The sequence below is a fragment of the Medicago truncatula genome, chromosome 5 (genome assembly GCF_003473485.1).
Source record: "Medicago truncatula cultivar Jemalong A17 chromosome 5, MtrunA17r5.0-ANR, whole genome shotgun sequence".
In the NCBI taxonomy this organism is placed as follows: domain Eukaryota; kingdom Viridiplantae; phylum Streptophyta; class Magnoliopsida; order Fabales; family Fabaceae; genus Medicago; species Medicago truncatula.
Window position 1 is genome coordinate 39,246,115 of NC_053046.1, and position 72,089 is coordinate 39,318,203.

At 32.0% G+C, this 72,089-nt stretch overlaps 7 protein-coding genes and 1 non-coding gene across 11 annotated transcripts in view; 3 read left to right on the forward strand and 5 right to left on the reverse strand.

Annotated features, from left to right (window-relative positions):
• The window catches only part of LOC11425729 (protein ROLLING AND ERECT LEAF 2), a 6,066-nt gene extending 2,819 nt beyond the window's left edge, over nt 1-3,247 (forward strand). For all 4 annotated transcript variants that reach the window (XM_024785253.2, XM_003617034.4, XM_024785252.2 and 1 more), the window contains exons 4-6: nt 287-501; nt 990-1,213; nt 2,193-3,247. In XM_024785253.2, the coding sequence (XP_024641021.2) occupies nt 287-501; nt 990-1,213; nt 2,193-2,943 (1,190 nt within the window). In that variant the 3' untranslated portion in view covers nt 2,944-3,247. The remainder of the gene's footprint in view (nt 1-286; nt 502-989; nt 1,214-2,192) is intronic.
• A 7,482-nt stretch (nt 3,248-10,729) lies between these two features.
• On the reverse strand, nt 10,730-12,292 carry LOC11432313 (NDR1/HIN1-like protein 13). The gene is made up of 2 exons (XM_003617036.4): nt 12,114-12,292; nt 10,730-11,714 (listed from the first exon to the last, which is right to left on the reverse strand). Exon 2 carries the CDS (start codon nt 11,708-11,710, stop codon nt 10,943-10,945), a length of 768 nt encoding a protein of 255 aa, XP_003617084.1. The 5' UTR covers nt 11,711-11,714; nt 12,114-12,292; the 3' UTR covers nt 10,730-10,942.
• A 5,733-nt stretch (nt 12,293-18,025) lies between these two features.
• Nucleotides 18,026-23,290, reverse strand: LOC11429670 (probable inactive receptor kinase At5g10020). The gene is made up of 4 exons (XM_003617037.4): nt 23,052-23,290; nt 21,142-22,064; nt 19,282-20,775; nt 18,026-18,800 (listed from the first exon to the last, which is right to left on the reverse strand). Exons 2-4 carry the CDS (start codon nt 22,040-22,042, stop codon nt 18,208-18,210), a joined length of 2,988 nt encoding a protein of 995 aa, XP_003617085.2. The 5' UTR covers nt 22,043-22,064; nt 23,052-23,290; the 3' UTR covers nt 18,026-18,207.
• An 8,315-nt stretch (nt 23,291-31,605) lies between these two features.
• On the reverse strand, nt 31,606-34,916 carry LOC11429671 (protein ETHYLENE INSENSITIVE 3). The gene is made up of 2 exons (XM_003617038.4): nt 34,742-34,916; nt 31,606-33,942 (listed from the first exon to the last, which is right to left on the reverse strand). The coding sequence occupies exon 2, from the start codon at nt 33,790-33,792 to the stop codon at nt 31,945-31,947; it is 1,848 nt and encodes a 615-aa protein (XP_003617086.1). The 5' UTR covers nt 33,793-33,942; nt 34,742-34,916; the 3' UTR covers nt 31,606-31,944.
• Nucleotides 34,917-45,645: 10,729 nt separating this feature from the next.
• Nucleotides 45,646-47,235, forward strand: LOC11424537 (AP-1 complex subunit sigma-2; the record flags this gene model as incomplete). The annotated part of the gene is made up of 5 exons (XM_024785016.2): nt 45,646-45,788; nt 46,020-46,128; nt 46,229-46,264; nt 46,840-46,926; nt 47,035-47,235. Coding segments are annotated over 5 exons (447 nt in total), but the record flags the coding sequence as incomplete, so codon positions are not given.
• Nucleotides 47,236-53,339: 6,104 nt separating this feature from the next.
• TRNAL-CAA (transfer RNA leucine (anticodon CAA)) lies at nt 53,340-53,423 on the reverse strand. The gene has a single exon. It is a non-coding gene; the product is annotated as a tRNA-Leu (tRNA).
• A 1,615-nt stretch (nt 53,424-55,038) lies between these two features.
• On the reverse strand, nt 55,039-58,864 carry LOC11434407 (leucine-rich repeat protein 1). Its single transcript, XM_003617043.4, has 6 exons — nt 58,500-58,864; nt 57,252-57,323; nt 56,977-57,120; nt 56,050-56,121; nt 55,893-55,964; nt 55,039-55,497 (listed from the first exon to the last, which is right to left on the reverse strand). Exons 1-6 carry the CDS (start codon nt 58,715-58,717, stop codon nt 55,425-55,427), a joined length of 651 nt encoding a protein of 216 aa, XP_003617091.1. The 5' UTR covers nt 58,718-58,864; the 3' UTR covers nt 55,039-55,424.
• A 5,815-nt stretch (nt 58,865-64,679) lies between these two features.
• LOC11433384 (protein argonaute 4) overlaps nt 64,680-72,089 on the forward strand; it is a 7,461-nt gene continuing 51 nt past the window's right edge. The window contains exons 1-23 of the mRNA XM_024783906.2: nt 64,680-64,828; nt 65,920-66,147; nt 66,247-66,452; nt 66,533-66,757; nt 66,846-66,982; nt 67,062-67,159; nt 67,282-67,379; nt 67,493-67,658; nt 68,026-68,142; nt 68,222-68,329; nt 68,949-69,011; nt 69,102-69,215; nt 69,300-69,465; nt 69,555-69,667; nt 69,767-69,904; nt 70,024-70,154; nt 70,444-70,509; nt 70,684-70,747; nt 70,824-70,935; nt 71,032-71,105; nt 71,324-71,418; nt 71,529-71,560; nt 71,644-72,089. The exon at nt 71,644-72,089 is cut by the window's right edge and continues 51 nt beyond it. Of these exons, the coding sequence (XP_024639674.1) occupies nt 65,923-66,147; nt 66,247-66,452; nt 66,533-66,757; nt 66,846-66,982; nt 67,062-67,159; nt 67,282-67,379; nt 67,493-67,658; nt 68,026-68,142; nt 68,222-68,329; nt 68,949-69,011; nt 69,102-69,215; nt 69,300-69,465; nt 69,555-69,667; nt 69,767-69,904; nt 70,024-70,154; nt 70,444-70,509; nt 70,684-70,747; nt 70,824-70,935; nt 71,032-71,105; nt 71,324-71,418; nt 71,529-71,560; nt 71,644-71,822 (2,727 nt within the window). The 5' untranslated portion in view covers nt 64,680-64,828; nt 65,920-65,922 and the 3' untranslated portion in view covers nt 71,823-72,089. The remainder of the gene's footprint in view (nt 64,829-65,919; nt 66,148-66,246; nt 66,453-66,532; nt 66,758-66,845; nt 66,983-67,061; nt 67,160-67,281; nt 67,380-67,492; nt 67,659-68,025; nt 68,143-68,221; nt 68,330-68,948; nt 69,012-69,101; nt 69,216-69,299; nt 69,466-69,554; nt 69,668-69,766; nt 69,905-70,023; nt 70,155-70,443; nt 70,510-70,683; nt 70,748-70,823; nt 70,936-71,031; nt 71,106-71,323; nt 71,419-71,528; nt 71,561-71,643) is intronic.

The window sequence follows — 72,089 nt, forward strand, 5'->3', positions numbered from 1 at the left end:
AACTAAATGGCCTGTATCTAGATATATTTCATTAAAAAAAAGATTAATCTTGGAAAAGGCTTTGACTGTTGTTATAGGAATCATGCAAATCCTATAGAATCTGGCTACTTAAATGTTGGGATGTATAAGATGTAATTGATTTTTCTTTTATCCTTTTTCAGTTATTTTAGAACTAGTGTTAAGTTCCTCTCTATTATTATTATTATTATTTTGGTAATTTAGATACTCATTCCTGTTTTTGGAATTCAGTAACTAATTTTTTTTCTTCTTTTTTACAACTTCCTAGAGCCTGCTCAAAACTCAGTTAAGTACTTAACTTGGCATAGGACAGCATCATCTCGATCCTCCTCCTCTAAAAACCCTTTAGATGCAAACTCAAGAGAAAATGTAGAGGATCTCACCAATAATCTCTTTGATAATTCGTGTATGAACGCTGGAAGCCATGCATCAACCTTGGACAGGCTACATGCTTGGGAAAGGAAGCTCTATGATGAAGTGAAGGTACCATCTATTTCTTATCAACAGACATATTGACCTTTACGTATTTTGTGTTACATATTTTTTTTATTTTGATAGTAGTATGTTGAAGAAAAATTATTTTGGATTTTGGACCCTTAAGTTGAACATTCTGCTCAAAATAAGGGCATGTTTAGATTGGCTTACTTGAACTTATCTACTATTATAAGTACTTGTGTGACTGTTTGGGAGAGCTTATGGAAACAACTTATGACATGTCCATAAGCTCTCCAGGATAGCTTATGAAAACAGCATATAGTATATATGAAAATAATTTGACTTTATTTTATCTTTTGTTAGAGATATAGCTTATACATAACATAAGCACTTATATGATAAGCGTTTATTCTAAAAGTGCTTAAGTTTTTCATCCAAACAAGCCTTAGTATTTTAAATACATAGCTACATGTCATAGAACATGGAAATTTCTTTGTCTGTTTGCTAATATCAATGTCCATTTATGTGAATCATAGGCTAGTGAGATTGTCAGAAAGGAATATGACGCGAAGTGTAAAATCTTGAGGAACCTGGAATCAAAAGCAGAAAAGACCTCCACTGTTGATAAAACTCGTGCTGCAGTCAAGGATCTGCACTCAAGAATCAGAGTTGCGATTCACAGGATAGACTCTATATCAAAGAGGATTGAGGAGTTGCGAGACAAAGAGCTTCAGCCACAACTTGAGGAATTGATCGAAGGGTATGACTAATAAGTTTTGCTTATTTTACCGAGTATATTTTTCATGCTGACATATTTTGTCTTAATAATAATACATTTTAAATAACTCAGAGTGGGATAAAAGGTGCATCTTGAAAGCTAATCTGGAAAATCTATAAGAAGAAAGTTTATACATGAAACATAAAATTGGAGTCTGCTAAAACAGTTGAATTATCAAATTGTGTTGTTTTGGTTTGTGAAGCCATTCTACATGGTACATCATGCTCCAGTGACTGAAGTATGCTCTTGTTTCAAATTCTTCACCTCTTTTTTATAGAACAAAATGCAAGGATCGCCTTCCAAACTATGGGTTATGAATTATGTGTAGAAAGCTCCCTGGTGCATTAAAATTCACCATAATGACTCCTTGAACTCGTAAAATCATGCATATTAGTTCTCTACTACAGGAGTTTTTCTTCGCATTTAAACTTACATATTTTTCTTCCTGAAGTGTTTATGCCTAAAAAACTGTGGCTAATGACCATAGTATTTAAACACAAGTTGTAATCTGTAAACTCTTAACTTGAATAATAGAAATGTACTGACTGCAGCTGCTCTGCAGTTAAAGACGTAGGCACAATTGGCTGAACAACGTGATCAAATGTCGAGTGCCCTTTGTTTGCATTTTTTCTATCGGCTTTTCTTTCGAACCGCGATCGTTCGTTGTTCTGACAAATAGGGAGTTACCTTATATTTCAATGTAATTGACATTTTTCCAAGTTAATGTGTTGAATTTACTTAAGTAATTGATTATACACGAATGTTGACTTTCTATTTTTGTGTCTTGCTAATGCTTGCTAACAATCTTTGAATGCTAGATTAATGAATTTGGATCGATAAGCTACTTGTGTTTTCTTAGTCATTAAGATGTATGTTTCATATACTTATAAATTTACCTGCGTCGACTAATATGAACTTCTTACTTTTGTAATTCATCTTTTTCTGTTATGCTTTGATGCAGGTTAAATCGAATGTGGGAAGTGATGCATGAATGCCACAAACTTCAGTTTCAGATCATGTCGGCATCATATAACAACAGCCATGCTAGAATCACCATGCATTCCGAATTACGCAGGCAGATTACTGCCTATCTTGAAAATGAACTCCAGTTTCTATCATCAAGCTTCACCAAGTGGATTGAAGCTCAGAAGTCCTATCTGCAGGCTATTAATGGCTGGATTCACAAATGTGTTCCTCTTCAACAAAAGTCAGTCAAGAGAAAAAGGAGGCCACAATCTGAACTTCTTATACAATATGGTCCTCCAATATACGCCACATGTGATGTCTGGTTGAAAAAGCTCGGGACATTACCTGTCAAGGATGTTGTTGATTCTATTAAGAGTTTAGCAGCTGATACTGCGCGGTTCTTACCATATCAAGACAAGAACCAGGGAAAAGAACCTCATTCTCATATTGGCGGTGAATCAGCAGATGGTTTATTAAGAGATGACATATCGGAAGACTGGATTTCAGGTTTTGATCGGTTTCGAGCAAACTTGATTCGATTTCTTGGTCAATTAAATAGTTTGTCTGGTTCTTCTGTCAAAATGTACAGAGAACTTAGACAAGCCATTCAGGAAGCTAAGAACAATTATCACCGGCTCAATTCTCAGTCTCAGAATGGTCATTTGAATTATCAGTCTTATCATGGTCACCACCATAATTCTGAATCTCAAGATGAGCAATCACAGTCACAATCTCAAGTTGTTTAGTTTAAAAAATAAACATCCAAAAAATACGACAAGAATTGCATGAAAAGTTGCGGTGTTGCAAAATTATACCTTCCGTGTTGAGCATATAATAGTCCAATGGATGATGCATTTGTACAAGAGAGGATATGATGAAGCCATTCCTTTTTTGGTTTTCCATACTTACTAGTTTAGTCCTTTTTGAGAATAGAAGAGAGCTGATAAATATCTATGTAAGAGCTGATAGATTTCTATGTAAGAACTTGTATAATACCATATTTTTGTAAGCAAATCAAAATGTTTGTGGAAGGAATTTTTTTTTTCTTTCCTTGATTTTCTTTGCTCATGTCAATTTTTTTCATTTATTTTGTGTATATGATTAAATGTTCATATTTGATTTAAATTTAAGAAGGGAACACTCGAATGAGATTATTTTTGTTTTTTGATACCAGGACCACTCATTTTTATGAACTCAACATGTAAATCTCCCCATCAATGATGGCATAAGAGAGTGAAAATATTTCACGTTGACAACCGTTATTACATATTCAATGTCACATCAATATTGCCACGGTTCTAAAATCTACACAAAATAGTTGTATTCAAAACATGACACGATGACTAAAGTGTATCGATTGTTTTTTCTAACGGGAAAAGTTGTGTTTTTGTTCTTGGAGATTATCTTTTTTTTTTTGAGAGAGATTCTCAAAGATTAATTTAAGATCCGTTAAACTTGGCTCTACAGTAGAGACAGGGCAAATTGTGGTCATCAAGGTAAGAAATTACTACATGCAGATGCAGAGATAAGATAAGTGGTGATTCCTTGATTACATCAAAGTATCACTACTTATTTGGCTCTACATAAAGTAATTTCTTCTTCATATAATCAAATGTTAAAATGTGAAAAAGAATGAATCGTGTATTTTGTATATTTGTGTATTTAATGGGAGCTAGCTAATTGAAAATTCCCAAAAGTACCGTTTTCCCTTCAATCAACATAACACCGTTTTGCACTTCCTCCTCGCTTCAAATATTGTTGTCAGAAGAATTGTTTAGGTAACTCTTTCACTATACTAGTCTTCAGGTATGTTTGGCTTAATTTTCTGAAATCACATTCATCTAAAATATTTGTTTCTATAGAGCAAAATAATAAAATCAATTGATTTTTTATTTCAAAAGTAAGTTTTGTACCCATTTTCTTAAAAATAGTTTAGATATTCTAATTGAAAAAAACTAACACCCACTAAAAAATGTAACAGATAATCTTATAAAAAAAACAAATAATTTAAATTCTATTTATTATTATTATTATTATTATTATTATTATTATTATTATTATTATTATTCTATTTAAATTTGTATTTATTATTATTCTATTTGAGAAGCGTGACATTGCAACTAAATTAAGGCACCATTCATAGTATTGATTTAATTCCCTTCAATTCATTACTTACCTTGGCTATACATACACTTGGCTTTACTTTACGTAAAGTAATTTCTTATTTTGGCAACCACAACTTGCATTGGCTTAACATCAAGATCTACATAAAGTAATGATGATGCTAAACATTGGGTGTTTTGGTAGCATGATCTTCTTGTCCCTTATCATGAAGAAAGAACTGACCTTGTGTTGTAACAATACCGAAAACAACAAGATCAGACGCTGCTATGTGATACTGATAGGCATCAATATGATTCAATGTGTGCTGCTTCTATGTTGCAGCTACCTTCTCATCCAAACTCTTTACCCTCTACTTAACAGCACTGTTGGCACCAACCTCTCTTATGATGCCTTTTCACTCTATCTGTTGTTTATTCTATGCCTTGGCATTTATGTATTTCAATTTCGTATAGTAATCGATTGATTATAAATAAAGTTGTTCGTTTTGATCTTATTCAAATGTATGGTATTCTAAAGTAGTTGTTTTTATAATATGTATGTACGTATGTAAGTATGTATCTTCTTATTGTTCGTTGTAGATGGAGAAGAGTCTTCTCGATGAAGAAATCAATTCATATTACAAAACTAAAACTAAACTTCTATTATATTGCTCTAGAATTGCCCTAAACTTCAAACTCTTGAAATTTTCTTCTTTTTTTGGTTCAACAAAATCTTTCTCTAAAAAGTATCTCCAAAACTGCCGGATTTTAAACATAGTTCCATCAAACTTTTTGATAGAGTCTGAAACTAAAATACAAACCATAACAAATTGTTTAAATCTCTGTAAGTTGATGTTTTGGTGCTCTTTAAATTGGGATTTAATTATATTAAAAAGCATACAACCTAGTGATTATGATATTGTTTGATGGGCTCCGTAGGATTTTATGTTTTGTTAGAAACTTATAAATGACATATTGCTTCAATTGCTACTTGTGAGCAAAAGATGGCTTGAGCTTTCATCATTGATCAAACATGTCATTAAGAGTTATCTAGAGAGCGTATTTGGACATTAAGAGTCGTTAAGAGACATCTAGAGAACTTATTTGGACATGACACAAGTATATACAAAAAATATTCAATCTCTTCAATCCGGTACCTCAATTTTTTTTACCACTAAACGAATATATAAGTTCACCACGCTTGAGAAGTTGAAAGCCAAAATTGATCACAAAAACTATGCTGTGATGAAGAATGTCAACAGATCTTTTGGGAGCATTTTGATCAGGTGAGCCATCATATTTGAGCAGCCTACCAACCATATCATTTTGAGTATGCCTTAAGTTCTCTAGATATAAGATGTCGTTATTTACGGATAATATAATGTCATCGTTGATGTATATCCAAATACCCGCCAACTCCTTTTGCAATAGAAAAAATTAATATCTAAACTATCTTTTTGAAACATTAATCTATTATTTGTTGCTTTTAAAAAATTTAAATTGTGGTTATTAGTTTAATTTAATTTTTTTATTGTTGATATTTCTTATGTTTCAAGTATAATCCATAGTTGTTGCACTGATTTGTAATTTTTTTTCTTTATTCTATGTTAAACTTTGCATTAATTAGACATGTTAGGAATGTTACTTATAATATGGAAAATGATTGATATTACGAATACTAATCAAACGATCTAACAAATTAATTTGATTCGTTGAATTATATTTCCGACCACTCTGTGTTTTCCGCCCACTCAAGATTTTTTATTTTATCTATCTCTTTTTTAAGATGAATTCTTGTGTTTCTTGCAGATGTGCTATTCGTAATCATTAGTACTGTATTTGTTTTTCTTTTTTTTACAATTTTACGTAATTTAGATCAAGGGAAACCGATTCGGTATAAACCACAGTTATTTAGATAGGATTGAGTTCTTTAAAGTTGTTTAAATCAAATCAAACTTCATGTAATTTTAATCTTTAAATCGGTTATTATTTTTATCTCAAACCCAGTCCAAAAAGAGCATTTTACTAAATAAGCCATGAGTCTCAGTGAAGAAGAACGAGGGAAGGATGATGGACCTAGCATATCATCTTTAGTGGAGTTCTTCAAACCAACTTCATTTATCATCTACACACGTAATTGATTTATTTGAATAAATGCTCTTTGAACGTGACAAAGTAAACTTTGTCTTGGAGCATATTTAATTGCAACAAGAAAGAGAATCTAAGCCAAGCTATATCTACAATTTGGTCGTGAGTGGATGTTCAAGATTAGTGACATTACATGCATTTTTTTTTGTCTCTTTAATTATTATTGTGAGACAAATTATTTTATTTTTTTTGACAAAAGTGAGACACATTTTTATGACATTATTTTTAGGTGACGAATATAGGAGTAATTGGGAATGTATTCTTTTACATGAAATTCTAAAAAAAAAAAAAATATATGTGCAACAATCTCCACCGTAAATCTCAATCTCTCATTTTCTTTATATTTTTTGAGGGAAAAATCTCACCAATGTCCATAGGAATAACCAGTGGCGGATCTTAATAGAGACCCATGGGTGCCATGGCATCCCTTGGGTTTTCAATATATACCATATTAGGCATATTATTTTAGTAAGTTTACAGTTGGCGCAGTGGTAAGCTAGTCTTACAGTCCCCCCCCAGTGGTCGCGAGTTCGACACTCTTTTTACAGTTGGCGCAGTGGCAAGAGCCAACCCTTTTTTACATTTTTCTCTCGTATTTACATTTTTTATTAAAAAAAACTGCTAGCAAGGATTCGAACCCGCACCCACTTGGTAATTTCAAACAATTTAAACCACTACTGCAGATGATTATTTTTATCTATTTCTTGAAACGGATTTACATATATTTCATGGTAGTTTGGCATCCCCAACAAATTTACTCAAGATCCGCCACTGGGAATAATTCATGCGAATCTCACTGTCAACCTACCATTAACTATCAAGCAATCACCCTTTACATGCTTCAAATATAAAATATAATATATATGCCAACTATACATGTAACAGAATTCACACATCAAACTCATAATTTCTTCCTTCTTCACACACCATGAAAATAACTATTTTGGCTCTTCTATTCTTATTCTTCAATACCATTATTTCGTTATATATGGCCTTTCATTGGTCTCAAGCCCTGTTTGTCTGTGAACAAGAACAATGTGGTACCGTGGTCCATAAATTCACAATTCGCGGATGTGGCCTGCAAACAGAAAACCAATATCTTTAGACATTGTGTTTTTGTTCGCGGGCCACAACCTGTGAATTGTTCGTATGAACCATTATTTTATGAATATTTGGTTAGTTTATCTTCATATACTTCTTTTTTCTATTAATTATTCAATTTTTTCACTGCTAAATATTGTTCTCCTTGGTTCTTTAGTACATGAATCTGTAGCAAAAACAATCGGTAGTAGCAAAAAATTAGAGGGGGATAAATTTATCTCAAATGTATGTGGTAGTTTTACATGTTTATTCCTATAATTATAAAATACGACATGCATACTCGTGTTTTATAAATATTCTAATTCTTATTTGAAAGATATACAAAATATTAAACTTAATTGATTGATTTTTTTTTTGTGGTGTAAACTTTACTAATTAATTAGTGACAAACTATTTATCCCATGTATTAAGTGACTCATCTCTTGAAAAATAACGTGAAAAAAATAAGTATTACTAATATGTTAGTTTTTCATGTGTACATTTGTTAGTTGAGTTAAAACGTTTTTTTGTTGAAAGATAGTTGAGTTAAAACTTGTCAACATGCTCATATTAAACTTATCATTAAAAAATGTAAACTCTCCTTGTGTATTGTGATATTAATAATTAAGGGGAGTGTCTTACTAACGAGTGTCATAAAAATATAGGTTAGAAAATTCATTAATAAAAACTTTCTTTTAAAAATACAAGTTTTTATTTTTATCTTAACAATAATTATATCAGTGCTTATTTTATTTTTATTATTCTATGTTGACACAAAATTCAGTGCTTCAATTACTTTTCTATTTCGACATAATGTGCTTCGATTACTTGACAAATTGAAAACATTTCACTCTCTTATATAATAATATCAAATCTAGGCATCTAAATGAGAACACAAAAGACAAAAGAATATGACGTTTTTTTCTTTTCTTTTTGCAACACAAGCGTGACATTGCAAGTGAATTATAAGGCACAACATTCATTGTCCTGATTTTGTTCCCTTCAATTCATTACTTACCTTGACTCTATATAAACTTGGCTTTACATAAAATAAGATCTTACTTTGGTAACCACAGCTTGCCTTGGTTGAAGAAATTACTTTATATAAAGTAATTTCTTCTTCATACAATCGAAGGTTAAAATGTGAAGAAAAAAAAAAATGAACCATATATTTTATGTATTTAAGGGGAGCTAACTAATCAAAAATTCTCAAGAGTACCATTTCCCCTTCAACCAGCATAACACCGTTTTCCACTTTCAAATATTGTTGTCAGAAGAATTTAGGTAATCATCTCACTATACTAGTTTTGAGGTATGTTTTGCTTAATTTTCTCTGATTACATTCATCTAAATTTGTTTTTATTGAACAAAATAACAAAATCAATTGATTTTTTTATTTCAAATTAATTGATCTTTATATATATATAGTCATGATCCATTAACGTGTCAACGGATTCGTTGATACCAAATCTCAACCGTCTATTTTTAAAAATCAAAGGCTTATAATTGTTTACTAAATCAACTCACATCTGTTTTCACTGCGCGATTATACTTGATTTTGATCACATATTCACTAAAAGCTTAATTTGAACGAATCTTCAAGCCATTAGTTTGTCGAAACTTTGTAATTCTCAGCCACATCCACTCTTCAATATTCTTTCCATGCTAATTCTTCAATATTCTTGTTTGCGGTACAATTGTATGATCTTCGATTAATTGAATTTATGAAATCAATAACAATTGGATGAAATTTTTCACATGTCAATTTCTTATATACCTTTTTTTTTTTTAATCTTTTCCCTTTGAAGAAAATGTAGTGAATCAAACGTCAACAAAAAAGAAGAAGTGAATCATGGAAGATTTTGATTGGACCGTGAGAATTTGATTGTTGAAATTTATCAAATCATATAAAATCAATCAATTTTCCAGAAACGCCTAATATAATTTAGTTGAATCGCTTTCAATCCTCTATCATAAACAAATCAATTGGTTTAATTAGGATACCTGGATCCATTGATGGGGAAGCAATGAGAGAGAGCGATGATAAACACAGGCAATTGAAGGTTTCGGAAAAAAAGAAGTACTAAGGTACGAAAATATATATATATATATGAGATAGGATCTGTTGACACCAGGTGTCAACGGATTGGTTGACACCAAATTTCAACCGCATATCTTGTTTAATCAAGGGTCCTTAATTATTTGTCAAAATTAACTCATGTGAACCTTTCTCTCTCTGCTCCACCTAATCAGCACACTCTTTTTCTTTTCTGTCTTATATCAACAAAGCCTGAAAAAACTAACAGTAGAATTCCTTCAAAAAGAAGGACTACCAGTATAATCACCAATCTTCTAATCAATCTCAAATTGTCAATAATTACACATTTTCTTCTTTGTAATTGGAAATTATGATTGTCATTTGATTAGATAACAACTTCGTGGAGAGTGGACAATATAAATTATTGTTTTCCCTTTCGTTCATCGTTTTAACACAACCTTAGAATTAAAGCATTTATTGATGGTTGCATTGCATGTAGAGGGTGGATAAATTTGGAGGTGATCACCGTTAATGTCTTTTGTGGGAGGAGATTTCAAAGAAGGTTAGTGGGACAAAGATGAAGAACCCTAAATTAATTAGTTCAGGCTTTCTAATGATGGGCAAGAAACAACTTCAATTACTCCTGAAAAAGAAAAAAACTTCAATTAGAGAAGAAAAGCTTCAATTATAGAAGAAATAGCTTTGGCTAAACAAATTATCGAGGAAATAGACAATAACCTGGGAAACTAACGCAACCAGGGATTTGGGCATTTGACGAAAGAAAAAGAAAAAAATTATCCTGTGCAGTCAGAAAAGAACGGCTTATGTGAGATTTTTTGCGGATAAATATTAGCCTTTGGATTAACATAAATGGACGGAAAGGATTTGGTGTCAACCAATCCGTTGACACCTAGTGTCAACGGATCCTAATTCTATATATATATATATATATATATATAACCTTGAAAGAAAAAAAGTTAGGGAGGGAGCATGAGCTTAACAAATGGTATTCTAGTATTAATTTTCTAATTTATATATAATTAAATAATTGATCTTTTACAAGTAAGATTTTATGAATATATAATCAATTGATTTTAGATTTAATGGTCAAAGTATTAATTGATCTTTCTATATACTGTGGTGTCACAAACACAAAGTCCATCCTATGATTAAAAAACAACAAGATCAGACGCTGCTCTGTGATAGGATAGGCATCGATCAATATTATGTTGTATGTCCTATAGTGTAAAATCTCATATAATCTCAACATAAAGTAATATTATTCGAAAAACAATGTATTAATAATGTATATGTAAAAATCTCCCCCCGAAAAATGAAAAAACTATAATAATCTCAAAAGAATTTCATATTTTTTATTTACCAAAGATCCACTCTAAAAGTACAGCTCCTAGAAACAATCTTAGCATTGGCAGTTAATTTATCCACCATCAAATCACAATCAACTTTAACGGTAATCTTCCATGTCTTAACGGACCCCACTTTTATTTTCACCGGCGCTCTCAATTTAACCATTAACTGCACTTCCTGTTTAGTTTGCGCCTTCACCAACGCTCTTTGATCTTCGCTACTCATTTTAACTCCGTTACCTTTTAACATCGTCTTGAACACTGTTACATTATTTGACGGTTGATAAAACGATGGCAAAATGCCATTACATAGCCTCATGTCTTTATAGAAGATTTCGGCAGAGCTATCTTTCTCATAACTTATTCCAATCTTGTCATTAGGGTTATCAGCTTTCACAGTGACATCAAACTCCGGCGAGATCCCTGTCGTGGATGACGGTGAGGTTATGTTGATTCCTCTAATGGTGATGTTTTCGATGGTGTAGTTTGGTGCTTTTGGACGGAAAACAAGGTAGAAAATGCCGGCGGCAATACCAAGGAGCGCGATGAGGATGAAAATTATTCCAATGAACCAGCAAAGGCAGCAGCAATGACGGTTCCGACGGTGTTTCTTTCGTGTGTATTGTTCGTAACGGCGAGCATTCTCCGGTGGAGGGACTCGGTGGACTATGTCTTTCGGAATCTTGATGACATAAGTTCCCGGTGGTGGAACAGGCTTATCCAACGGTGGTTTTGGAGAAACTGGTGGTGAGTCACGGGGGTGAACACGGTCAGCCATTAAGCTGCAAATTCAAATTCAAAGTCAAATAAAATCATATTTATTATGATAATTTGAGGACATGATTGCATTTGCTTGTTTTGTTCATTTATTTACTATTTGAAATTGAAATAAAACCATATCATGACCATTGACTGAGGATGAAGGGAAAATAATGCTATTATTTTACTAAAAATTATTATAGTTAGTTAAATATGAAGAAAAAAATAAATCCTCAACATGATTACTAGTGTAGTTTTTTATGGTTATGCATTTTAGGTTAGCACTGACTTGGTATAAATAATTTTCATGCTAAATAATATATTGAAACTGTTGGAAAAATCATAGAAAATGTCAAAGAAAGATAGAAATGCATCAAATCAAAACAAGAGCATGAAAATTATAAGGATGAATAATAACTTACATGAATCAGTGAAAGAAGGACCTAAGACAAAATCTTGAGACCACCCTTTAGTGCATCACCTATTTGAGTTGAGGGTATATGAGAAGGAGAATAGAGAAGAGTGAGCAATCTATATTTATAAGCAAAATTTGAAACACATGGATTGTGGAATGAGCAATGTTGGTTCGGAGAAGGGAACTTATAATATAAATTAAGAAGCATAAAATCTACTAAATAATTAATTAAATTAAGGAGAAAAAGTCTTATACAGTTCAATGTGTGATAACTTCCAACCTGGCATAATTAGAAAAAAAAAATACTAAAGAGAATTGGTCAAAAATATGAAAGTGTTTTGGATCTGATTACTATCTTTTTCCTTAAATACAGTCACACATGATGCTGATTGCTGATCCATTTGTCAGCGAGTTGGTTGGAACTTTGCCATACACGGTTTTGGATTTGGTACCAAAGCCTGTAGTTAATTCATTGATTAATGTATATGGAGGGTTTTTTAATCTTGCACTTATAGGTATGAAATATTTAACTATTTTTTAGTTGTAACTAACCTTAACTTGCTAGATGAATTCTTAAATTGTCCATGCACGAGTAGTACTAATTCAAACCTTTGATAACTCGAAAAAGTTGTCCAACCGATCCGGCTAAAAAAAATTGTCTCGATCAAGTTAATTCTTAAAAAACTGCATGACCCAATTTAAGCTAAAAGCAATTTTTAAATAAGATTTTTAGGACCAACAATATCACCATTCACTAACGCATAATAGTCAACGGATTCTACGCACATCATGATAGTTTTAGTGATATTTCTAGTTAGTTATTGTTCATAATGGCTTGTGTTCTCCAAAAGAGATATGCAATAAATTTTGTCCTTGAGAATCTTGATGATGTAAGTCTGTTGTTGTGGAATGGGTTTATCTAATGACCGTGTTGGCGGGGGCTTTGAAGTGATAGTGGCGGATTGTTTGGAAACTGAAGGCAAGGCACGTGGTAAATTCGGTCGGCAATTGATTGCTAAAGTGACGACAAGTTATGTTTATCTACAAATTCGAATGAATTCATCTAACGGCGCAATTTGTTGCTCGCTTGCTTTTAGTAAAAAGTTTAGGAGCCCTTGAAAACGATCGATTTTTATTTGTCATATTTTTTAGTAAAAGTCATATGAGATACATAGATATAGTTCTTAGAAGGAATAAAACTAAATATTCTATGAGTCTAGCTATTTGGCATGACAGAATGTTGAGTTTAAAGCTTCTAAACACAAATGACTAAAATAGATTGGTTTGTTGATAAAAAAATCTCACTAGTGTACAACATTTATTGTAAACTAAAACTACCCCAAGCAACTTTTGAGTTTTTACGTATTTTTTCTCAATTTTACCCTTGGTTTCTTATTGAAAAAATTAATTGTTAATTAAGATGTTCACTTAGCTATGTTTCACTTGATCCAACGTAATCTAGTTGGATCTCTGCACACCATAAGTAAATTTGTAAAGCAGTACTCTGAATGATATATAATAAAGTGGGGTGCTATCTAAAATTTATGTTAATTAACAATAACAAGTAACTGATATGTTCTAATTCATTAATTGATTAAACCAAAAATACATGCATGCAAAGATAGGTTTTTATAGTTGTGTTTTAGCCATACAAACACTCATTTGGAGCTTCGTATTTCGACCCAATACTATATAGTCTTCACCTATAACAACAATATTTGTTTGTGATGGAAGAATTATGGCTTCAACTGCAACATATTTGGGTCATCATAGTGTGATATAATCACAAATAATAACGACAACGAGTTTATAAATGTCCCACATAGACCAGAACATAAAATATATGGGCCTTTATAAAGTAAGATTAAGCATGAATCGACGCCGAGCTATTAACGACAGCTTGTTACTCAAGTGAGGGCATAAAATTGTTGGAACACGGCTTAAGGTAAGCTGCTATGGGTTATGTCTATCACATCTGCAATAGGGTGGTTAAGACTCTTATGACGCCTTTAATCTAAGCCAGAGTTTCGGCACTCGTACGTGGATAATAAGGATAGAAAACTACCCTTGAACCATCAATTTTTTATTTTTTTTAGGAGCAAAAGGTTTGTCAATAAATTATTTTCTTACAAATTTATAATTTTTTTTTAGGATTACCGATATATATTCTTGAATAAAAAGAGGAATATCAAATTTTATTAATGGATATTTATTTTAATTTTAATTTGATGTTTTCTTCCAACTCAACTAAAATGATAAATGACTATAGTTAGTGAAGATATAAAGAAAAGTGTTAACAAATGCTCCTAACATCATACATAAATGACAGATTAAATTACAACAGAGGTTTTTAAGTTTTACGTTTGTAATAAATTAGCCATTTAAGTTATTTTTGTCTCATATCATTCCTTTAGGTTGACAAATGTTTTCAACATTGCCCTTCATATGATTCTCCTTTATGGAAAGCTTTAACATGTATTTGGGAACGATTTCAGCAAAATATTGTGTGGCAGTTGGGCGATGGTAATAATATTAATTTTTGAATGGATAAATGGGCTCCTAGTGGAACTTCTCTTATGTCCATTACTAATCAAACTATTATTGACATAACTCTCCATGTGAGTGACGTGGCAACCCCCTCAGGAGAGTGGGATTTTAATTTCCTTACTTCTAACTTACCGTCTACCTTTGCTTTACAGGTTCTTTCTATCCCTGCACCTAAAGACACTGATGGACTTGACAATATTGGTTGGGGAGGAACCAACACTAGGGATTTCACAATTTAAAGTGTCTATGATTCTCAAAATTCTAGAGCTCAACCCATCCAGGGAGATTGGAAGGCCTTGTGGAGTTGGAAAGGACCACATAGAATTCAAACTTTTATGTGGATGGCGGCTCATGAGCGGAAACTCACTAATTACCGTAGGAGTAAATGGGGTGTTGGAGCTTGTGACAAAGATGATGAAACCATTATTCATGTGTTAAGGGATTGCCCATTAGCAACCCAAATATGGATAACGTTGGTCCCTTCGAATCTTATCTCTAATTTTTTTTCTTCTTTTGACTGCAGGGACTGGATCTTCAAGAATATCAACCATCAATTGCATGGTATTCATAATAAAAAATGGAGCACAATTTTTATGGTGGCTTGTTGGCAGATAGAGCTGTCAAAACGGGCGGCCCGGCCCTAAAACGGGCTTCGAGCTTTAGCGGGCCGGACCAAAAAGCCCGGTTGAAAAACAGGCTTGAAATATACTACCCGAGCCCAACCCTACCCGGGCCGCGGGCTAAATGGGCCGGCCCGGATTAAAAATTATATATTTTTTATTTTAAAAAAGTACTATAAAACATTGCTATAATTTTTTATAAATAATATTTTTAATATGTTTAAATAATGTCTAGCACAAAAATAAATTGTAAACATTTTCGTACAAACGTCGTAAACTAAAATGACGAGAAAAATGATTTTAAATAAATTAGATACGTTATGGTTGTAGATATTTTTATATTCGATCTTTAAAACTATAAATAACGAAACGAATAAATATAGTTTTATATTACATTTATATTTGTGTTAATTCATTGAATTTTCACTTTTTTTTTTTACTTTGATAATCAACTAAGTAAAGAATTATTTGAAAAATATATATAATTTATAAGATTTTTTTTTGTTATGCGGACTAACGGGCTTTTAAGGGCCGGGCTAAAAGGCCTATTAAAATTCGAGCTCAATATTTTAGGCCCAAACCCTATATTTATTCGGGTTAAACGGGTCGGTCCATACGGCCCGGTCCATTTTGACAGCTCTATTGGCAGATATGGATATGGAGGAACAAAACTATTTTTTAGGAAGACTTTCAACGTCCAACTGACCACAGTTATAGGATTCTGAAGATGGTTGAAGATATAGACAAATACACCCAACACCCTCTTAATGTTCGCCAATGTGACACTATTTTCGTTGGGTGGAAAAGACCTCAGGAGGGGTGGGTTAAGCTTAACTGTGATGGAGCATACAAAGATTCGTCAGGTCTTGCTGGTTGTGGTGGACTCTTTCGAAACTCAGATGGCAGATGGATTAAAGGCTACTCGCAAAAAATCGAAACCTGTGACGCTCTCTGTGCTGAAATGTGGAGAATGTACTTGGGAATGCAGCTTGCTTGGAGACAAGGTTTCCACAATCTTCAAGTGGAAAGTGACTAAAAAACTTTGGTTGACATGATCACAAGGAAAGTTAAAATTAATGGGAACCCACCCACCTTGATTCGCCGCATACAAGACCTTTTAAAATTGAACTAGCAGGTGCATTTCAATCATACCTGGCGGGAGGGAAATAGAAGTGTTGATTGGATGGCTAATTTTAGCTTCTCTTTGGACTCTTTTAACATTCATGTTATGGAGACTCCTCCCAGTGGGATCTTATGTAACATCCCAGACGACTCTAAGCATTGTCGAATGACCCTACACACCAACACGAGTTTTTCAGCGTATTTTGTCCTCATTCGCACGCTTACCGGAAAACTTCCCAGTAGGTCACCCATCCAAAACCCCGAACCTTGCATGGAGTTTATCTACATAATATAATATAACACACATGAAGTTTATACAATCACTCTCTCTTTCCTCATTCTTAAATGATAATCTAAAATCCAAAAGATCAGTTTAGTGTTTACAATAAAAAAGAATTGTTTAGAAGTTTACACTCAAATGATTTCTTTTTTTTGCGTTTACCCTCTGATTTTCGGTGGAAAAGGGCCCCTTTAATCCGGAATTTCGGCATCATTGCAAGTGTTGCAAGATTTTTATAGATTTGTTAAGATAAACGTACGTCATGCCTCAATAACATATAAGAGCACTAATTTTAAGATAAATGGTTTCATATTTGGTGGCATTTCACATGGGAAGGGTGAAAACTTTCCCACCATGGGAAAGTTACTTTTAACCATTAGATTAAATGGTGTTAACATAGACACTCAACATTGGATAATTTCTTTAACACCTTCCACATCCCTTCTCTCCTTCCCACCTCCAGCACCATCAAAACACACAACCAGCTGCTTCACCTCCATCTCATCCCAATTCTAATTCCCATCTAGTGCCAAACGGAAATGTGGAGTAGCCATCTCACTTTGATATCATATTACAATTTCTTCTAAGTAAATTCCTCTTCAGTTTTTGTAGACAAGGAGAATGATGCAGATTTGTTTTTGTTAAGTTTGATAATACCAAATTTTATGTTAAATTAAATTTGTCCATTTGCTCACTAAATTTATATAATCAAAATTGTTCAATGACTAAACATATTCACAAGACCCGTAGAACTGATACTTGAGACCTTAAGGGCAAAAACCTTGTTTGAATTGAAAATATACCAAAAAAAAAAATGAAGCTTAAACGATGACATGTGGGGTGGTGGGTGTGATTATCAAACTAAAATCAGGAGGTTGCAGTTGCACACTGGTGAAGAATCACCAAGAAAACTGAAGATGGTGTTTCTCTCTCCTCAATTGCCCCCTTTTTTCTACTTGTCAGACAACCGTTTGATTAATCAAAAGCAGGAGAGAGAATGTGTAAAAGAAATAATATAGTGTTGGGAGTGTATGATAAGATTGTACTCTTCAATTAATCTAATGGCTAAAATGAATCTTCCCATGATGGAAAAGTTTTCACCTTTCCCATGTGAACACACACCTTCATATTTACCTAAAAAATTATACAGATGATATGTGTGACACTTTAAAATCAACGACTAGTTTCTTAAGATATGCATCCGCTAAAAAGTTATTGATCATTGTAAAACTACCCAAGAATACTGTAAGTCTGTAACTACCCCTTTTTAGTAAGAAAAGTAATGCTAGATCAATGTCTACCATTGTCAATTACTAGGTGAAAGAATACTGTAAATACAACAATATACAATTTCTATCAAAAGAGATGAAAAGAACGAATTTTCTTTTAATAAAGAATTTCATTTATTATCCGGAGACTTGTTAAAATGCCTATGAAGAATTGTCATCAAGGTAAAAAAATAAATAATATACTTCAAAAGTAACCAAAACAATTATAAACAATGATGATTCCAGTGGCTGAGGCTGTGATCATCAACTCTCCTTTATTGTTGAAAGATCATCAAACACTGTTTTCATGTCAGGTCTCTCGGATGCTGAAAGGGTGCATCTAATAGCCACTTTAAGCATGTCGTCAAGAATCCTATATGAATCTTCTCCATTGTCATTATCCACAAGGGAATTTTCAAAGCATTGGTTCGAGCGACCGTGTTCAGCTAAGAATCTTACCCAATCGGTAAGTTCAGCCATGCCAGGAATTCCCGAAACGACTTCTCCTGATTTTCTTCCTGTTAGGAGCTCTAACAAGACAACTCCGAATGCGTAGACGTCACTCTTCAAAGAAGGACATGGTTTGGTTGATCTAGTGAATTCGGGAGGTCGGTAACCAAGTGCACCGGCATTCAAAACTTGCTCCGAAGTACCAGCAGCGGTAAGTATTCGGTGCAGGCTGTAGTCAGTGAGCAATACATTTCTGTTGGGAGTTTCTAGTAGAATGTTTGTGGATTTGAGATTACCATGAGGTATGGCTTTCTCGGTGTGTAGGTAAAGTAGACATCGCGCCACTTCTACGGCCACCCTGAGCCTTTCATCAAGAGACAAAGGATGAAGATTTCTTTTATCAGCCTCTGTAGAAAAAAAATTAAATAATCCATGAATTTGTGTTTCACAAAAAAAATATTCTTGGAGTTCTACATAATTGATTCCTCGGTTGTTAAAAGACCAAATAATCAGCTCCTTTTAACAAATTGACTTGTAAAAATACTACTACAAAGACTACATATATATTTTGCATGAAAATTGAGTCATGCATAGAAAACATCAAGCGTTAATTCGATCTAAATGTCCGAAAAACAAATCTCTAGCATACTCCAAATAACATAGCAAACTTGATATTTTATAAATCATGTAACATCCTAAAAGAGCTTCATATATTCTAAACTAAAGAAATCAAATTTTATGTGGTCAGGTTGATCTCCCTTCACAACAATAATATCAAAAGTATTAAACTAAAAGGCTTAAATTTTGAGCTAAAGGGATACCAAAGAAGTTCCAGGTTTCAAAAAATTGCCTATTCAAAAAATAAACTTTAGAAGAAACAAGGCTTACCGTGGAGATAAATGTCCAAAGAATGTGCATTCATGTAATTTGATACAATCAATCTCTCATGCTCCTTTGGCCCTAAGTAGCAACCAAGAAAAGAAACCAAGTTTGGATGCTTGATTGTCCCAAGTTTCTTAATTTCCCTAGCCAACTCCTTTTTTCCTTTAGTTATTCCTTCTCTTAACCATTTAACAGCCAATACATGACCAGATTCAAGTGTAGCTTTGTAAAGTGTTCCATGACAACTCCTACCAACAACTTCGGCTGGAGCACACGAAAGTTCTTCCGCAGTAAGCATCAAAGATCCATCAAATAGATGCAAGTCTCCAACCAGTTTATCCGGAGAGGATACTTCGAGCGAGCCAGGATTCTCAAACTGATGGCTTGTAGAAGGTGAAGGATTTGAAGCCGATATAATAGACATTGGAGAAGACGTTCCTTCCTCGTTCTTAATGAATTCCGGATCTTTAGGATTCTGTACAGTTGGATTAATGTTTCCGGTATCTTCACTTTGAGAAGGCGGTAATGACTCCAAATTTCTTCTCTTTGATGGAGAAGTACTCTCTTGGATGATGTCACTTGTTGTTGCATCTTGTTTAGAAGTACTTCCTTTTTTCTGATGAATCCTATAATAAATCATGGCAGCCATTATAGCTATCACAAAAACACCGGTAACTATACATGTAATCAAGACACTCCTAGTGAAAGTTTTCTCATGTGACCTCGAACCTAGGTTGGAATTGGAACTATCTTTAGGTGATAAATGAGAATTAGGAAATATCAGCATAGTATTTCCAGGATGAAATGCTGATTCAGGAAACTGTGATAAGTTATCAGGTACAACCCCAGAAAAATTATTAAAGGACACATTGAGTTCTCTTAACTCATCTGGAAGATCATTAGGAATAGTACCTTCTAATTTGTTGTTACATAGATTGAGATATACCAAATTATGAAGCTCCTTAATTTTCGAAGAAAGAATTCCACTCAAGTTGTTGTTCGAAAGATCAAGATACATCAAACTAAAATTTTCAGCAGAAACCAATAGATTATTTGGAAGTTGAAGTTCAAAAGGAATTGGACCAGAAAACATATTGTTAGAGAGATTAAGATTAGTCAATTTGGTTGAGGCAAAAAGGGTTGGTAGGAGGAACCCCGAAAGCCGGTTAAGACTAAGATCAATCTCTTTTAGTTCTGGATATGTTCCTAAAACTGGTGGGAGAAAACCTTCCAATGAGTTATTGGATACCTTAAGTGATGTTAACCGTAAAAGTTGAGAAGTTTCGTTTGGAAGTGTTCCGGACAATGAGTTTTTACTTAACTGAATAACTTCCACATAGTTACCCCAATACTTGATCCTTGACAAATTACCTGACAGCATGTTGTTACTCAAATCTATGATGGCACAATGACTTACTTTGAGAGGTAATGGGCCTGATAATTTGTTTGAAGATATATTAAGCTTCCTAAGAGTCATTGAGGTAATGCTTCCAATGAAACCTGCAAGGAAAGTTCAAATTGTAACGTGTGAGAAAAGTGAGCGCAAACTTATAGAATAACTAACTTTTTAACTCATGTCACATGATTTTATCAAATAATGACGAAAGTAGAATCATACGCATACACTGTCATTGAATTTTTTACAATCAAATAATCATAAACGATCATGTATAAGACTATTAAGTTAGATATGATGATAGTAAAATAATTTAATGATTGAATGGTTTATGATTAACTGACAGTGTAAAAAAGCTTTGCACTGTCGATGAATACAAATTAAATCCTGACTAAAATTGATGAATAAGTAATGTTCAAGAAATACAAAATATGACTACAATTTGCACGGAAAACACGGCAATAAAGTACCTTCAAGCTTGTTTTGACTAAGATCAAGTTCAGACAACATCATTGAACTTTCCTTCAACAAAGTTTCTGGCAATGAGCCTGTCAACTGATTGCATGCGAGCCGAAGAATCCTTAGTGATACGACAAACGTGAAGGAAGGTATATTACCAACTAGCTGATTATTACTAGCATCAAAGACTTCTAAATTGTCAAGGTATGGCATACCATCATGAGCAAATAGTTCACCAACCAAGGAATTGTGACTAACATTCAAATGTTGAATTGAGAATAGAAATGAGACATCTCCAAGTCCCAAATCCAATGCACCAGAAAACTTGTTGTTGCTTAAGTCAACATGTAACACACTTCCCATCTGATAAAAGATTTCCATAATATCGCCAGAAAAGCTATTACTGTGAAAATCTAAATACTCCAACTGGTCAAGTTTGTGAAACACATTTGGAACAGTGCCACTAAATTCATTCAAAGAAAGATTCAGATACACTAAACTGCGCAATTCAACGAAGCTAGGAGGTAACGAGCCGTTGAACTTGTTGAGAGACAAATCGAGAAATTTAAGTGATTTCATTGGACTAATATGTAGCATACTTCCTGTGAAGTGATTGTTTACAACTGACAAGTTGTGAAGCATTGGAAGGTTACTAATTGCAAGGAAATTGAACTCTCCGACCAAACTAGCATTGTCCAAAGTGATGGATATAACATTGCCTTCACTACACAATATCCCATACCAGTTCTGAGGACATCCATTAGATTCTAATGACTTGGAATCCCAAGAATTAAGAACTAATCCAAAAGGGTCATTTTGAATACCCTTCTTGAGTTCAAGAAGTGCATCAATGTCTCTATTCCCAAATGCAGTATTCACCAACAACAACAGCATCAACCAGATAGCCTGCATTCCTTTCCTATCTGCTCCTAATCTAAACACCAGCAATAACAACACAGACATATACGATTATATGAGGAAAGATACCACAATTGAAGTAAGAGCAAGCAAAGGTACAAGTGTAGAACAAAAATTTGAAGTCAAAGTATTAGTTTTGTTAGGAGTCTCGCATTGCATGAGATATGGTCTAAAAATGTGTTTATAATCCTCACCTTACAAGCCGGTTCCGTAAGAAATGTGGCAAGTTCAACCCAAATTCTAAAATGGTATCAAAGCCTATCAAAGACCATTTCACATTCAATGTGGGACACTAAACACATCCCTCTCACGCCCAAGACTGGACATCTGGAGCATGACATGAGTGGCCCGATAGCGGAAACTTGATACCATATTAGAATTTGGGTTGGGCCTAACTCAACCTTATAAAACAGGCTTGCGAGGCGAGGATTGTCACAACCTATAAATATTTGTTCAGACCATTTCACTTTCAATGTGGGACTCTTAATAGGTCACTCTGATCGAGTCACTTGCTATCTAACCACTCAAGTGACACTCTAGATGTTCAATTCTGAGTTGAGTTAGGTGCAACCCAAATTCTAAGAAATTTAGCACTGAATTTGTTTTTTTAACCCACAAATCTCCTCCTATCATAAACACTCAAACAATGGTTCACTACATTGTGAAAATTTACACCCTTGAACTAAACCTAACCACCTTTAATTTAGTTGTAGGACTCATAATTGCATAATAATGTCCACTTACATATAAAGGTTAAAAAATGTCATCAATCGATTCAATGCAGCTATATCAATTTTTATTTCCACAATTACATACTCAAAGTAAGATAATTAGCAAAAAAAAAAAACTCAAATGTTTACTGTTATCTTAACTAACAATAACCAAGTTCATTTTTCTTACTATACTCATCACTAACAATAACAATTATAATAAAAAATTAAACAAAAAAATCTAGCCATATAAAAACATTAACAAAAAATGAAAAATAATTACACATTCTTACCTCTTAATTGCCAAGCATTACAAATGAACAATGAAGGATATATACTATACAAGTAAGTTTCTGCTGTAAAGGAAAAAGCTCTGAGAAGAAAAGAAGTTATGAATCTGAAGAAACAAGTGAATGTGCTTAGAGAAGGTACAAGTAGAAGCTAGAAGTAGAGTGACAGAAGTAGAAGGGTACTGGATGAAGACCATAAGTGAGAAGTATGGTAGTAGGTAAGGTGCTGTTTTATTTTATCATCAAATATTATTTTTATTTTTTATTTTGGTACATCATCAAATATTGTTATTACTACCAAAAAACTATAGACTATAGGTATCATTGGATTCATTTTTGAGTGTGACAGAAATTGATTTCAGACATAGAAAATTGATTTTAACTGTTTTTGTACTGGAAAATTTATTTTGACTTGTCCAAAAAATTAGTTATTTTCAGAAATAAATTATATACTGTAGTTTGGAGTTGAAATTTTCTTTTTTGTCTTGAATTGCTTTGTGAGTGGTGTGAGTGGACCATACATTTAACCAAATCTACAATGTGGAACTTTGATTGCAGTGAAAAACCTCATTGAGATGCAAGAAAGACCAGGCAAACACATGCATGTCTAAACATCACGTTAATTTTTTTCTTAGTATATTTTTTTTAGGGGTTTTCTTAGTATTTTTTAAGGTCACACTAAACAATGTTGTTAAAGTATTAGTAAGATAAAAAAAGAAAAAATTTAGATGTATTTTGGTAAATGTTTTTTTTATGGTTTTTAACTAAATTTACACTTTTTTTGGTTTAATAAACTGAGAAAACTATGAATAATTTAGTTAAGAATCATACCAATAGTATTTAAGAAAATGCACTTAAGTTTAGTCCATAAAAAAATAAACACTTTATATTGAAAAATAATACAATTTATAAATTTTTAAAAAATTTAAGGTTATGCTAACGAATGCTCTAAAGTTAAATCAGAAAAAGAAAAAAAAAATTACATTGAAAAATACAATCTATAAACTTTTAAAAGTTCGTTACCCCACTTTATAAGATAATATTTCATTTTTATCTTTTTAGTTTTTATTTCAAGCAAACTTATTAGCATTTTTTTACAATAAAATTATGGAGTCACACAATTTTAACTCCAGACCAAACCCATGGAGTAAACAACAAGTAAATTGTTATGTGCATAGTTTTAAACACTTTATATTGAAAAATAATACAATTTATAAATTTTAAAAAAATTTAAGGTTTCTCTCAAAAAAAAAAAATTAAGGTTATGCTAACGAATGTTCTAAAGTCAAATAAAAAATATATAAATTTTACATTGAAAAATACAATCTGTAAACTTTTAAAAAATTGTTACACCACTTTATAAGATAATATTTCATTTTATCTTTTTAGTTTTTGTTTCAAACTTATTAGCATTTTTTTACAATAAAATTATGGAGTCACACAATTTTAACTCCAGGCCAAACCCATGGAGTAAACCTCAAGTAAATTGTTTTACGTGAATGTAGTTAAAGTAATGACTTGCCATAACTTTATGATCAAATTACTTTAATAAAATCATTGACAATTACTAGTATTAGTTACTTCAACCGTACCAACATTAAACAAAACAATCTAAAGACAGACTTTTCAACGGCATCACTATTTGTTCCGAGATATAAGGCAAACTATACTAGATTTATTATTACCTCAATGAGTTCGACCTTTGACTTCGGAATTTTTTAACCATGTCTTTACTTTCATTTTTGTCTTTTTAACCACCTTTGACCAATGCATTCCGATGCAAAAGCGTGTAATACTGGACAGGGTCTTTACCTAGAGACTTCAAAAATAAGGAAAGAAGTTAATTATTGGTATTAAAGATGCCACTAATGTTGCATCAAGAGAAGCCAAAATGCTACAGCTATTGATTAACAGAGGTCTAGCATTCTTCATTGCTAGAAATTTAAGTCTCCAAGTCTTGTATGGAAACCATTTAAAACGTGTTTGATCTGTTAAAAAATAGAAGATTAGATTGAACAATTTTTTTTTATATCTTGTTTTATTTAGAAACTGATCTTTGAGACTGAACAAAATAGGTAGGTATTAAGGGGCTGGAGAAAACCAAAAATTCTTAAACCTCACTAAACCATATGACAAGATAAAAAATACCAAAACAAACACTTTCTCTATCTCCCCCTCTCACTACTCTCGCATGACATCTCCCTGTCTTTTATGTCTCTTTCGTCTCTCTTTTATTTCTCTTATACCTTCTCAATCTAATCTCTCTCATTCATCTCTTTCATAACTTTGTCTTTTATTTTTTATTTCCCTCTTATGTCTCTAGTATCTCTCTTATTTCTCCATTTCATCTCTATCTTCTTTCGCTTTATTGTATCTTTCCTCTCTTTTTCTCCTTTCATCTTTATTAATATTGTTGTCCACGACAAAGACAAGTCACATAAGGTGCAATACAAAGTTATTTGCCATGTACATCAACCAACAAATACAGTGGAGTATAAAAAGTTGTCATGTATAGTTTTGTATTATGTGTTGTTCCCGACACTTACTTTTTACGAATCAAACACATTCTTAATATCACTTGATTACGTAAATAGTGTTGTGGGTTCATGACAAAAAGGGAGGATTTGTGGTATCATTCTCTCTAAAAAAAATTGAGAGATAAGTTTCCCATTTTCTATAGATTTTGCTATTTCTTCTTTTTTTCATTCATCAGAAAGGGGTGATTTTGGGTCATTTTTTTGCCCAAAATGACCTCTTTGCATCTTCCCCCTCCCTCCTTTAACCTAAACAAGTCGTTTCTATATAGATTTGGTTTTTCTCATTAGTTTATTGTCTTAGTGAAGTCATGTTTTGCTCGTTATCTTGACGCAACATTTTTTAATTTCCATCTTGTTGTGTTGTTTGTTTGGTTTAGATTGACATATCAACTTCAATCTATTATAAATTTAATTGATGATTTGATCATCAACGTAGTAGATGTGGAGCATCGCTTTGATTTTGTCATTTTATTTCTAGGTATTTTGTCATAAATCGGTATTGATAAAAAAATAAAAGTGTGTCTTTTACCCTACTTACAAATTCATGTCCTCAATAAATCGGTATCATCTCGACGTTCGATTTCCTTATGAGTCTTAAAAACATACCAAACCCTACACCGAATATTCAGTTCGATTTATTTATTTAATTTTATCTCTCCTTCCCTTCCCCGACATACATTTGAACCAATATGTTGGAAAGAATCATGGTAACGGTCACAAGCAAGGTAGTTAAATTGAAGTTGGGTAAAATTGAAGTTGAACCCAAATTAACATGTAATAAATTCTCTGAAATCAAACAGAATCAGGGTAAATTAACTCGATTTATCCGAGTTAACATGTAGTAAATTCTCTTGGTGATGTTGGTTCTTGCTCAACTCCATATTTACTCCCTTTTCCCTCTACTTTGCAATCAGCCGGTACCCTAAATACATCATAGGTGACTTACCAACCAATGAATATAATGAACTTAAATTATTTTTTGGTAGAAAATGAATGAACTAAATATGTGACAAGTTCTGATAGGGACGTAAAACAGTACGGCACATACATATACTCATTTCTTAATTTTTCTCAATAATATTCTTAACATGATGATTGGAACATATCCCCTCACTGTTTGTTAATAATATCAAGATAAGAAAATCATATTCTTATTTTCTTTTTTGTAAAACAAAACAGCTTGTCAATTTTAGGACTAGTATATTGTTTGTATAACCAGCTAAGACATTGATGATAATATGACATCTGTGCTAGTTATTTTATACTAAATTAATGATTGAGACGTGACTAAATGTTTTATTTTGACTTTCTGGTTTTTTAAATTTGAAATTGTATCTTTATTCATCAACACAATATACTTTAAACAAGATCAAGAAAAAAAAATTATATATACTACTAATTAACTTGTGTGCTTTCTACGTATAATATACTGCAGAATATATGTGTATTTAATGTAACATTGCAGCATCACAAGCAATGGTACACTAGACCAAGCTTTCTCCATTTATCAAGGGAAAAAAAGAAAAAGAAAAACTATGTTTTTTTCTCTCTTCCTCTTGTTTTTGTGTTTTGTGAATTGAGTCTTACTTGAACACAACCCTAATTAAAAAAATGTTTGAACACACAAATGAAAAAAAAGAAAATGTTTAGGATTATGCCAGATATTTCTCTTGTTTTATACTTCAATAATTTTATACAAGTACCTAACTATCTTTTCAAACTTTTAAAATATAAAATAAAATATCTCTGAACTTTTTTTCTTCAGTGGTGTTGGTGGGTTGCAATTGCATCTTATATGGACCAATGAAACAAAGTTAACACAAATTATTATTTTCCTAACCTTTTCTAGAAGCATTTTCACAAAGTGTTCCATTTTCATGTTTTTATTTTTCACAACTTTCTCTTCGTTAGAAATTGTTTCCCCTAATAAGTAATAATGGCATTTGGGTGGTAGAGGTATGCATGATGCATCCCACTCCTAACCTTACATGAAACACATAAAACTAAATTAGTTGGCTCAAATAAAATAAAAAAGGTGTGCATTATTGATGGTATAAAGTTTTTTTTTTTGCAAATTCTTATGCTGCAAAAAAAGAGAATAATTGATATCTGAAAAGATGCTAAACTCTTTTAATAGATGGTTAAATCAGTACCTTACTAAAAGACAACATGAAAATTACATGGAACCTATTAACTAACCCTTGGGAATTCATCTAGAAGCAACCAATGTAGATAAAGAGGCCCCCCTTTAGAAAACGGACATATTCCACACTTTTGGTATCTCTATATATACTATTTTGATTGATGCGTTAATGAAATTATTTAAAAAGATACTTCAGGTGAAAAGAAAAAGAATAGAACCTCACCCACTTGTGAAACTCAAAATGGTTAGAATAAAATTATATATTATATTGAAACAAGGAGTACATTGTCATTTTGATAGCTTAACCAAGATCATACGTTGAATTCAGTCTTAAATATACAGTAACGTTAAAATTTTGGTAGAGATTAATCTCTGCAGTTGTGCGTGCGGTGCGAAGGATATTCGGTTTACAGTTTATACAAAAAAATATATGTATTTTGTCATTTTGATTCTTGAATATGTAGATTGATGTCGCTATAATCTATGAATGCATCAAAATTATAAAATAAAATAAAATAAAATAAAATAAAAATATGTATTTTGTTAGTTAATTTAGTCATCTTATATTTCATTGGATTGTGTAATATATAAATGTGTCTTCTATTAGTCAATTTAATCAATAAAATTAATAATAATAAAGACAAATTGATACATATTTTTACAATTTTGATGCATTACATAACTATTGTAAAAAAATTGTCTCATACATTTAGAGTAATGATATTTAGACAATAATTTTTGTGACCATCTTATTTGTCTCTCTTCTCATTGGTAAAAAATAATAAAGAGGAAAAAAAAAGGATAAGCATACCATACAAGTATAAGAAAGAAAGTTGTCTAAAAATTATCATAAAATAGTTGTACAAATATCTTTTCTGTATGTATCAAATTTACTAGAAAATAATTTAGGTCTAATATACAGTAACCATCTACATCTAAGATCGAATTTAAGCTAAGATGCTGCCACTATCGATGAAGAGTCGTTGTTTTGGGAAAGTTGGGCTGCATGAAGGATGGTTTACAATGTGACATGTCGAAGTTTTCACTTTGGCCATAAAAAGTGGATATGGTAAATGTAGGATGACCCTACTTCAACTTTGTTTGTGTTAAATTTAAATTTAGATGCAGTCATGAATCCCTCAAAAAAAAATGCAGTCATGAGTATATCTCTGCTAAGTGGCTACAATAATTGTCATAGTGAAAGTTTACTTTCTTTTATCTCTCTTGTCCCCATTTTTCTTTTTAGTTATTAGATAAACTTCAAGTACTTCAATAAAGAAAAAGAAATTGGCCTAACATATGCATGTTAGATCTACAAGTGATGATAAAAAAATTTCCTAAAAAAAGTTGATGCCTAAGTCAAACTCTCTCTAACATTTTAACATTATTGTACGCGTAAAGTTAGATTCAAACCGAAAACCTTAGTTAAGCTAGAAGAGACCATCGTCATCTCACCTAAACGCTCTTAAATATGTTATATGATCATTTGTCACGATGTAATTTTTCAATTTTTTGAAACTCTCATGTAGATGCAAAAATATAGAATTAACCCTCCAAAATCTCTTAATCAAAACATACCTTTAAGTAATTGAGAAGACACTATGTCCCTTTTTGCTCTTATCACAAGAAGATAAGATATCACACAACCCATAAAATTCTGCTACTATTCTCTTTTCTGTTTTTGTAGGCTAATGCAAATGCACTACTAGAAAGTCATATGGCCAGCTATGCTGCTGTCTTCCTTCATATTTAAGACAAAGCAAAACAAATGAAAAGCTGTGGCTAGGGATCCTAATTCTTGCATAGTGTGCTACATCAGATTCAGATCCTATAGTAACAGCCACAATTTTAATTTAATTTATGTTTAGTCAAATAAATAGGCCCTTATAGTTTCATCACTAGTATAAACAAAACATATATACCAATAAGTCAATTACTTCTTTAAGTTATTGGTAGCTAAGATTTCAAGTGATTGAGTTTCATTTTTTTAATTCTTTAGTTTTGTTGAGCTAATAAGCAAACTCCCCCATCAAGAAAAGGGAAAAAATTTCTTCATATTTTTTTAACTTTATATGTGCTGAAAGGTACCTCTAACGTTGGACCGAACACACTATCGCAATAAAGTTTAAAGTAAAGTTATTTATATTTAAACTTTAATACAAAGGAAAAATAGTGCAAGCTTTTCAGCCAAAATCAATTTTCTTTAATCAAATACAAATATTTTCACTAATTTAAACATTGTTGAAATCACTCACATGTCATATTCAAACATTGTTGAACATATCTACATCTATATCATGTTATGTTAGTGAATTAACTGATTGTGTTTGTTTGTTGTGAAATGAAATTTTGATTAAATGTCTCTATAGTGTCCAGGTCCTTGCAGTTTCATATGCTCAAAAACGGATTATAAGAAGCATTGCATGTTCTTTTGTCAGAAATGTAGCTTTCTAAAGTACATGGATTGGAAGATCAAAAGTGATGGTTTTATGGTAAAAAGAATGTTGTACTTGATAGATCAACATCAAAATGAAGATAATTTTTTTCACAGATTCTATATATAGCTTTTTCCTAATGAAAAGAAGATAAATTCCAGCTTCCAATTTGAATAAATATTCACAAATTCTTGTCAACTTGTATAAAATCCAAAAAGTTGAAAAAATATTAAAGGAATAAGTATCATTAATTGTCACTTTCTCACTATCTTTTACTCATGTCCTCACAATTTATCTGTATTATGTTCTTATTTGTATTTGAATATAATTATTTAATAAGTTTTAACAATTTAACTTTTACTTATGTTTCAAAATAACTTTTACTTATGAACAAGTCTTTCTGAAAATATCCAACATTTCATTTCTGTTCATAAAATAAATTTTACTTTGGCAAAAAAAAATGTACTCAGAATTTGTAAGTATTTTATCAGAGATATCTCTTATATACACCAGTCATTTAACTTATTTATAACTAATTCACAAATAAATTTTCAACAGAATGTGAAAAAAGAATTTCCATTCACCATAAAGATATTGAGAAAAAAAAGGTTACCAAATCAAATACTAGTACTTAACTATTGGAATTCAGTCAAATACTTTATGGCTTTTTCTCCTTAATGTTGGACACGTGGTACTGTTTCTATATACTAGTAGCTTTTTTCAAACTATTTTGTTACTTTACTGAATTTGATGACACATGTGTCATTCAACATCCTTAATCAATCAAAACAAAAATACTAGTAGTATTGTGTAAAACACTATTTGGCATTGACATGTAAATATACCACTACTCAGAGAAGAAACAAGTTTAGCCGCCTAATAATACTATCAAAAAGATAATGACCCTTTCTTTGTCTACTAAGTAAATAGCCACTTTCACTTTCAAATTTTCAATGAAGACTAAAGAAGAATAGTTACAAATTAGTCCCTATATTGATGATTTGACCATCTACTTCAAAAAGACAAAGACAACGTGTGCCATTTAAAAGGGACCCCACAAAACTAACCTACAAACAAGTTGGTCACGTATTTTTGAATAGCATATAAATTAGCATATGCCATACAACTATGACAGGGGACCATTTCACATGGAAAATAAGATAAGCTTAAAAAAGAGATACATAAGAGGACAAAACACTCTCATCTCTAAAAACAGTTTTCTTGTAACCAAAGGAAGGGCCATTTATTTATTTAGGTAAGTATGGTAAAATCACGGTGAATCGTCATTAATCGTGATATCAAACATACACAAAGATTCTTTAACCATCAACATGATGGAAAATGAAAAGGTATAGCTTAATCTTATAAGTTGAGACAACAAAGGAGTATTAAGAATATTATCTTTTTTTTATAAAAAAAAAATGGTGGACCAACATACAATGTATAAGAGATTATAACAAAATTTTATTTATATCACAGTAGTACATATAATAATATAGTAACAGCAATATAATAGGGCTAAGACTTAGAAAAACACAAGAGGGTTGGTTACATTATGGGAACATAGCATCCACATGATTTATTGCCACATACCAGAACAAGACCTTCCAAGCATTATAATATCTAGACCTAAAGGATGACATGTGAAGAAAAATGCAGTAACTAAACTACCTTTGATTTTTGAGTCAAGGAGTTTCACATGATAATTAAGAGAGTGGCAACCCCTTTTTAATGACACAATACAAAAAGACAATGGTACACAAGTTTGCACTTGTCCTTTTTCAGTAGTTCCATATTGAAACATCTGGTTGTTTGTAAAGTGCATCCATTCCTACTCCTCCTTGTAGTTGTAGATCCTCCTTAAAATCAAAGGATGCCAAATCACAGGAAGAACCATACATGGGATGCATATTATTGTTGTTGTTGAGGTTGGCTTCAAAAGGAGAGTTCATGGCCTTGAACCGGTCAAACTGATTTTCCTCGCGAGTAAAAAAGTTTGCTTCCATAACCATTCCTTGATTCAAAAAGAAATTATCCTGTTGTTGTTGCTGAATGATGGGCTGAGAAAGGTTTTGATTTTCGATAACTACACAATTGGTGGAACTTGCATTGTTGTTTCCAATAACATGTGTATCATAGCCTGACATAAGGTCGCTGATCATTTTCTGGCCGTCCTCCGAAACTCCAAACCCAGTTAAATCGAATGAAGGTGGAACTAAACTAGCAGGCTGAACTGTAGAATTAGGTTGAACAAAGCTTTGTGGGAAAATAACTGGCTTAACCTCGGTAGCATGAAAATTAGGGTCACCATAAACTGCAGGATTGTTTCTGTTTCTATGTGGACAATTCAATTGATGGTTGTCCCTGGAAGGCCTATCTTGAAAGGCAAGGCGAGCTTCGCTGTAAGCGCATTGAGGATGCTCACATGTGTACATTTTCGGTTCCATCATCATGTTGAAGTCGTTAGAGATCTTCCTCTTCCGAATGAAATCCAAGTTTGTGACAACCTCTCCCTTGATTTGATGAGAAGGTTGCTGAACTGGAAAGCTTCCCCTCATTCTATCCATCCCAAGATTGGATGGATGAAGATTCTCGGGTTTTCGGTCCTCCACATCAAAGTTTGACTCGCCGTCAGCCCCATCAACATCATACTCACTGCAATCGTTGATGACCATAGAACCAGTACCTCCACCAGAGGATAACGGGGGGCAATAATCTGGAAAAAGTTCTCGAGCCAAGGATTCCTCTTGATTGATGATGGCAAGCCAGGTTGCGCTTTCCTTGGCTGTCATTTTATCTTGAAGGCATTTGGACTGCCTCACGAGCTTGCGAATCTTGGCTATATCAGGAGACATATGCTTGATAACAGCAGTTAGAACACCGACTTTCCATGCTTTTTTCAAGTCATGGGGTTTCTTGTATGGTGGAGGGCCTTGATCTTTAGGCAAACCGATCTGGGGCCACCAGTCTTCAGTCCCGGCTGGCCACCATGGTGGAGGATTGCCCTTCTCCAATGGGAAACGCCTCTGAGGAGGATCGCAGTGCTGCATAAGTGCTGATAAGAGAGAACCCAAGGTTGTGTCCTGTAATTCTTGCAAGGTGTGTGGAGTTGGACCAATGGAATTGCATCCATCATTCTTTCCTGGGATTGCGTTATCTGCTTGATACTTGGATATGGCAGCTGGACCATTCCTATCAAACCGAACCTTATCCTTCCACCATTCACGAAGATTGTCAGATGCTCCGGTCACCGGTTTTCCCTTCTCGGGAATTATCCCATAAACAAAGCCTTGTGCCTTACAAACCTCCATCATTTTCAGCATGTACTTCAATATTCCATCTTGAGCTCTAGACATCTTTTTCCTCCTCGCCTGTTCTTGAGACTGCCTTGCCTTTGCAGCATCAATTCCTTCTTTAGCCTTGGTTTGTTCTTTCAGTCGCTTGAGACGCATTTTGTCCCTCCACATCCTCCGCTCAAGCTCATCCACATCCATTTCTTCATCACTGTAATCATCCTCGACCACCGAATCAGGCTCGGTTTGCCTGACAGAAGAAATATCCCCTTCCCCAAGTGTACCACAAAACACATCCAAATCACCACAAAACCCCATGTCCTCAAACATCATCATCTTTTGCAAGGGAAAACACCCTAAAAGATGGCCCAAATGAACACAAAAATCGGCTTCAAACTATAAATCGGAGTTTCAAATTTGCCTCGTTTAACTCTTAAAAACCAACTCAAATCAATGAATTCTCAAGCTTTTTTCACACCTTTAAACCTGTCAAAAGCCACAAAACAAAGAATAATTTAGACAGAGCAAAGATCAAATGATACCTTCTGGATGAAGTAAATATATCAAAAGCATCAAATTGACATAAATAAATATCCTAATTCAGATTCACTAGCCACCCAATTTTCAAAAGCAGATACTTTTTTCTTCTCATCTAACAATATCAGATAGACAGAGGCTAAAAGCTAAGAACATGGATTCAAGCATCTATATAAAATTGACCAATCACTAAATGAAATAACAAAAAAAAAACACTTATATCAGAAAACATGAATCAATCATCAATACACTATAGATAGATCAAAAACAGAACTATGATAATTAAACAGATCTAAATCACACACAAACTAAACATGAAAACTACAAAAAACAACATATATAGAACAAGCTTCAATAAAAATTCTTAAAAGGATTCTCTCTTAGACCCATCATCAAACACGTGGTAACTGACACAGAAACAAAACAAAACAGTTTCAACAAATAAATTTCCATGAATAGCAACAAAACTAATCAGGAAACAAATCAAAGCAGCTATGAAAATAGAATCTAACACAAAACCAATCACTGACACATCCCAAAAGCATCAAACTTAAGAAACATACAATAAATTCAACTCAAATGATCAATAAGCTAAACTAAGAAAGAAAAAAAATCAAAACTTTACAAACACAAGAACAAATAAACAAAAAAACAAAAACACCCCACAAATTATATTGATAAAAAAAACAAGCAAAATGAAACTGTAGACTAAAAAAGATGAAATTTTTATTGATGAGAGAAATCTTACAAGAAAATGAAGAAATGGGTCTTTGAGTATGGAGACTAAAGTCAATAAAGGAGGGGAAATTTGAAGAAATTGGAGATGGAAAAAAGAAGAAGGAAGGTGAGAAGAAAGAGAGAGTTAGAAAAGGAAGAGAAAAGACAGACACAGCAGGGTGTTGAGCATTATCTTGGTTTTATTATATTGTTTTGGTGAATGTGAATGTCAATGTGATGTGTGACATTCATTATTGGTGGAGTTTAATTAATTAATATAAGTGCTTATTTATAAAAACTTATTTCTGTGTATTTAATTTTACGTGTTTATTTTGTGTATCAAACTAATTAAGATTTTCTGAACTGGTATATAGACGTGTTTAACTCTAATCTTACTCGCTTTTTCATGAAGAGAAAAAGATAAGGATGGTTGATTTACTTAACTATTCTTGTTAATTCTTTTCCAATGGTAAATTACTCTTGTTAATTATTGAAGTGTTTTGTTGTCATCATCCTAAGTAGAAAGTGAAAAATAGTGATATACGAGGGATGTACATGATATTAACTAGCGTTAAGACAAAATTTTGTATCCGCGTGTTCGATTTTTTATTGCGTTAATATGTATGGATTACAATTAATAATTTTTGTGAAATTTTGATTTTAAATGAAATATAAGTATATATATATTAAGCATTTTCATATTCTAATAAATTATATTTATATTTTACAATGAAAAAACAATATAGCAAATATATTTTATCCTTTTAGTTTCACAGAATTCTCAAGTTAGTCTTTTAAATTTTAAATAGGTCATTTTAGTTGATAAACTATTTCACTATTACCACTGTTGTCAGTCTTGATTTAACTGATGTTGATGTGGCTGTTAAATTATTCACTTGGATCAAAACGCTTCATTTTAAAGGCTTCAGGGTGTCAAAAGTTGTTTAAATGGTCACAAATGATCAGTTTAAAACATTTATTTTGTTTTATTAAATTCAATAGGGTTAATATATGTTTGCCCCCTATAAAATTAGCGATTTACTGTTTAACCTCTCTAAAAAAATTGTTTAGATTTCAACACAGTTATTTGAAGATTCTTTGATTTTGAACCTACATAGCATCAAATTACGAAATTTAAGGTTTACCCTCTGTCATATCATCGATTTTGTACAGTCAAAACTCATGGGAAAAAAAAAACTCATGAAGGTCCAAAATCAAAGAATCTTCAAATTACTGTGTTGAAATCTAAACAATTTTTTTAGAGGGGATAAACCAGAAATCGCTAATATTACAAGAGGTAAGCCTATATTCACCCAATTCAATATTATGTGTCAGAAGAGACTAACTTATTGTAAAGTGAGTAATCTTTTGGACCAATTTAAAACTTTGAAACTTGACACTTTTAAAATATTGAAAATGCTAACAAGTGCTCTTAGAGCATTGCATAAACATACAAATGTAGTAACTTTTGCATTGAAAATTATGTAGTTATGGCTCTAACAAGTATTTGACTTATATTTTCAAAACAATTTTTTTCACAAATTTCTTAAACAATACTCTTAAAGTACTTGTTAACAAGACCATAAAAATATAAGGAACCAACTTAAAATCTAAAAGAAACATAAGACACCAAATAAACAATAAACCTAAAATTTAAAATCCAGAATTTGAGGAGCAAAGTTAGGTTAATCCCATCCTATCCTTGTATGATCGGTTATTAGTTGTTCATTTATTGATTATTTATTTTGAGCAGTGTGTACAATATTATGATTAATAAAAAAGTTGCAGTTTTAATTTTATTTTTTCTGTCTTGTTTTGTTTGTGTGGGGTCCGTGGGTGCCTCGTAGTTTGGTTTGTGATTTTGATAAGGTAACCTGAGTGACCAATTACGAAGTTCGGTCACACAAACTCACACTTTATGAAAGACACATGCACACAAAGTTATTTTTGGTTTTGTTACTTTTACACTATGATCTGGTTATTTTAAGCTTAAATCTACCATTTGTGTTAATATATTTAATATTTATAAAGGAAAGGTTAACCGGTGCTCCCAGATCATTGATTAAGGAAGTAAAAAAAGAAAAAAAAATTGAAAATGGTGTATTGTATATTTTAAAAGTTAAAACATTGCTCTTTTCAATGCAATCTTTTATTTTCACTTTTAGTTTTTTAACCAGTATTTCAGGAATATCGATTAACAAGATCTATTTATAAATACATTTCATATGAATTATTTAAAATGAATCTAATTCATGTTAACTTGTTTATAAGTATATACTTCATTTCGTCTCTATTATAAGAGAAAAATCAATTTTATGGTTTCATTCCATAAATTATTCATCTTTTAATCATTATTATAAACAAAAATCAATATTTTAAAATTATTCATTAAATAATATATATAATCTCTTATTCACTTAAAAAAAAGTGTAAATTTCTAATAGTTATTAGACTGCTCGACGAAGAAATATATTACACCTATGAACATTAAATAATTCAAAAAAATTTAACATATAATACTCATATACTTGTATTGGTGTTCTCAAGTTTTTGATTATCCAAGGTATCCCTAGTCAAAAGTTTTTTCTAGTCAACTGCTAGAAAGTTTTCGAGGTATGGAATTTGTAAAATTAAATAAAGAGAAATGATGGTATTATACAATTATTTCCTGTTACATTAAAATTTAAATAAATAAAATTAACTAGTAATAATATTAATTACTAGTATAATGCATGCATATATTAGTATTTTTTTAATTATAATAGTTGGCAATCGTACACAGCATTTACGCATGGATACATTAATATTTGACGTTATATTATTTACATGTAATCAACCGTGGAGTACTATAGTTGTATACTCCATGAAATGAATTACTATTTGATATTTGGACTTGGAGTAATGAAAACGTTGGCTGGCCCCATAGACAGAAACGTAGTGAGTGGATAAGAAAGAGAGTTTGTGGAAGGTGACAGAGTGGGGAAGCATTCAATTCATTGGATCTAACTTGCCATTTTTGGACATCTTCCAATGCAACAGTTACTGCAAACTCTAGTAACCTGTCTCAGCAAGTTTTATGAACAAAATTAATTACTACCAGTAGTTACAACTCAATTATATCATAAACCTTTTCACATATATGGATATAATGTGTCTCTCGTAAACATATAGTGCTAATAAAGTAAAGAAGGCGGAAGCTAAGAAATAAAAAAGGCAAAATACTTGGTTGAGTCTTTAAGTTTCGAGTTTGTTTTAGCCTTTAAGTTTCTAAGGTTTTAGATAGGTCTTTAAGTTTCGAGTTTGTTAGGGATAGATCATTTTTGTCAACCTCCATTAAACCAAAGCTGATATATCCGTTAAGTGGGTGAGGTGGTTCTCTCTGACACTTGACATCAATTTTTTCCTCAACCAAATCAACTTTGACTTAACGGACAGATCAACTTTGACTTAACGGAGGTTGACAGAAAAGACTTATCCGAAACAAACTCAAAACTTAACGGACCTATCTGAAACCTTAGAAATTTAAAGGACCTCTCCGAAACAAACTCAAAACTTAAATGATCTATCTGAAATAAACATGAAACTTAAAGGACTTGAAAATGTATTTGGCCAATAAAAAAAGATAACTCTTAATAATAAACACATCCATAAAGAAGCTCTAATTAAAAAGAACCATGCATAAAACATAATTGACAACGTTTATGTTAAACATCATCACTCGATTTTGAAACTGATACATCGTAATTGTGTGTCCTATTGATCATTTGAGTATTGTTGTTTTCTTCTATTTTCTCTCAACTCATTGATATTTTGTTCATAATGTAAAAAAAATTACGAAAATGTCAATAATTTTTTTATAAAGTAGGACTATTTATTAGAGGAAGACTATCAACACATTTTTTTCAATAACACTGACTAGTTGTTTTATATTTAAATAGGTTTCATTAGAGATTCACCATCACTATAAACGTACTTTGGTCCATTCTAGTTTTTTTTTTTTTGAAGGAAGGACCATTCGAGTTCTAGGGTAAAAAATAAGAATAAACATGTGGTAGTTCAAAAACCCCTAACCATAGCACCATTTCGGCATTAGGTTTGATACGCGTAGATTTCATATAGCAACATATTTAATGTGTCGTATAACCTTTCCTTTATTCCTTTTAAAAAAAAAAACTTTCCTGTATAAATGATGTGTCAAATTATGATATATAGACAACCTCAAAATATCTTCGACAAAAAACAATGGTTAGGATGATTAGGAATTTGTCCTTATAACTAACTAATTAACAACTTCTCAATCACACGCTCATATGAGTTAGGACTAGTTGGTCAAAATTGACATATTCAATAACATAACTTTTTCACGCAAATTTAATCAAATTAACAGTTAAATTGAAAGATATGATACTACACTAAGTAAGTCAAGTCTAGAAAAAAAAAATAGTATAAGTTGAAATTTTTTGGATACTTCACTTCACTTTAATCTTTTTTTTACACTTGGTATCTGATCCAAGAACCGACTAATTTGAAGGGACCAATCCCACCGTCCACTGGGGGCTCTGCTTTAAGCCATAGCAAAACTCTGTATGAACTTATGCACCGAGAGAAGCACACTCCACGATCTCAAATCAACCACTAGACCAACTCCAAATGAGTTTATGAAGAGTTTTGCTTTAGGTCGTCCTCATCTACCTCCACGTCTGGATCCATCTCCACCTACTACTTGATAATGATATAGATTATAGAGTATATGGTTGTTGATGGGTTTGGTTGTAAATTCTTGGTTTCAAGAACAATGTTAATATTATTAGTTATTATGATTACTATACATTTTGGTGATGAATATACATACTCTCTCGGGTCTCGAATATAAGAGATTTTTTGTCCTAAGGTTTATCGAGTAAATGATGTATTTGTTTATCCAAATACATTATTTACTTAATGAACCTGAAAAAAAAAAAAAAAAAAAAAAAACTTCTCTTATATTCGAGATCGAAAGAAGTATTTGACATGAACACGATTAAAAAAGTGTTTCATACTAAATGTGCATTTAAGGTCGGTTTGCTTTCTTAAAAAAAAAAAAAAAAAAAATTAGTATCAGATTAGTGGCCTCCCTAAATTTAATTTTCCTTGTGCTGGATCATTTTATTCCCTAGTATGATTAATTTCATTTGCTTATTTATGGTGCATAAGATATTTTTCTTTATATGTGATAGACAAATTTTTAATGTAAAACTACTAATTTATATGGGTTGATTCGTACAAAGTTTTGCTCTAAATTAAATTGACCCTCTTTTAGTTGGCAATGTAATTAGTCTCCCGAATCAATCGGTTATAGATAAGATATTGCTTTTTCAAAAAAGAAAATATGCATTTCAATAATTTGTCGATTGTATGCTAGGACAGAGTTAGAAGGGAGACCAACATAAGTCACAATACCTGCCAATTTTTATTTTTTTTGTTAGTATGCTATTATATTTTATGTGTGGATTTTATATGATATTGTATAATCGGTTTTTACGACTCAATATACTAAGTCTTAAACACTTAAGTTTTAAGGCTTAATTAATTGCACTAATCTTTAACTAAAAAAACTGTAATATTCATAACAATAATTCCAATTTATGATTCCTCATTACAATTTTACTAAAAAGATTCAACTTGTTACTAGTGATTTTGTTTGCACACTCTACACTCTGAGCTACTACCAACAATTCTATACTCGAAATCTCATCATAAATTAATCCTCCTATGATTACATGCAAAAGAATTCATCCTCCTTTTAACATACATTAATTTTTTTGATTTAATTATTATTTTAAAGGTCCCCAAACTTAACTCCTGACTCGTACTAGATTGTATGCTATATGAATTATTTGATATTGTAGAGACTCACATGGGATGTTAGCAAAACATTAATTGAAAATAAAAGGTTAAAGACAAAATTTCAAATCCATCCCTAACTAATGTCTATATATTACCAAACACATAGTCAGTTTGTATGGAGACATAAATATCTAACTTAGAAGAGACAAGAGATTAGAGACCAAAACTTTTCCATTGGAGACGGATTCAATTTGCCTATGCTGATAGATATGGTTTTGAATTAATTTTCTTTGGTTCATTGTTAGAGATAGAAATGATCTTTTGTTAATATTGCAATGATACATTCTATGTCTAAAAATTGAGACACGCTCACATCCCTTACACCTCTTAGATAAAGAAACCAAATTTTTAAGCTACTTTGTGAATACATAATTGAGCAGCTTAAGATATACAATGTGACAATTATCAGCTACTTAAATTAATTAAATTCAAGTCAATAAACTTGTTCTTTGTTAACTTTGATATTTCTTTCTACTCATGCAAATACGTGAAGAGAATTTTAGTTTTTCTTTCTTTTCTATTTCTTTCTTTCTTTTGGATGATGATGTTAATAAAATGATTGGTATGTGCTAAGTCAAGGTGAGATTAGTAAGCTTAGTAAACCTATTGATTCGGTTCATCAGTTTATTGAATTTCAAAATTGAAAATCTATAGTCGAACCAAATTAATTCAGTTTTCTTTTGCTCGATTTGGTTTGATTCTTAGGTTTATGGATTTTGTCTAAATCGTCTACATTTATGCTATCTAGGATATCAATAGGGGGTGAAGACTACTTCATGGTCCCTATCTACGCCATCCAAAACATCTCACGTCCTGGTTCCTATCTATCTCGTGCGATTTTTCTCCATGTTCTTGTCTCAGTGATGATGCCATCAACATAAAAAAAAATATTGATTTCTAATTAATTTCAATCAAATTGGTGGTAAACAAAATTAAAATTTAATTATAAAATAAATGAAAAATTAAGACATTATTATTAGTATTATGACTGTAATAAATATTACATATAAAAAAATTATACACACATTGTGTTAAAAGAAAACAAATATAACATATAAAATACATGAATAAAAACATATAAGAGAAATTCTTACGTGAACTCGTATCCAACACATCATTCTTACCCCCAACCAATTGAAATCAAACACCTCATTAAAATAATAAAAAGAATTAATAAACATCTCATTAACCGACAAGAACCACCCACCACCATTTTTTTTTTTTTTTTGAGAGAGCCACCACCATTTATGTTTTCATTTCCTTAATTAAAATCACATTTTTTTTAAATTAATAACATGTGTCATATTTTTATTGGTTGGGTGTAAGAATAATGTGTTGGATGAGAGTTGATGCAAGAATATCTCAACATATAATATTATTTTAATAAACTTAGGGACAGGTCGCACGCGGGTTGACGAGTATGATCCCAATCTCCACCTCAAAAACACCTACGGGAAAACTTTCTCCCTCATACGCATCTCCACAAGAAAAACTCTCTTCTCGCAAGGCTTCAAGTGGGATATTTCTCAAATGGACTTTCACTTGCAAGTACAAATTGACATCCTTAATTTTGTCTAGTGGTTGCTCGAGAGGGTTTGCCTCACATTTCTTTGTTATGTCTGTATTAGTAGATGTCATGGGGGCATATTTTGTTAGGCATCAATTTATACTGTGACGATAAATGCTAAAAGTGTTTTATGGGTGTCCTTAATGGGTATATAAATGATGGGTTAGGTTGAATTTGAGGCCTTCACTCAACCCTAATATTAGATTGGGTCAATTTTTTTAAACCTAGACTCTACCCTTAATCTAATAAAATATGATGAAGTACATGTTCAATAAGGAGAGTGTTGGGACTCCGGGAGAGTGTCGGGAGAAACAGTGGAACAATTGCTCCAAGATTACAAGATGACACATCTCCATCAAAAATCTTAAGGCATTATGTATATGTGTTGTCTCTCTTGTATATCCAACATTTTATTCGTTCATAAGAGTTGTGAGATTTAATCACTCACGCTTGAAACTCTACAATTTCCTCCTCAAGTGTGAATTTTCACCTATTTGATCGCGAATGAGCATGTTCAAGAACTTCAATTTCCCCTCTTCGTGTTCTTCTTCTTCAAACCCTGATTTCATTCAATCACTTGCTCCATCTGCATTATACAGAATCAAACTCACATCTCCTTGTGTTGCACAACAATAGTTGGCTTAAGATGATTTTGTGCCAAACAATGATCAACTCTATAATAGGGTAATTGACACTCCAATCATCAAAATTGGAAATATCATTTCAAAATACCCTTCTCTAGTTCGAGGTCTTCACTCGTTACCCTGTCTTTAATTGATAACCTTCCATCACTATAAGTGAGCTCTCATTTTATGAGATGGAATTTTCGAGTGTCCTGCTATCTTAGTGTTTAGATCTTGAATACTTGTAAGAAACATGATTTTATTTGCTGCAATTGTTTACAAATACAATTTTTTATTTTTTAACAAATGTGTCTGAAGGACATGTTACTAAGACATATTATATTTAAGATTCAATTCATATGCAATGAGTTTGAAGATTTTTACGCGACTAAATAGTCAATTTTCCCCTGAAATTGTAGGATTCGTCAATCACCCTCCTGAAATTAACAAAATTTCAATTACCTTCTGAAACTGCATAATGTTAATCAATTTACCCCCTCCGTCAAATTTTTCTGTTAATTGTTTACGGTTATGATCAAATATCCCCCCTGAAATTTTGCACTTATGTGCAAAATGTCCCATAAACTTGAAAATTTATATTTTTTTTATCCTTGATTCAAAAGATATTAAAGGCAAACAATTAATAATTATTGATCATATAAATCTTTATGGAATGTATGTTTATGCAACTATTGGTCATATAAATCTTTATGGAAGGTATGTTACTCTCATGTGTTTTAAATATATACATATTTAGAAGACTTTTTTTACACAAGTTGGTAATTATGTTAGAGTATGCAGTCAAAAAGTACACAAGTCTTTGATAATTGTGTGTCCATAAAGAAAATTCATAGGTTAATATCTGCAGAAGGAAGAAGAAACAAGGCTTATGTTTGTGAATTTGCAACTTAATTAATGATATAATTTTTATATTGCAGAAAATGTCATATCTATTAGCTGCAGCATGTTAAATAGATTATGTCATAGACCTTCTGCATCTATTAGCTGCAGCATGTTAAATAGATTATGTCATAGACCTTCTGCATAAAGCCGGTATATCACATTGTACTACAAAGTTATGTGATAGATATCAATTTTTTGCTGCTATGACATTCTTGTCTTGGTTTATTTCAACAATTTGATATCTTTTTAATGTTTGGTTTTTAGTTTTACCTTCTTTGTAAAAAAATTATCTTGCTTCTTGTTGATAAATATGAAATATGAATGAAAAGGTTGCACATGACAAAATCATGACTTCTTTGGCATATATTCATTCATTTTCTTGTGAATATAATTTTTATGACAATAGGTATAATATACTACTTGAAGAACTAAATGTATGATTTTTGGTAAGAAAAAAAATCTAAATTTTTAAGTTTATGGGGCATTTTGCACATAAGTGCAAAATTTCAGGGGGAGTATTTGATCATAACCGTAAACAATTAACAGAAAAATTTGACGGAGGGGGTAAATTGATTAACATTATGCAGTTTCAGAGGATAATTGAAGTTTTGTTAATTTCAGGAGATAATTGACGAAACTTACAATTTCATGAGGAAAATTGACTATTTACTCATTTGTAGACGGTCTATCGTTCATAATCATTATATCAATTTATATTTTGATTTTAATTCCTTTTCTTTTGTTCTAAAGATTCTAGTCGCTCACTCATATCAAGTGTTGAGAAGTTGGTAATTGTAAATTCAATACACTCATATATTTATGTAGTTTTTTTTATCATCTGAATTGTACACACGGGATTATATAACTTGAAAGCTACATGTTTAAAAGTCACGCAAGGAGTGATTATTTATTTTTTTGATACACACACACGTGTGTTATGATTTTGAAGTTTTTCTTTTAAAAAGAAAAGGTCAATACTAAAAAAAAACTAATGCGTTAGGTTTGACCCTCTCAATTTTGGAAAGAAAGGTTAGGATTTGATAGATCAAAACACAGATTTAATAATTAACGCATTACAAAGTGAAAATCAACAATCCACATAGAGTTTCTTTCTATTCCTCTCAAATTTCATCAATATAATTATCAAATGGTAAACATTTTCTCTTCTCATTATCATCATCACTAAAAGATTTCACTTTAACCTTTTTAATTTCCCCCATCAATAATTGAAATTCACGTTATTACATGTTTGAAAATAATAATATGATTCTTTCCAATGTACCTAATCTAAATTGTGTCACAATTTGTGAGATTAGCCTAAAAAAATATACTATTGGTTTGTATTCAAAGATCATATTTAGTTATGCTATTCTAACATCAGATTTGAGACACTCTATGTGATGTTGAAATGTTATTGCTAGATCTTATGTATGATTATGTGTTTATTTAATTTCAACTTGTGTGACTTTAAAATAATAATAATAGTTTTGTTTGTGTAGATTCACTTTGTGCTTCTCATTAGTCGACAAGGAAAAGTGAGGCTCACAAAATGGTATTCACCATATTCTCAAAAGGAACGATCCAAGGTACTATTTGTCTCTCATTCAATATAAAATGTTTATTTTAATATCATGGTAATTTAATAATGAAATTGCATCAATTGTTGGATTCGATATCACATGGGGCATTGCTTAGTCACCGAAAGTGCAGTTTTTGTTTTTTGGGTGGAATATAAAGTACATGTTGAATCACCATAAACAATATGAATAATGATTTTGGCCATAAACAATATGAATAATGATTTTGGCGATATATGAAAGAAATGTGACAAGATTTTGGCACTTGCTTATTTATATTTGATGTTAATGTATTTCATAGAGTAGTTGAATATGTTACATTCCTTGTGACATGATTTTGTAAATTGATTCACCTTGCTCAAATTAATGTGTATGCTAACTATATTGCTTAAATTGTTTCTTGTTATGTTTTCTTCTTGATCTTTTGGAGGTAATTAGAGAATTAAGTGGCCTAATTATCTCTAGAGGCCCAAAGCTATGCAACTTTGTGGAGTGGAGGGGACTCAGAGTTGTTTATAAAAGGTGTGTCAAGACTATAATCTATGTAACACCGAAATTTTAGATTAAAGTCATGTCTAGTATCTGATACATGTCTGTATTAAACATTAACATATATAGTTATATAATGTGGACATGTCAGTGTCGTGTCCGTGACATGGTAATTAACACTTTTGTTGCTTTGTTTAAGTGTATCAACATACATTATTGAACTATAAGTAACTATGAGTCTCTTGGTTTTAATTTCTTGTTTAGATATGCTAGTCTTTACTTTTGCATCTGCAATGATCAAGAAGACAATGAATTGGAGACCCTCTCCATTATTCATCACTATGTTGAGACATTGGATCGCTATTTTGGCAGTGTGAGTATCATCAATGAACTGTTGTTTTCAATTCTCTTAAGTTGTTAATACTTTGTCTTCAAATTTTAGAACCTGAATTTGTTTCTCTCTTGCTTATCAGGTTTGTGAGCTAGATTTGATCTTTAATTTCCATAAGGTAATGTACATTTTTTCAAAAACATTATTTTCTCTTCTTGTCACTAAACTTTAATTTGTTTTCTCCACATAGTAATACACTTAGTGTAACTATATTTGGATATTGGTTTGAAAGAGTTTCTTCATAGATTATTTGATTTTATATTTTGATATAAATATTTGTATATTGTTTGAAAAAACTTATGAAAACAACTTAGAACATGTTTAACTGTTTCCAATTTATTTCAATAAGATCTTCAAAATGGTTTTGAGGTTTGTTTTTTCATTGGTGTTTAAGATGTACGATGTATGCATTTTTTTTTGGACGTTCCGTCTATATACGACGCCGTTTTGTTTTGTAGTTCTGTCTTAGTTCCTGTTCATCTTATGCAGGGACTTGATTATTAATAAATTTTGCCGTTAAAAAAATAATAATAAGATCTTCAAAATGTGTTAAGTCAGTTAGAATTAGTTGGTCAGGTATGAGTTAGTGAAGTTAGTTACTCAATTGGTTAGTTAATTGAGTCCTATAATTAGAATCATAATGTACACATTTTACTATCAATAGTTAATTAAAGTTAATGTTTATGTTATCAGGCATATTTTATATTGGATGAAGTTATGTTAGCTGGAATGATGCAAGAGACTAGCAAAAGAACTACTTTAAGATTGATAGCTGCACAGGTGTAACTTCAAATTAGTCCTTCCATTCCTCCACATATGTTTTTTATTACCTTGTGTTTGATGAAAAATTGATTTTTTGTTACTTTGATTTTATGGTATGTTTTGTAGGAGGAGTTAGTGGAAGCTGCCAAAGAAGAGGCAAGTTCATTGAGTAACATAATTGCACAAGCAACTAAATAAGAGCTTCATTGAGGATTGTGATTTTTATTGCATAGCTAGGCTGCAAAATAAGTTCATTTTTGGTGAGAAATTGTTCCTAGAAATCATTTAAAATAAAGTTTATAATAAATGGTTTTGTTACACATTTTACCTTTAATACAGCCATAAGGTGCAGATTAATTCTTCATGTTGAAATAAGACTTTATCATTCTTATTGAGATTGAAAATTGTTTTTCTTATGTCATGGAAGTGTTCGTATTCTTTTCTTTGAGGTGTTTGCTCAATTCAAGGGACAGAATTCAAATATCATCATAAAAGGTTAATATCATCATTAGTGTGATTTTAAAATTAAATTTTCCTTTAATTTCTTTTCTCAAAAGTTAGTGTCTGGAAATTAAAATGGACCAATTGGAGAGGAAAAAATCCACTCCTTATTTTCTTGATTCATAGAATTTAAGGTCGAAAACAAACTAAACTTCTTACCACTTTTGGATCTTTTTTTTACCAACTTTTATTTTTCAGTTGGATGATTGAGCAAACACCTTCATTCATTCATACATCCATTCAGTCAATTGCACAAGTACCCAATTTTTAATTCAACGCTAAACAGAAAAACTTGGTTGTAGAAATTTAACAAATACCTTGTGTTGTGTGGTATTTTGCACCAAGTTTTATTCAATCTTTAAAGTTTAAATTTTTTGCAACTTACAAGTTTGAAAATCATGTAACAAAGTCTACACAATATAGTAGCAAAAAAAATTCACTTAAAGATCTAATCTTTCTTGTTCAAATCATGCAAAAGATTGGTTTTGTTTATTGTCAAAACAAGTTGAAAAAAAATCTCCAAAGAGAAAAAAAAAATTGCAGAATGAATTAACAAACACGATGTAAAAGTGAAAGGGAAAAACAAGAACACACGAGATTTATTTGGGCATTTCTAAGATAAAAAAAAAATTATTAATTGGGATGACCGTCATTAAAATAAAATAAAACTAGACCTGTGCTCACGCACGGGTCATACATAAGAACAAATATAGCGCAAATATGAAAGTAAATACTTGAATCGAAATAATAGTATAATTCAATTCATAAGATAAATTGCCACAAACGTTTTTACTGTACCATATTAAACAATTTCCTTGACATCGACCCTATTACAGTAACATAACATATAAATTTAATGGCATAGTTTATTGAAGAAAAGAAAATCCAACGTCTGTCGACATAAAAATAGTACTGATATGCAATAACAACAATACTACAAAACAAAGTGCTACACATTACGGAAAACTTCTCTGTAGACCACATTTGATGTCACATCAGTATCTTGGCTGTCCTCATCATTGATCAACATCTTTAAACCATCCCTTGAAGTAACCCTCGATATTGCGACATACAATTGTCCATGTGAAAAAACAAGAGACGGTAGATAGACACCAATATTTTTCAAAGACTGACCCTGACTCTTGTTAATAGTCATTGCAAATGAGACAGACAACGGAAACTACCTTCGTTTAAACTTGAACGGAATTCTAGTATCAGACGGTTGTAGCAATAATCTTGGAATAAACACCTTTTCACCTATATTAGATCCAGATATTACCTCTGCCTCGAGCACAAATTTACCCATCTTTGTAATAATCAATCTTGTACCGTTACATAAGCCCAAATTTTGATCTATTGTCCTCAATAACATCACAGGTACTCCTACTTTCAATCGAATCCTATGATTTGGTAATCCGGAGGCAACAATGGTGTTGAGAAATTCAAGCATGTGGATGTCGTCCACTGCGTCACCGCCTAGGTTTTTATGATAAGGTGTATCATAACTCAAATAAATTTTTTCCTTATCAGGAGTCAAGTCCAACACATAATCATTAACCTGATCAACAATTGTATTCTTTGGTGCCAATATTGCTCTGCTTTGAAAATATTCTGCTTTACCAATGTGTCATAACAAATTTGAGTAAGTGCTTTGAACAATAGATGCAATAGGATTACCTGAACTTGGAATAAGCAAGTCGGACGGGATTTCAACGGATATGTCGACATCATTGATTTCCCCAATTGTACCATCCCCAACTCTTAAAACCCAGTCAGAAAACAACTTCCTCTCTTCAATGTCCGCTTCAGATGCGCCGCTTAAAACCCTCATATTTTTTGTAAGCGTAAGGACTTCATAGTACCTCCATAAATCAGATGAGTTAATTGAAGCATAGACAATCTCTGGCCTGGGAGCTTTGGGTATGACTGGTAATATCTGTCTGAAAGATATGATATTTTAAACAGGGGTAATACAGTAAAAGCAAGCACTGAATTTATGTTAAAATTAGGGCAACAATTAGCATTCGGGTTAACTTTGATAAATAAAAGATAAGAGATAAGAGATAAGAGATCTCTCCGTTTGAAAATAAGATTTTGATTAAATTAAATAGGTTTAATTAAACAGGGGTAATACATTAAAAGTAAGCATAAAATTTAGGTTAAAATTATGGCAACAGTTAACGTCCGGGTTAACTTTAATAAATAAGAGATAAGAGATCTCTCCGTTTGAAAATAAGATTTTGATTAAATTAAATAGGTTTAATTAAACATGGGTAATACAGTAAAAGTAAGCATAGAATTTAGGTTAAAATTAGGGCAACAGTTAGCGTCCGGGTTAACTTTAAGAGATAAGAGATCTCTCCGTTTGAAAATAAGATTTTGATTAAATTAATTAAATTAAATAGGTTTAATTAAACAGGGGTAATACAGTAAAAGTAAGCATAAAATTTAGGTTAAAATTAGGGCAACAGTTAGCGTCCGGGTTAACTTTAATAAAATTTAGGTTAAAATTAGGGCAACAGTTAGCGTCCGATTTAACTTTAATAAATAAGAGATAAGAGATTAGGGCAACAGTTAACGTCCGGGTTAACTTTAATAAATAAAATATATATAAATGATAATTGCATACAACGTTTAATCTCTCAAAAAAATACAACATTTAAGTTGTAATAAACCAAAAGTTAATCATTTAAAATTTAAAGTACATATCGAAATGGGTTTAACTCAGTTGGTATGGATATTGCATATTATATGCAGGGGCTGAGGTTCGAACATCAGACACCCCCACTTCTCCACATTTAAAATGTGTGAGCTCTAGCCACTAGACAAAAAAAAACATTAAACTACATAATACATAAATTCGATAATTAAATATTTAGAGTGACATTTTACGTTCATTAAAGTCGATCATTAACTTTTCTGTTGCAAAAAAACAAAATTATCAATTTCAACCCGTTTCAATTTCAATTTAACAATGTGTAATGAACAAGATTGGTTGAAATTGACAAAGGAAAGAAAGAGAAGATAATATTTATCCTAGTTTTGGCATTATGCAAAGCCTTAAAAAAGAGAAATGCACTCACATTATCCTCTTTTTTTATGATGGCAAAACCAAAAATGATCCAAGGATTTGATGATGAAACTCCCCTGAGTATGTGTGTTGAATAACACCAAACTTCGCCATACTTTTATACGGGATTATCCCCTTTGATAAAAAAAAAAATGATATCTGTACAATTATTTTTTAACAACTTTTGAAACAATTATCTCTCTCATACTCACATGTTTTTTTTTTTTCTATCTTCTCTTATTTCTCTCTCCATTGTTTTTATTCAACCACAACAGAAGAAAAGTGGTTGTCACCAAAGTTATATAATAATAATCGTACAAATATCACTCCTCTTGACAAAATCAAAATGAGAAAAATCCACATGTAAGAAGTATCAAATAATAACACAATATATAGTCATAAAATACTAAGAGGTGTTTCAAAACAATCAGAAGTATAATAATATAACATGCACTCACATTGACTTAGATTGCAGTTAAAGTAGAGATGTCTAAACATAAATTAAATCCAAATATTGTACATCAATGATTAGTAAAAGAGTAAATATTACAACTCGGAAATTATAGATGTTCGACATAGAAAACAAAATCACATTGACATTTAAATAAAATTCTGATATTTCAAAATTAATGTGAAAATTATCATAAATAAACATGCTCAAATTTAATCAAAACATATACACAAATTAGATATGATAAGAAATGCAAATGGACAAATGTAATTATTTTTTTAATTATGATCGTTAATCGGCGATAAAAACAATGAGATGCTCACAATAGAATTCTTTTGAAATGGATAAATATTGATTTTCATTACTACAAATATACTAGAAAAAATATCACTAACACACATGTACCAGTCAGTGTTAAACAAGTATCTAACATGAAGACGTAAACGATTTGTTATCTTTTAGTTACTTATGTTAGCTAATCCAAAATTTCATATTGGATCGGAATGTTAGACTCTTCTACTCTCAAAGAAAATGACACTAAGATCGATTTCATATTATTCACATATCATCTTTCAACTTTACTCTATCCAACAATCTTAACACCAAATTCGATGTTACTTTCATTAAGCACCTAATCCATTATATCCATTATCCAGAGGAAGAATTTAATCTTTTCTCGTATCCTTCTCCCCTGCTATAATATGTGAAGACCACCACAAGAATCATAACGCTTCTTGTTTTCCTAGAGTTATTGGAGTTATCATCTTATTATCATTTTCCATCATATATGTGGTTAATGTTTTCAAGAAGGTTCACTCAATATGATTTATTGCTTTAACTAAGGTTATGCAATGTTTTTAGCTATCCATTATCTTTTTTAAACGATAAGGGAAAAAATTGGATATATATGATTCGTTACATTTTATTTTAATATTTGAATTTACTCTTATCTATTTATCATATGTGTGATTTGCATTGAAAGTTGAGGGTAATTCTGAAAGGAGAAAAAGTCAATCCAAAAGAATCAAAAGAGACTATTTTCTATATATATAGTATAGATAATTAGTGGTACATAACGTGATTAAATGTATTTAAATTCACCGGACAGCAATTGGATCTAAACAAATTATTTCAAAGAAATACAAATTGAATATAGTCAAATACAAGCAATTAAATGATTGTGAATGTTGGTACTTGGTAGGGTTCGTAGTGGATATTTAGGAAGTTAACATTTCACTTAATATTATTGGGTTCAATTTCCCTATAAAAAAAAATAAAAAATTGTTGGTGTTCATTGTCATATAATGGTGTATAAAACCAATTGAAGGGAAAAATAGTGGTCGGGGTGTTATTTGTGAAGAAAGTATTTAGTTACTAAATTAACATTTGGTTAATATTAATTCAAAATAGTGGTCATGTAATTTAATTATTTATTTTTTGGTGGAGGCATCCGTTTTGTTGGTGCCTTGGTTTGTAATAGATATTGTGTTATTCATCACTCTTATCACACCTTGTGCGGGGTGAATCATTTTTGTTTGAGTAATATATTCCATTTTGATTTGTTAAAAAAAATAGTAAAAAATATATTTTTAGTTAAAATTAAGTAGATGCATAATTTTAGTTAAATGTTAGTTTTTTTTTTTCTTTGAGATCAATAGATAAATGTAAGTTAGGAACTCATATATGTAGAGACGTGATTTGACAAATGTGTTAAAAAAAAAAAAAATTATGTTGATATATTATTGCATACAAATTACTTCATTTATTACAGGGGATCTAACATTTCACTTGATTTAAAGTAAGTTAATGATATACTTGAATTAGTCTCATTTTGAACATACCATATGCAAATGAGACTCCGTATGATAATGAAAAATCCAAACTCCAATTTTAATTTAACATGCGGCACACACTCAACACACTTGAGGAATGCTTCACATTTCCAACCTACCATAATTGTTTAATAATCCCAAGCCATATTTTGTGAGAAAGACAATGCATGTAACTCACAAAAAAAAAAAAAAAAAGAAAGCAAAATGCATGTACTAACCAACTCAAGTGAATTATTTTTTCTCCTCACATGAAAGAAAAATGCACGATAAAAGAAGAAAATTGAGATAAATTCTCTTCTCCCATAAATTTGCAAAAAAAAAAAAAAAAAAGTGAGAAGTGGGATAAGGTTTATATAATAAACAAGAAATAAAAGTAATTTAACTAGCTTTTTTTCGTTCAAGTCTCTTATGTAATTTTTTTATTTTTTTTTGAAGAAATGTTAAAATGTTTTTATGATATAACGGGAGAAGAGAAAACGGCATAGGAAGAAGAATTATTTACCCATGGACCTTATCCCAAAACCCAAAAAGGTTTTATTTGATTTAAATAATAAAAAGGTTTAAAATGAAAAAAGAATGTCAGAAGTGGGATTTGAACCCACGCCCTCTCTCGAAGACCAAAACTTGAGTCTGGCGCCTTAGACCACTCGGCCATCCTGACATTTGATGATCTACTTCTGCATTAGATTTATAAATAGTTTAATTATTTGGATGTAAACAAAAAAAACTTTAAGATTCTGTCCTGTCATACTGACATTCATAAATTGTGTATTCTTTACTTTTATTGAATATATATATATATATAATAACTAATGGTTATCATTCAACCTCCACTGATAAGGCTAATCCCTTCAAAGTAATTGAGATTTATTTAAGAAATTGAAATGTTTTTCTACACGCATTGGTCAAAGATTGAACCTAGACATAAAAATAAAGATAAATGATTTTTTTTAAGAAGACAAACTAACTTATCATTGAAATTGGCATAGAGGGTAATTGTATGTGATATCCTGAGAAAAACACGTTCTTAGAACACAAAGTTAACATCACCAACTCAACTGAAGTGGTGCAATTCACTAATCATCTACTAAACATAATTAACTACGATTTTGAATTTCATTAACATAGTTTCAAATGTATATTTAAATTCAAATTGTGGTTAATGAATATCAATTATACTTAAACAGATGGAAATTGTGAATATATTTAAATATAATTTTGATGATATATATGCGTGTTTTGTTCTGACCAAGTAATATGTGTGTATTTGAACACTTGAAAAATGTGGTTATTGATATTTAAAACGGTTAACCATATAATTTTTTTTTTGACAAATAACCATATAACTTGTTGTCATGTCTGATTTGTGCGTCAAAATAATAAAATTCAAAAATAATATGAATTACTGCATTTGAGAATAGTTTGATTTACATTGAGAACTTCCTTTTTGACAAATAAGCCAAATATACGCCGAGAACATGTTCTGTTAAAGGATTTATAACTTTACACTCCAAAAAAAAAAAGGATTTATAACTTTATCGCTTCAGTCACAAACTAAACTGAAATTATGAAAGTTGCAATACTGAATATGATCTTGAAATATTAATTGACAGCAAAAGATTGAAAATGAGGAACAGGTAGGAGAAGGAAGGATTAAAATATCTACTCCATGTAGTCGATTTTTTTTTATCAATTCATAGCCATAGTTCATAGAAATATAATGTTTTTTTTTTTCCGTATAAATTAATGTTTTTCTTTATTCCATATTAAAAATTAATAGTATACAGTAGGAAGAACCGAAAGTACATCCATCCAAAAGCTTCAAGGTCCACCCACCAAATAGAAAATCCAGAGGCTACTAAGAAAAAGGTAAGAAATTCCTTCAACACCTAACACAAAACAAAGACAAGGAGCATGTGATGACAAATGGTGGTTGCCGGTAGGTGATAAACAGTGAGATCTTAGTTACTACAATGAAACTATCGTTATCTTGATTAAGAAAGATGTTTGACCTCACATTTGAAAATTATACAGCACTATAGTCAAGCTAATAAAATTATTAGCTATTTCAAAGTCAGGTGCCCATTAAATCAAATCTTTGCAAAACCAAACTTTATTCATTTCAAGGATACAATAATTTGCCTGTAGTTTTTAAGTTTTAGCTTCCCTCAAACAAATCATAAAAAGGTGTTTGAAATTTCAAATCATTTATTCGGTCCATGCAACACAATAATATGCATGGATTAACATTTTTTCCTGCATCCTTAGCTTCATAATTGAAATTAAACAGCTACTTGAACCCGTTCATATGAAACATATGCACCAATTCTTAAGTGGTAAAACACTCTAAACACTTGCATTGTCATTGAGATAGAAATACTAACAAAGCTTGAAATAGGACCTAACAAACAGCATTACTATTGCGTCACAAATATTTTATCAGTGACCAAGTTGTTTTCTTTTCTAGTATTTTACATCAATAGATAGATACTCAAGACATCAACTTCAGTGGAAGATCATACTCCTGGTACAAATGCCAACACTCTTCAGTATGTAAATTTACATATACACCACACCCCATTGCACTACGACGTAATACACTTCGATCTTAGAGTACACACTATAATTCAACGTAGATTGAGTTCCTACAGCGTCATGTCATTCACGAGCAGTTTGTGTCATAACTTACGAGTCCCAACAACTCTGGACCTTCCAGTCGGGGGTTATTCTCAAAGCTACAATGATGAAACAAAACAATGTTATTCAATATTACAGGTAATTTAAGTAATGAGAAGGAAGAAAAAAAACACCCAGCTAGCAGAAATATATTCTGGTTAGATTCCAGAAAGCAAGCTTCTAAACATATCAGAATCAAACCACTCAAAAAATGCATTCCTAGCAAATATGTATGACCACACTAAGCAACCATAATTGCAGCAGAGTAATGGATATAACAGCATACGGCAGACAAGGGTATAGAAATAAAGGAAAAAACCGACATTAAAAACAGGGTGCAAGAGAAAAGACAAAAAGAGTCGGAGCAACGACCAACAAGAAGAAATGCATGGAAAACAAGAAAGTTGTATGCTGAGTTAAATCAGATGAGAAATACAAGAAATTTGGGACCTACTTATTCAATGGAATATGCTCGAATGGCCCAGAGGTAGGAATAGTGCCACATAAGTCATTGTTGGAGACATCCCTGAAGATAGAGTGAATGTTTAGACTCTTTGAAAGTACACATATTCATCTAATGTAAACAACATATATAAAGACATGTGACTTACACTACTTTAAGGCTTGTAACAGCAATGAGTTCTCTGGGGATTGGACCAGTTAGTCGATTGTCATTAAGTCGTCTGCAAAAAAAAATGATAAGAAACATGTAAATGCCGAATAATTTATGCCAAAAAATAATAATCAAAATCTTCATCAGTGAGCAATGTGGCAAGTTATGCCACATATTGAAAGACTGCCAGCTTCAAACATTTCAAAACGGAATTACAACAAGCCACACATTTGGTTATATAAATTACAGGCTCTTGGAGGGATAAAAGTTGGGTAAAAGAGAATGAACACCTAAAACAAGTATATGATTTGTATAAGGTCACACACTTGGTCTTGGTGCTTTTCTACAAGGCTACAATGACAATCAACATTGAATTAACATCTGAATTTCCCCTATGTTATCAAGTATCTATAATTAGGGGAGAGTTTTATAAAGCTCCCACCATGGAAGGGTCCAAGAAAGAGTTGGACCCGTTGTGCATTTATTGTAGACAACCTCTGAAATAGACTGATTCTGACATTCAAACCCATAACCTCTAAGTCACACTGCATCAACTCTGACCATTATGCCAAATTTCCTCTTTATTTAGGTGGCAGTGAGCCTGTAAATTTTGGATGCAATTCATTTAGCAATATACAACCATGTTTCAGCTGTCTTAATATCAAACATATGCCCTAAAGCTAATAATCTAAATGACATGCCCTAAACCCACAATAGTCGATGCCATAACTTTGTATAAAAGCACAATTGAAGAAACTTAAGTCTACAGCCAGTTGCAAATCACAGGTTCCTGAATCTCCCCTGCAACACTCTAAGCCGTGCAAGCAGCTGATGTGAAGGGAAAGGGAAAGCAAATGAGATGGCGGCTGGCGCAGTTTTTTCATGCCTAAAGAGCGTAACACTAAACTATATTAACCAGACTTACAAAAAGACGAGATTCTTCAATTTCCCCAATGAAGGTGGGATGGTTCCTGATATGTTGTTGTTATACAAGTCCAAGCTAACAAGACTCTTGAGGTTTCCAAGCTCTTTAGGAATAGTTCCTTGAATGTTGTTTTTGTACAGCTCACTACATCCAACAAAAAGAGAACCACAGTCAACACTAACTAACATTAAAACATTTCACAAGACAAGGAGAACCACAAGAAAATCTAATAGGTTGATTATTTTAGTACTACTAAAATCACATTCAACACATACAGGTATTGAAGATGCTCTAGCTTCCCGAGTTCAGGTACCAAATGTCCAGATAGGTTAGAATTACCAAGATCCCTGTAGAAGTATCATAACATGAAAGTTAAGAGAATGGTATTATTAATTGCTTTGACCACGAATAATCTTGTGCCCATAAAATCAAACACCGACAAAAACATTGTCTAATACCATAAAATAAAATATAAAAATATAAAATACAAACAAAAGCATCCAAGTTAAATTCCATTAAAGCTTTCCAGAAAAGAGATATAGTTTACAACATGGAAAAAAATCGAGCATAAAACAGGGAAGGAAAGTAATTTAAAAGTTAAAACAAATAAAAAATACTTCGGATAGCAAATAATTACATCAAGGGCCTGTTTGGATTTGCTTATTTAAGCTTATCAACTGATATAGGCACTTGTGACACTGTTTGGGAGAACTTACAAAAACAGGCTATGACTTGCTTATAAGTTGTTTTCAGCTTATTTCCATAAGCTCTCTAAGATAGCTTATGAAACAGCTTATAGATTATTAAAAAAAAAAAAAATAGTTTAACTTTATTTTATCTTGTGTTACGAAAATAGCTTATTCATAACCGCTTATATCATAAACGCTTACGCTATAAGCTGCAAAATAAGTTGTTTATCCAAACAGGGCCCAAATCATTGAGGAGCAAAGTGATGTTTCTTTCATTAAAAACAAGTGAATCCAAACATAGAATAAGTCAATCTCAAACTTTAAAAACCCTCAATTTCCAACAGCAATTGACAAATTAAGAAAAATCGTTAAAACAAGCACCATATAAGACTTGCATATTAATCAATTTTCACTGATTGATCACTAACATAACTCCCAAATTACAATGACAACAATCAAGCTTTATCCCACTTAGTGAGGTACACTACATGGATCAAATTACGCCATAATTATAACTATAACTCCCAGATTACACTAAGATAAAGCATATTTGGATCACTAACATAACTCTCAAGCCCAAAAAAGAGCAACAAACTCGACCTTGACCCACAAATAGTAACATACAATAATCATAAAAAACAGACAAACTTCACAATAATTTCCCTCAAAAACCCAAAAACAACGTCCAAATCAATTATAACAATCAAACTAAAACACCAAACACAACAATCCAAAAATGAACAAATTAATCATTTTTCCCCACTTAATTTGATTAATCACTGCACAAAAACAATGAATCAGAAACAAAAAAAGTTTGTGAGACAGAAAGAATACACTCGAGTGACACGATTGTCTTGGTTACATGTGACATGAAACCAAGTACAAGGACTAACTAGGGTCGGATCCCAGCTTTGGAGAACGTTATCAGGATCGGTGAGGCTTCGTTTGAGTGTGTAAAGAGCATCTCCTTCAGAATTTGCATGTGTAAATTGAATTAGGGTTAGGGTTAGGGTTATTGTGAAAAGGGAAATTGAAGTGAAAATTGGTGTCATTTTCTTCTTGTCTGATCTGAATTTTGTTGAATTGAAAGAAAACGTGTTATAGGGTTCGCTCTTATTTGTGAGAGAAATGAAAGAGTATCGGTTTTGGGAATAACATAGCAGTAAAACATGGAAATGGGGTTCCCTTTTTTAGGGATTTGTTTATTGGAATTAGTTAGGTAAGAATATTTATTTTATGTTTTTTTAAGACAAATTGGAGTCCAAATAGGGAGCCCTACACTTTAAGTAGTTTTACCTAATCATGGTTAGTATTCAGTTAAGTGTTTTAAATGTTCGAAAGATATCCATGTGAATGGTTGTATTGCATACCTAACACTAACAAGATTGTTAATGGTTTTATAGTGTGTGTTTGATTTACCGTTTTTATCTTAAATAAATGTTTTTTTTTACGGTTTTTGACACATTTTTGTCGTGATTTTGAGAAACTATAAATTATTGCTTTTGTGTTGATGTGAAAAGTCACCGCAATTTTGAAGGACGTAATCTTTTTTTTTTAAGGATGTAATCATACTCTTCAATGTAGAATATGAGATTGATGTGTTTTATTTTATATGAATGTGTGTTTGATGTGCTCTTAATGTTGCAATAGATATTTCTTAACGACCATTAATGAATGGATTTTATAGTTTGATTATATCTTATCTTAGACTATACCTCACTCATCAATCAAATTAATCTTATTCCCACATTCTCTCTTGTATTTGTCATCTCTTGAGATTTTTCATTGCTGTCGTTGGAGCATGTGGAGGAGCTTTCATGTGGTTGTGGTGTTGCATGAAGGTCATATGGTTGATGTTTGATTAAATAAGGGTCGATCGAAGTTATGATATGTAGTTTGATGTATTGACACTCATAGAGGCATTGTGTAGAGGTTCCCCCTCGAAGGTTACACTGCCTATTGGATTCCTCATCACAAGCCTCGTCTCAATACGCAGTCGTTATGCTCGCTCAAATAGCTATATCGCATGTTTCTACGCATGCACTATCTAACTCGCAAATGTGATGGTCATGCTAGCAAGCTCCTTAAAGATGTTTCATTGCCTTAACCGTTTATGTGCCTCTTTATGTCAAACTCATGATTTGTCATTTCATTATGGGGTTTCTCCGACGTCGTTGATTGAGGTCTTGGGAATTTGGTTCTCAATGGGAATGAGGGTGTGAGATTTATCTGGGTAAAGATATAGTTTTGTTGGCCCTCAGGAAAATTAATGTGTGTGGGAATATAAAGAATATGCCGTGATCCTTCCATGGAAAAAAAAAAGGCTTAAATCCACTTTTTACCTCCTAAGTTTGCAAAAATTGCAATTTTGACCCCCTATTAAAAAAAATGGCAAAAGTGACCCCTTTTGCAAAACGTCAATTTTGACTCGGTCAACCATATGTGGCATGCCACCTGTGTATTTATTTTTTTTATAATTGTTAATTCCACGCGTTAATTAAACAAATTAAAAAAGAAAAGAAAAATTGATAGAAAATAGAGAAGGCACGTGGAGAGTCTTTAGCCTTTCATTTTCTATGGTTTTTCCCCAATTCCTTTCATCTCCCCTTATATTTCCCTCTTCCATCGTATCACAACCCTTCATCTCAATTATTCTCAGTTCAAAACCCATGAAGAAATTGCATTTTATTTTCAGAAAAAATCTTCTACACCCGTGGAATCTCCTTCCTGGGTTTTCATTTATCCAAGCAATCACCAAAGGAGAATCCACACCACATGGATAAACAAACCCAATTATCCGTTTTCAGTGCTGACCCATTGAATGATAGATGAATATTCAGCCATGTTTGATTTGCTGAAGGAAAAAAGATGGACGGGATCAAAAAACGAAAGAAGGGGAAGATGAAGATGAAGATGGCACACGAAAGAAGGAGAAAGAGAAGATGAAGATGAAGATGAATTTTCGAATTTTGGAAAATGAGAGAAAAAGTGAAAGGAGAAGATGGAGGTTTGGTTTGGATTGATAGAGGATGATTTTGGGTTCTTAAAAGCTTGATATTACTGTTGGGAGAAGACAAAAGCTCCCACGTGCCTTTCCTTCATTATTGCAAATTTTTCTTTTTATTAATTAGCTAATTATACACGTGGAAAATAAATTAAATAAATAAATACACAGGTGGCATGCCACATACGGTTTACTGGTCAAAATTGACGTTTTGCAAAAGAGGGTAGACATAAGGGGTCATTTTTGCCATTTTTTTTTAATAGAGGGCCAAAATTACAGCTGTTGCAAACTTAGGGGGTAAAAAGTGGGTTTAAGCCAAAAAATAATTAATGATACCATGATCCATCAAATTAGACTTTCTGTTTTATGTATTTTATTCTCAGGAAGTAATCTATCCACATCCAAAAAATTGTCAAGAATATAGCATGGAAAAGTCAATTTTAATTTATGAAACCCTAATTGAATTGTAAAAATAACATATGAAGGTGAACATTGCAGGATATAAGGATTGAGGTTTGAAATAAGGGTGTGCATGGTTAACCAAATCATAGAACCAATCCATTTGAATGGTTGTAGTTTGATAAACAAACCATTTTTCATAAAAGAAACCGATTTAGGAAGCAAAATGGTTCTAATCCGGTTTAAACCGGACTTGATTAAAATCAGTTTACAAATGAATTTGTTGCAAAATCTGATTTTTTCTCGAGTTCATTTTGAAACTGTTTTTACTTAATTGGTATTAAATCTAGTTTTTCATTGAATTGATCAAAACCAAAGTAAGCATGAAAAATTCTAGAGCAACAACCAAAATTCTATCATGCAAGTAAATTCATAACGAAGAATCATGAGATAGAGAGAGACAGACTCCACCAACGGATATCGTTGATGTCACTGTGGTTGCCGTTTCCGTCGTTGTTGTGGTTGTTGTCTCCACTGTCGTCGTTACGGTTGTCATCTTTATTTCTCTCTTTGCCGTCGTTGTTGCCGCGTTCGTGAAAATACAGTTTCTTTTTCGATCTCTCCTTCCCTCTCTACAATTGGAAATCGACTTTTTTTGTTAATTCAATCTCACCCTTTTTTTTTACACGAGAAAAGGAAAGAAAAAAAAAACTAGGAAAGAAAACTAATGGCCACGAGGATGACCAACACCCGTATTGTCTGCCATAAAAGCAGGCGAAGCTCAGTTGGAGGATCAAGAATAGTCACGAGATCACCAATAGACCTTGTTTCAAACTTGGCTAAAAAGTCAACATACATATTGTTTTTTCTAAGAGTGTGACAAAGTTGAAAATTCTAATCGTTATCCACGTACTTTCTTATAGTAGCTATCTCACCTTTTTTATTACAATAGAGAAAATGATTATCTTTTTTGTTTGAGATGCAGTTTGAGACTTAAGTATTTTTTTTAAGTGGATATAGTTTATATCTTTTCCCAATGAAATGGACCAGGTCAGCTCTGGTCCAAGAGATTTTTTTTTTAAATGGTTCATTGAATTTTTAGATATAGTTCTCATGAACCATTTTTTTACACACCCCTAATTTTAACATCAGACTCCCTGTTGGTTTACTTTAAAGATGAATTTTAATTTATAGCACTATCTGATGTAAATTATGAATGGTATTTTATATGATCATGGTGTTATTATACCTCTTTATTTTGTAGTAGTAGTTAGTTTGCTTTATGATTTATTTGCTTCCTTATTTTTTCTCTCTCTCTCTTATCTTCTCTAATCTACTTTTTATCAAAAGAAATATTTTATTTTTATTTTCAACGAAAAAAATTATTTATCTTACTTAGTTAGTTGACTCGAGAATGAAAAAGTTCTTATTTTTTGACTAAAAAGCTCAATTTGTTTTTTGACTAAAAAAAGTTCATTCCTTCTTTCTCTAAAAATACTTCAATTAATTGATTGTCAATTAACGTGTAATATCTTAAGTCAGTTACGTTAAAAGAAAACATCATTTAAACGAGATGATACTTATCTTTTATATTTTAACCAACATTTTGAAAAGTTCATTTCTTCTTTCACTAGAAAAACTTCAATTAATTGATTGACAAAATCCTTATTTATTAATTTTGTTACGTCTGCAGCAATTTAACCTATTTTTTTCTCGTTTATTCGCTTTAATCTAACAAATTCCATCTAAAAAAATGCATCGCACCAATTTCATTCATATCCTCTTGCTTTTTTTTTTAAGAAAATATTTTCTACACTTATTTGATGCACGTTTGTTCTAGAAACTATGAGCATATCAATGATCACGTTTGATGCCTTCTATTATATATATATATTTTTTTACAATTTTTTGTACACTTATTTAATACTAAAAAAAAAAAACATCGCACCAATTTCATTCCTATCCTCTTGCCTTTTATTTTTTTGTACACGATACTAGAAAAATTCATCCCACTAATTTCATGTCTTTTTTTTTACCATATTTTGTATATTTTTTTTTTTGGAACCAATTTCATGTCTTTATTTCATTCCTATCCTGTTTTTTTTTTTTTTTTTTTTTTTTTTTTTACAATATTTTCTACACATATTTAATACGTTTACAAACAGAATACCATAATTTTTATGCAGACTCGGCTACCCTAATTTCCATGTAAACTTGATTATATATACCAAACCCTAAACGTGTTTCACTAAAAAAAAGAAAAACCCTAAACCGTGGTAAATTTCACACACAACACAAAAAATCATATATTTTGATATTTAGAGCTTTGCAAATGGAAAGATGTGACCTTGCAACTTATTTTTTTCACCGTTACCAAATATATATTGCATTTTATTATTTGTATGTCAATCCCTTTACAATAAACCCGAACGGAGCACAGGTCAAAAATCTAATTAACGTGCAATATCCAAGAGTTTTAAAGAGAGTTATGTTAAAAGAAAACATCATTTAAATGAGATGATACTGATCGTTTATATTTCAACCAACATTTTGAATTTGACTTTTTTCTTACAAAAATAAAACGATATTAATTTGTTCAAATTGATAGAATACATCATATACAACAACGTGATCAACATCACTAAAAACGTAAACGGTGAATCTGTGAACAAATTCACTGCACACAAATTAATAACGTCGTACAACAAAAAAACACCTACAAATCATTGACTGAGTTTATGATTGACTTAAATTGATATTTCAATAGGAACCAAACAAACACTGCAACAAGACACAAAATCAAACAACGCCGCACAAGACAACAAACAACACAACACTGCACTAGGACGACAAGATCATAAAAAAAAGAAAAAACTTGATATTTTGAATTTGACTTTAAATATTAAAAAAGGTCTGTCGTCTATTTTATTACCACGGAAATTAATCTTGAAAGTTACGCGCAAATGATAAACATAGGAAAATTTAATGCTTTAGTCATTTTTGAAAAAATGCTACCTTTTTTTTTTTGAAAGAAGAAAAAAGTTAAATATTCTTTTAGAAAAAGTTTTTTTTTTTGAGAATCTTTAAAATTTAATTATTATTTTCCCATAAAATCAACAATATTTAGTCGCTTTAAAAAGTGCATTATCTATGTTTGTTTCCGCGAACTTAACTAAATTGGTAAGAAAATAAAGGTAAAATTCGAGTTTTAAATCTAGAAAAAAATAGTGCCTTATCCATACCTTCGTCAGGAATATACCATTGAAAAGTTAAAATTTTAATTTCTCAATATTTAAAGATTAACATCTCATAGAACAATCCAAAGAGTAAATTTTCTTATTCCCTTCAACAAACTAAAGTGGTTAGGACTAGTTAGTGGAATAGAAAGGACCCCACAATTCCTTGGACTTATTGACATCACTTCCTCCCACTCCTCATGCAAAACGAAATCAAAACGGTGATTCCCTAAATCCACGCGTGTCCTTTCCACCGTTGATTAAATCACATCCATCCATCATAATCAATCGCATGATATCACACGAACAGTACAGTTTCCACCGTAGAGACGCAGTAAAACGACTCAGTCCAGTGTGATGATGATATCACACACACTCTCACACATTTCACACTACACGCACGCTTTAAATAGTGAAAATAGAGTGACGGGTGAAAAAGTGTTCTATTCTCTAATTTTATTCATTTCACAGCACAAAACACACTTCACTCTTTTTTCTCATTTCTCTCTCAAACCTTCTTCAAGGTTAGTTAGGGTTTCTTCGTTAACGTCATTTTTTCTTCTTCGTTTCGCTTCGATTTTTCTTACCGATTGTTTTCTCTTACTATGATCGAAGCTAGTTTTCGTTTTCCAATTTTTTTTTCTTTCCATTTTTAGTTATTTTTTTCTTATGCTTCTCTGTTTTTAGGGTTCTGTTGATGTTTTGGTGTTGATTTTTGGATTTTTTTGTAATGTAGTGATTTTGACTTAGTTTTAGGTTTTTTGATTTTTTCTCTACTTTTGCATGTGGATTTTTTTTTCTTTCTGTTGGAGTTTTTTTTGTTGTTGTGTTGTTTTGGTGCTTTGAAACTGAGTATTACTTCATAACGTAAAGCTTAATTTGTTTGAATTTTGGTTATGATTTTGAACTTCATTTTTTCAACTCATAAGCCCTAGTTTATAGCCCTAAATCTGGAAGATATTTTGGTTATGAATTTGGTTAAGATTTTGAACTTTGTTTTTTCAACTCATAAACCCTAATTTATAGCCCTAAATCTGGAAAATATTTTTCTGTGTTTATGTTAAATCTGGAAGATACTCACGCACGCTTTGTTTTTTTTAGTTTTTAGTTTTAGTTTTAGGGTTCTGTTGGTTTGAAACTGAGCATTATTATAAAATGTGAAGCTTATTTGCTTGAAATTTGGTGTGATTTTGTGTTTTTACACTTTCTGTTTCATGACATCTGATTTAACCCTAATTTTTCAAGAATGTTTTTGTTTATTTTTGTGTTTGTGGTGAATAATGTGTTATGTTGAACGATTTTTATGTGTTTGTGCTTATGAACCCTGTTTTTTTTTTTTGTATGTTGTTAGCCATGTGTTATGTTGAATGATTCTTCTGCATCTGTGTACCTATTTACCCAGATTTAGTAGAATGATTCTTTCAGAGGAGTTTTTCTGTTTCTAAGTTGATTCTTCAGGCTTTTGGGGTTTAGGGTTTCATGCTTAGTCTTTTGGGGTTCAGGGTTTCATGCTTAGGCTTCTGTGGTTTTGAGTTTCATGCTCTTATGTTTTGCATTTAGCATCCATTATCTTCTTTTTCAGTTATTTTTTCTAATGGTTATGTGCTCTGTTCAGGAAATGGGTTCACAGGAGAACGAAGAATGTTTACCCCCGCCACCTCCCATTGTCCCAGCAGACATTGAACCAATCAAGATTGAGCCGCAGATAGTTAAGAAAAAACTTCCCACCAAGGTTCCAATGGCAAGACGTGGACTTGGGTCTAAGGGAGCTAAACTGCCTCTGCTTACTAATCACTTTAAAGTGAATGTTACCAACACTGATGGTTATTTCTTTCAGTACAGTGTAAGTATTGTATGATACGGTTGATTTGTTGATTTTTTTTTTGTGATGTTTATTGTTCTGTTTTGATAATTGGTTGGCTCATACTTTGTATTTGTTTAGGTTGCTCTTTTTTATGAAGATGGACGCCCTGTTGAAGGAAAGGGTGCTGGTAGGAAGATACTTGATAGAGTTCAAGAAACTTATGGTTCCGAGCTTAACGGGAAAGACCTTGCTTATGATGGGGAGAAGACTCTGTTTACTATTGGCTCACTTGCTCAGAACAAGCTTGAATTTACTGTTGTTCTTGAAGATGTAACTTCAAACAGGTTGAAATGTGTGGATATGTTTTTGAAATTTGTGTTTCATTGTTTTTTATGTTTCTTATATTTAACTTGACCTTTTTCAGGAACAACGGTAATGCTAGCCCTGATGGACACGGAAGTCCAAATGATACTGATAGGAAGAGGTTGAAAAAATCACACCGATCAAAGACCTACAAAGTTGAAATCAGCTTTGCCTCAAAGATCCCTCTGCAGGCCATCGCCAATGCCTTAAAAGGGCATGAAACTGAGAATTATCAAGAAGCGATTAGGGTTCTTGACATTATCTTGAGGCAACATGCTGCCAAACAGTACGCGCTTTCCATTGTTATAAATGTATTTTTTTAATTTAATATAAAATAACAAGGGCACTAATATCTTTGTAATAATCTACTGTAGGGGCTGTCTGCTTGTCCGCCAAAACTTTTTCCACAATGATCCGAAAAATTTCACAGATGTAGGAGGTGGTGTTCTTGGATGCAGAGGGCTGCATTCTAGCTTCAGGACCACACAAAGTGGGCTGTCTTTGAATATAGGTATATTTTGTTGCCTTTGCTGTCTGTATTCTAATGTGATTAATTTGTCACTATTGCTTATTTCATTCAATTTGTTTAGACGTGTCAACAACCATGATTGTCCATCCTGGGCCTGTGGTTGATTTCTTGATTGCAAACCAGAATGTGAGAGATCCTTTCAGTCTTGACTGGAATAAGGTAACCAAATTTTCTGAAGACTTGTTTGTTTTCTAATTGTTTCTGAACCATTTGTTATGCTCAATTGCTCTTCAAGTATTCTAAGACCTAGACCTGATCCCTTGTATATTTTATTTGTGTAGGCTAAAAGGACTCTAAAGAATTTGAGGATCACTACTAGCCCAACCAACCAAGAGTACAAAATTACTGGTTTAAGTGAAATGCCATGCAAGGACCAGCTGTAATTTTTCTATCCCATTTCTGTTGATGTGTATCCATTTTTAATGTTGGGAAATGCCATGCAAGTATTCTTCATGATGGATGTTGTTATTAATGAAAATGTTGGTATTGTAGGTTTACTCTGAAGAAGAGGGGTGCTGTTCCTGGAGAAGATGATACCGAGGAGATCACTGTTTATGATTATTTTGTCAACCGCAGAAAAATTTCTCTACAGTACTCAGCTGATCTGCCATGTATTAATGTGGGAAAGCCAAAGCGACCTACATTTGTCCCAGTTGAGGTAGATTAGTTGCTTTATATTAATTTAGTACTAACCTAATAATGTGTATTGGTTAGTAATTTACTGGAATCTCACCTAGTTTCTCAAGCACTCAGCTATTATGTATTATTTAGGTAGTAGAGATTTATAAATAGCTCAAAGCTTTACTGTTAAGATTAACAATCCATTTTCTAAAAGAATTGAAGGGTGAATTCACAAACTAACGTTTCTATTTAATGTAGATAAGGTGCTTGGCAATTCATTTTCTATGGAACCAATGAATGAATTAACAAACTTTCAGTTTTCTTTTCTTTCTGAAATTCTCATGACGTGCAGATTGATTTTTACTGTTTGATAATAATTTTTAACATTTATGTGTTTTACTTAGCTTTGCTCATTGGTATCCCTTCAACGATATACCAAAGCCCTGTCCACACTCCAGAGATCCTCCCTTGTGGAAAAGTCTAGGCAGAAGCCTCAAGAGCGGATGAGGGTCTTGACGGATGTAAGTCTCTTTGATTTATATTGAGTAATGAAATGTCATATGATTGTCACTTCGCTGAATATTATTTTCTGATTTACAGGCCTTAAAAACAAGTGACTATGGCTCTGAACCCATGCTACGTAACTGTGGAATTTCAATAACATCTGGGTTCACACAAGTTGATGGGAGGGTTTTGCAGGCTCCAAGGGTATTGTGCTTTTATTATTGTATTTTGGACATTCCTTAATTTTGTTTCCTGATTGTTCACCATTCCCCCTTTATTGAGAAGATGTTAGTGTCTTTTATTGAGTTATTTTCAGCAATTGAATAATAAAACACAATCTTTTTGACTACTTAACATCACTTTAAAATTTTATTTGTGTTTAATCTCTTTTTCTTTTTTCTTTTTTTTTTCTTTTGAGGGATTGTGTTTAGCCTCTCGATAATTGAAAAAGAAAAAGTCTGTTTTTTCTTTTTCAAGAAAATTTTCTGTTCCTAGTTTGATAGTTATGGTAAGCTCACATGGCAGTGCCCATTGCTTTTCACCATTATTTGGTGAAATTTATGTACCCAGCAAAACATTAAACTGTCATGATTCGCTTCAATTTTGCTCAATATCAGTCTGCTGAATGTGCTCCTTGGGTTGATTCTGTCGGTTTGAAAATGTGTAGCAATTAATTGTTTTCTCTGTAGTATGACCATCTGTAAGCTGAATGCATGTTCTTTAGTGAGCTGATGTTTTGCTTTCAGTCTAATTATATTACAATTAGTTGCAAAATACTCGCTACTGATGGCATCTGACATGTAATTTTTATTTTGACTTACAGTTGAAGTTTGGGAATGGCGAAGACTTCAATCCCAGGAATGGTAGATGGAACTTCAACAACAAGGTATTTGTGTCAAATCTGAGCTATATTTTTAATTTTCTGTTATTTGTCATCTATAATATTTATTTTCTCATGTTTTAATTACTGTTCCAGAAAATTGTGCAACCTGTTAAAATAGAGAAATGGGCTGTGGTGAACTTTTCTGCGCGTTGTGATGTGCGAGGACTTGTGAGGGATCTGATAAAATGTGGAGGAATGAAAGGAATTGTAAGTTCTTTTACATCTTATTTACTGACAAGCATAAAATTGTGAATTGCTGTTTCACATTCTGTTTTTTTTTGCTTTTTGCAGCATGTTGAACAGCCTTTTGATTGCTTTGAAGAAAATGGCCAGTTTAGGCGTGCACCACCTCTGGTCCGTGTTGAAAAAATGTTTGAACATGTTCAGTCCAAACTACCTGGTGCTCCCAAGTTTCTTCTTTGTCTCCTTTCTGAGAGAAAGAACTCTGATCTTTATGGTTCGTTCCTTGATATATTTCCATGCTATATACTTTTTTGTAATCCATTTGATTGATTTCCTTGATGAAAATTTATTTGAAATGTGAAGGTCCATGGAAGAAAAAGAATCTTGCAGAGTTTGGAATTGTTACTCAGTGTATAGCTCCTACCAGGGTGAACGACCAGTATCTGACCAATGTTTTGCTGAAGATCAATGCAAAGGTATTTTCGGTCTTCCTTTGGTTTCTTTTATGTTATTATTGTCTTGCAATTTGTCACCAGCCTTTTGTACTACAATTGAAGGATTTTATTCTTTTGTAGCTTGGTGGCATGAATTCTCTTTTAGGCGTTGAACACTCTCCATCCATTCCCATTGTGTCAAAAGCTCCTACTCTAATTTTGGGCATGGATGTTTCTCATGGTTCACCTGGGCAAACTGAAATTCCCTCAATTGCTGCGGTAATAATAGTTTTTATTGTTTGTGCTATCAAGGTTGTATTTAATGGTTTCGGTCTAAATTTACAGTTATCTAAATGTTTTATTTTTTATTTTTTTATGTGAATGCTTAAATATTATAGGTCGTAAGCTCAAGGCAATGGCCCTTGATATCTAAATATAGGGCATGCGTCCGTACTCAGGGTGCTAAGGTTGAAATGATTGACAATCTGTTCAAGCCAGTGTCAGATACGGAGGATGAAGGAATAATAAGGTTGATTATTTTTGATTCCTTTCCTTGAAAAATTATTTTCCATATCTATTTGCTCCGTATCTGTATTCAAAGATATTGGAGCATTAATGAAATTGTAATTTTTTCAACTTACTCCTTTTAAAGAAAAAGATACATTTTTATTTTGTTGTATAACATATGTATAATCTTGCGGATTCTGCGTGTTCATAAACATCATTGACCCTATACTGTTTCAAAGTTTGCTAAATGAACTACAACAGTTCTCACTTGATGGCTTATTTATTTTTGGAGTTGGTTTTATGATATGCAGGGAGCTTTTGATTGATTTTTATAATAGTTCTGGGAACAGAAAACCAGACAATATCATAATTTTCAGGTAATCTTTCGTTTCCATTTTTTTACCATTCGTTTTCTTCAACTTATTACAACAATATTTATGATACAATTTTAGTCTGTATTTCTAGTAGTATGCTTTATTTTATTTGATAGTTTTTTGCGACCCTTTTGTTGTGCTCTACTGAACTTTATTCCCTTTTGCTGATTGATGTAGGGATGGTGTCAGCGAGTCTCAGTTCAACCAAGTTTTGAACATTGAACTGAGCCAAATCATTGAGGTTGTCAAAGTGATCAATTCCTTTAAATATATGATTGCTTTCTTGTTGGGATTAATCTTATTCTTTTAAATTCCAGGCCTGCAAATTTCTTGATGAAAAGTGGAACCCCAAATTTCTGGTTATTGTTGCCCAGAAGAATCATCACACAAAGTTCTTCCAGCCTGGATCTCCGGATAATGTGCCTCCTGGTGAGATGCTGCCTTGGAACTTTGAGCTAGTCCATTATTTTATAAATAATGTTGGTTTCATGCCTATCTAACCATATATTTTTTTTGGTTTTGCAGGTACTGTTGTGGACAACAAAATCTGTCATCCCCGGAATTATGATTTCTACATGTGTGCTCATGCTGGAATGATTGTGAGTATCTTCTACTCTTTTTCTATGATGTTTATTTGAGTTAGATTGTCCTGTATACTGATTTTTTTCATGTTAGTTATGACGATTTTTACATTGAAGAGAATTTTCAATCTTTGTTAACCATTGATTTTCATTTGTAATCCTTTTTGCATGCAATTATCATGGATTTCTTTAGTAAAACCATGATACTTATTTTAGTTGTGAAAATCTGTTCTCAGGGTACCAGTAGGCCAACTCATTATCATGTCCTTTTGGATGAGATTGGCTTTTCTCCAGATGATCTTCAAGAGCTTGTGCACTCTCTCTCCTATGTGTAAGTTTACATTCTAATTTGATTTGGTTTGAATTATGCATCCTTGCATTCTGATGCTCAATGAAATCTATTGAAGTATATCTTACAATTTTTTTGTTTCTTGACAACAGTTATCAGCGGAGCACTACTGCCATCTCTGTTGGTAAGTTCTATCAGAGTTTACTTGTTATTTGTTTTGTGTATATTTTGAATAATAGGTTCTAATTAGTAAACACATATATGCAGTTGCTCCAATCTGCTATGCCCATTTGGCTGCTTCTCAAGTGGGACAGTTCATGAAGTTTGAAGACAAGTCTGAAACTTCATCTAGCCATGGTGGTAGCGGTCGTGATATCAATGCCTCTCCCATCCCACAGTTGCCCAAATTGATGGATAGTGTCTGCAACTCTATGTTCTTTGTTTGAGTTATGGAGTAATGATCCAAACTTGTTATTTACTTTGCACAATCAAACTTATGTAGTTTTAGTGATGAAACTGTTGATGTCTGGTGGATGACCTTTGCTGCAAGGTCGGGTCTTTGAATACTTTTTGTTGTTGACACATGTCTTCAGACATGCACGTGTCACGTTTTTTGTTGAGCTATTTTGGATGAATGTTAATATTTGTGGTTTGCTGAAAGATCCTTAGTTTGAGAATACTTGTTGTCACGTGCCTTCCCACGTGTCACTTTT

Coding starts and splice junctions, on each gene's coding strand:
- LOC11434407 (XM_003617043.4), bottom strand. CDS start 58,717: ATGACACCAATTTTCACTTCAATTTCCCTTTTCACAATAACCCTAACC. Junction 57,324..58,499: donor GACAATCGTGTCACTCGAGT/GTATTCTTTCTG, acceptor ATACTTCTACAG/GGATCTTGGTAATTCTAACC. Junction 55,498..55,892: donor GAGCATATTCCATTGAATAA/GTAGGTCCCAAA, acceptor TCATCATTGTAG/CTTTGAGAATAACCCCCGAC.
- LOC11429670 (XM_003617037.4), bottom strand. CDS start 22,042: ATGCAGGCTATCTGGTTGATGCTGTTGTTGTTGGTGAATACTGCATTT. Junction 20,776..21,141: donor TAGTCAAAACAAGCTTGAAG/GTACTTTATTGC, acceptor CTTTCCTTGCAG/GTTTCATTGGAAGCATTACC. Junction 18,801..19,281: donor TTTGGACATTTATCTCCACG/GTAAGCCTTGTT, acceptor TTTTTTCTACAG/AGGCTGATAAAAGAAATCTT.
- LOC11429671 (XM_003617038.4), bottom strand. CDS start 33,792: ATGATGATGTTTGAGGACATGGGGTTTTGTGGTGATTTGGATGTGTTT.
- LOC11432313 (XM_003617036.4), bottom strand. CDS start 11,710: ATGGCTGACCGTGTTCACCCCCGTGACTCACCACCAGTTTCTCCAAAA.